The sequence below is a fragment of the Lactuca virosa genome, chromosome 9 (genome assembly GCF_052849685.1).
Source record: "Lactuca virosa cultivar CGN04683 chromosome 9, Lactuca_virosa_CGN04683_v6, whole genome shotgun sequence".
In the NCBI taxonomy this organism is placed as follows: Eukaryota; Viridiplantae; Streptophyta; class Magnoliopsida; order Asterales; family Asteraceae; genus Lactuca; species Lactuca virosa.
Window position 1 is genome coordinate 98,047,647 of NC_136434.1, and position 72,089 is coordinate 98,119,735.

The 72,089-nt window shown below is 32.2% G+C and overlaps 5 protein-coding genes across 5 annotated transcripts; 1 reads left to right on the top strand and 4 right to left on the bottom strand.

Annotated features, from left to right (window-relative positions):
* Window positions 1-2,170: 2,170 nt before the first annotated feature.
* LOC145138293 (60S acidic ribosomal protein family) lies at window positions 2,171-3,323 on the bottom strand. The gene is made up of 2 exons (XM_079072390.1): window positions 3,049-3,323; window positions 2,171-2,485 (listed from the first exon to the last, which is right to left on the bottom strand). The coding sequence occupies exons 1-2, from the start codon at window positions 3,244-3,246 to the stop codon at window positions 2,321-2,323; spliced, it is 363 nt and encodes a 120-aa protein (XP_078928516.1). The 5' UTR covers window positions 3,247-3,323; the 3' UTR covers window positions 2,171-2,320.
* A 25,953-nt stretch (window positions 3,324-29,276) lies between these two features.
* LOC145136749 (UDP-URONIC ACID TRANSPORTER 1-like) lies at window positions 29,277-31,895 on the top strand. Its single transcript, XM_079070856.1, has 4 exons — window positions 29,277-30,003; window positions 31,029-31,132; window positions 31,250-31,478; window positions 31,622-31,895. Exons 1-4 carry the CDS (start codon window positions 29,524-29,526, stop codon window positions 31,766-31,768), a joined length of 960 nt encoding a protein of 319 aa, XP_078926982.1. The 5' UTR covers window positions 29,277-29,523; the 3' UTR covers window positions 31,769-31,895.
* A 73-nt stretch (window positions 31,896-31,968) lies between these two features.
* On the bottom strand, window positions 31,969-38,151 carry LOC145136748 (putative calcium-transporting ATPase 11, plasma membrane-type). The gene is made up of 7 exons (XM_079070855.1): window positions 37,785-38,151; window positions 35,664-35,718; window positions 33,570-35,497; window positions 33,278-33,433; window positions 32,984-33,155; window positions 32,605-32,894; window positions 31,969-32,501 (listed from the first exon to the last, which is right to left on the bottom strand). The coding sequence occupies exons 1-7, from the start codon at window positions 37,959-37,961 to the stop codon at window positions 32,190-32,192; spliced, it is 3,090 nt and encodes a 1,029-aa protein (XP_078926981.1). The 5' UTR covers window positions 37,962-38,151; the 3' UTR covers window positions 31,969-32,189.
* A 5,450-nt stretch (window positions 38,152-43,601) lies between these two features.
* LOC145139591 (zeatin O-xylosyltransferase-like) lies at window positions 43,602-44,275 on the bottom strand. Its single transcript, XM_079073362.1, has 2 exons — window positions 44,257-44,275; window positions 43,602-44,041 (listed from the first exon to the last, which is right to left on the bottom strand). The coding sequence occupies exons 1-2, from the start codon at window positions 44,273-44,275 to the stop codon at window positions 43,602-43,604; spliced, it is 459 nt and encodes a 152-aa protein (XP_078929488.1).
* Window positions 44,276-62,409: 18,134 nt separating this feature from the next.
* LOC145136001 (zeatin O-xylosyltransferase-like) lies at window positions 62,410-64,046 on the bottom strand. The gene has a single exon (XM_079070207.1). The coding sequence runs from the start codon at window positions 63,919-63,921 to the stop codon at window positions 62,497-62,499; it is 1,425 nt and encodes a 474-aa protein (XP_078926333.1). The 5' UTR covers window positions 63,922-64,046; the 3' UTR covers window positions 62,410-62,496.
* Window positions 64,047-72,089: the final 8,043 nt, after the last annotated feature.

Sequence of the window (72,089 nt, forward strand, 5' to 3'; positions counted from 1 at the left end):
TAGAGCTCACTGTCCTTTTCTCATAAAGGTGTTGGATCCTATACCCTTAGCTTGGCAGTTACCCGATGGTCGTCAGGGGACCGTCGGGGTCCCGAGGACCGAGATTTGAGTTGGTAGTTCTTCTAGTTATATGTTGTGGTAGTATTGGTATTTATCTGTAATTATGTTTGTGTTTCAAGGTTCAGTTGTAATCTTGGATGATCAATTGAATGGAATTATCTTATTAGCTCTATTCTGATTGAATTCTTAGTATGAATGGATTGATTATCTTTGTCGTTGATTATATTGTGTTTTGGAATGTATGAATGATATGTGGATTCAGACCCTACCATGTATCAGGATATCAGGGGTTGGAATCGAGAGGCAGCGTTTGAGTTAGTCTTGGTTTCGGAGGACTATGTAGTTCTCAGTTTCTAGCATATTTCAAGTGGGGGAGAGTGGAACCTCGTGGCAGGGAGAATTTGTGCCAAGGTTCGGTTCTCGATCAAATTTCTCTAAGTTCCAGACTTCTACGCAACTGCTAAATATTCGGGTTTCGCGACAAGATCACCGCCAGCTGTTGGATTTTCCCTTCGATTTGTATTTATCTTAGTCGTAATAGCGTCCATAGGGCGTGCTTGTGCTTAGTCCCTAAGGTATTAGGAGCTCAGGTTGAGGGTTTGCTTGTCTGTTATTGTCTGATCGGGGGTGAGCCTCAGTGTTGATAGTGGATAACTAAGTTAGGCTATCGGAGCAGCGTAAGAGTGTGGTTCGGTTCAATAGGATATCAGTTAATTTTCATTGCGGTGATGCCCTTTTGGTGTGGGATTAGAGTGTCGGTGTTTGGCCGAGAAGCCTGGAGACCGATTGATTCTGCGGATTTTCGTTCATCTTGGTCGATGTGGGGGAGTGCATCATGAAGTAGAAGCGGGAGCTGATTTCGAGGACGAAATCTAATTTAAGTGGGGGGGGGGGGGGAATTGTAACAATTCGTTTTAAATAAATAAATAAATAAAATAAAATAAGTAAATAAATAAATAATAATCCCTAAAACCCCGAGATGTATTTTTTATAGTAAAAAACTCAAAATTATTAATCAATTATTTCAAATAAATTATTAATTAAGAGATATTTTTTTAGTTATATACAATTATAATCGTTGATTTAAATAAATACATGAAATTATATCACCTTATAATATATATTAATTTTATTTTATTTTTTATTTTAATGTTATTAATTTAATATAATTAGGATGTGAAATTTGAAATTTGAAATGAAGAATCAATTATTAATTTAATATAATTAGAATGAGAAATTTTAAATGAAGAATTAATATGTTGACATGTGGCATGATATGTGACATATAATATTAATGTTGATTTATAATATTGTGACACTTGTCAATAAAAAAATAAAGTTATTCATTTATTAGAATAGGGAGATTAATTGCTTATAATTATGTGTTCTTGGTGAATCTTCATGATTTGAAGGAAATTTGTAGATTAAATTACAGTTTTTTGTTTTTTTGAAATTGTTTTTGTGAGAATGTTAAAATGGCAAACTTCCGACAAATACACAACTTACCAAACAACCAGTCTTTGAATCATTCGGCTTCTACCAAACAACCAATTATATATGTTAAGTACTTCACAAACAGAATATGTTCTGTTAAAAAATATGGTTTAATGTAACAAGATATCAATTTTTTTTACCTATTTGCTTTTCATACTTTTTCACTCCGTTTCTTGTGTTTTAAATGTTATGAATATTGTTTAAATTGTTTTTTTTTTTGGAATTTAAAGATACAATATATTCAAAATGGATTCAATTGGGAAAAAACAAATCAGGAACCTGGACTCAAATTAGGCCCAATGGGAGAAGGATGTGTAGGAGTGTTAAAATTTTTAAAATAATAAACATTGGAAAACCAGTAATTAATCAATTTTTTATTCTGTTAGAGTTAAATTAGATTATCAATTTTTTCGACCACCCCCTAGTGTGACACAAGTGAAGTATAAAGCACATACCTTCGAACTTTATCACATAATAATTTGTAAACAGTAAATAGGAATATTGATTAGAATTTTTCCCAAGTTGTGGCCTAAAGTCCTCATAAGAATGTGCTACTTTGATTCTTTGAAGGCAACTTCAAATCACATAAAGCAATTCAATTGGGATCAAGGGAAAATTCACGAATTCAAAGTGCTATTTCAATACCAGAAACATTATCCACCATAACAGTTTAACAAAAATCTCATTACCAATAATCTACCAACAATATCAAAACTTGATAAGAAAACATACGATGAACATAACATTGTATAAAGAAATAGAAGAATTAATCAAAGAGTGAGAAACCCATGTCATCATCACTCTCCTCCTTTTCTTCCTTCTTCTCCTCAGCAGCAGGTGCTTCAGCAGCTGCTGCACCTCCAGCTGGAGCTGATGCTGCTGCAGCACCACCACCAAAAGAGCCACCACCACCACCACCACCAATAATCACCTGCACAGAAGAGGCTACAAATATTTATATGTAGAACAGTTTTTTGGTGTTTGAATAAAGGACTAAAGTGTCTTACCTAACAATTTAACCTCACAAAACAATTGAGCTACTACTAAATTACTCTTAGCTTCAGATTTGATGAATAGTCAATTTATCAGTTTTGGTTTGAAATTAAAAAAATAAATCTGATATTTAAAACTAAAAAAACAAGGGAAAGTTGTAAACAAGAATTACAGATGCTCAAATATTTTGATTTTATGTTCAAACTTGTTTACCAAAGTCAGAAAAGAACACAGATAGCAGCAACAGGAATCGCTCGGATTAAATCAAAATACATAGTAAATTGTGCACAGTGATTGTCGTCTACTATATCAGAGTTAGATCTAGCGAAATAAGATACATAAAGATAATAGATATGTTTACTTCTAACATTTAAATCAAATGTACAAAGCAAATTCACCATGATTAAGGACTAATCAACGATTACCATCAATCAACCAACAGCGACATTCAAAGTAGAAATAGAGACAAACAGATATGAACAAATCAAAGCGTAATTATACCTGAAAAACAGCAGAATCGGGGAGGACGTAGCTGAAAGAAGACTGGATACCACCGGAAGAGTCGCAAGAATAAGCGGCCTGAACAAGAGACCTCTGAAGAGCGTAGGTAGAGTCGGCAGAGCCTTCAAGGTCTCCCTTTAGCTGCTTGGCAGTCCATTTGCCGCCGGAGGCTTTGCAGACGAATGTGAAAACTCCCATTTTCCGGCGCTTCTTCGTTGAAATCACAAGCAGCGGCGGTATGTATAATTCGTGAGAGGGGGGTCGTGGTGCTATTTTTCGCTTTATATAGGTGTGTGCTTAAAGAGAAGCAAAACCCTAACTAGCATCTAAAAGACAATTTTGTCCCTAGGGTTAACACCCTCGTGGCCTCATAATATTGGCTCAAGATCCATAATAAACCTTTGATCTTACTTTATTTTTGTTAATATATTCTATTTACAAATAAAATAAATAAAGGGAAAATGAATATACATTTGAGTCTCATCTAAGCTTAGATATTAAAATTCATTAAACTACTTTGTTTTATTAGTTAAGGGCATCCACAATAGGGTTTAATAAGAGTTGAATATATGATGCAGGGTCGGCCCAAACCCAGGGCAGCAAATCCTAATAGGGCATCAATTTTTCATGGACTGTTATAGGTATTATAATACTTGGGCCAAATAGTAGCAGGTCCACTCCATGTCGAAGAGGGGTAGCGGGAAGAACTTTATGTCAACCTAATTAGGCGTCGACTGAAAAATCGATTTAACACGCTTCTGATTTCTCGATCTAAGCAACAGCCACGCCTAATAATTAAAGGTGTAGAAGACGAAGCGTTTGGTTCTGGGAAAAGACGATGGATGATTAAAATTAAAAATCTTGATCTAGTCTGAGGTAAACTAACGGTTCTCTTCTCTCACCCTCGCTCAGTCGTTCCTCCTATATTCCTTCGTTCTCGTTGGAATAGTTTCATCTAGTATCCTAATTCTCCTGAACAATTTCCTCTAATCTCTTTATCTCCTATTAATAGATTCAAATTATAAGAATTTTGTGAATTGCTAAAGTTTCAAACGGTCCTCCACTGCTCTAAATCTCTAATCGGGCATGTTAAAGTGAAGATTTAAAGGGGTCGTTGAATGAATTGGTCTTCCAAAAGTCTTAATCCAGTAAGTTTTTTTTAGTATTTGAAATTTCTTTCATAGCCTACCTGAAGTTGCGAGAATATGATAATGATTATTAATGAAATTTTTTAAAATTTCAATTTTGCTTATATAGTTTGATGGTGAAGTGAAGTTATCGATTAAAGTTGTACTCTTGTTGATCCATAACTGTTATAGGCTTCATTAATTTTCGAGGTAATTTTTTTCTTCGACTTCTTTTGACTTTTATAAGGTTTTCTCTAATAAGATTTTCTTAAATTTCTGATGTAATTGTTTTTTCTGAATAGTATGATGTGTTTTTGATATATTCTGTTTTTTTAATAATATGATATTATTTTTTCTGAATAATTTGTTGTATATGAAGATCTGATGTATCTCAAAATTTGATAAATTATTTTAATTTCTTAAAATATGATGTATTAGATTTCTGAAAATCTGTTATGTAAATTCTGATATGTCATATGTGAAATTTGTTTTTGAAAAACTGATTAGTTTTTTTATATCTAAATAATGTGATATGGTTTTTCTGAATAATCTGATGTATATGAAATTCTGATGTCTCAAAATCTGATAAGTTATTTTAATTTCTGAAACTTTAATATATCAGATTTTAGAAAATATGATGTTGATTCTCAATTTCTGCAAGACCATTTTATGTTTTTATATAGGTTGTGGTTCTGGATAGCTAACTTCGCCCGAAAAAAGTATTGAAAGTCAATGTCTATGAAGTCTTGATTAACATCAAATAGCATATTTTTTTTTCAAAAAAATGCAAAGTGGCACCATTTGTATGCTTTTGTTTGTACAACCATCATTTAGTTTGACTATAAAATTTATTTCGCTTTTCTATATAATTTTGTTTATGAATGTTAGGACATTAATTTACTTTCTTGCCCCAGGCATTGAAATTCAATGGATCGGCCCAGATATGATGACTAGGTGTAAGACCCGTGTACTACATGAATTTTTTTTTAAAAAAATTAATATAAAGTGGTAAGAATTACATGTTTTTTTTAATAATAATTTTATATAAATACAAATTTTATAATGAATAAATTAACTATTTCAATATATATAAAAAACGTATATATTTATAAAATGATGATGATAATTATGATGTAAACATTAAACATTAATTAATTAAAACTTGCTAAATATATACAAACAATATGATTAATAAACAGGTAAATTACTTTATAATAATAAAAACAACTATTGAATAAGTAGGTAAGTTAATGTATAATAATGAATCACTGACCATCATACCAAAAATTTGGACTTTATTCCAAGAATTATAACCCATCAAATATAAAGTTATGAGATAATTTTTATAAGACAAAAAATGTAAATAAGATATCTATATCTATATCTATATCTATATCTATCTATATACACTTATAAAATATACATTTTTTCTTCAACCACATTCATTTGAAACCCCCAACTTTTGAACTTCTTTTTAAATTAATGTATTAAATCCAATATTAATAATTTCAATATTACTTCTTTATTCTCAATATAATGTACTTAGTTTGTTAATCTAAATATGATATTAAACTTAAAACATTTTTTATAATATATTCAAAGCCTACTTTTTTAAATAGTTAAAAAGTCTAAATGGAAAATCTAAATCAAAATGTCAAATTAACAAAAAAAAAAATAGTTAAAAACCTCACGGATCGTCCCTGTGGTTTCGAAACTTTTAACATATGGTCCTTTTCGCTAACTCCGTTAGCTTTTGGTTGTTAAGTAAAGAGTATTTCTGTCTTTTCACTACCATAGGGACCATTTATGAAGTTTTGCCTTGTTAAAAAAATTATTTAATATTAAAAGTCTTTCTCTCGGTATGCCTTAACTCCTGTCGTCCTTACCCATGTCCCTCGCAATTTAACATCGCTAAAGACAATGAACAAACTCATTACACTCTTGTATAAAATCATACGTCTTTGTTGCATGTTAATGTCATAATCAGATTCATAGGCCAAAAGAAATGTCTATATAAGAGATTTGGGTTTTGTCGTTCTGCATCTTGCAAAAAGACCAATATAATCTTGCACATATCAGAAGAGATTCCATCACCATCTCCTGTATTTACATGTTTTTTTGGCAAATTGAAGTTCCTATTATTGCGGAGAACCCACATCAAACCTAGGTTATAACGAAAACCTATATTCTTTCTTTTCGAAGTTGTTCTCTGTTTTCATCGGGAACTAATGTGAAGTTAGCATTCTCCATTTGGATTTCTTAGAATTTGGTGTCATCATGAATACCAGAGTCACCATAGATGCATCTGTATTTAACTTAATATTCTTCATCGTTCTTACTACATGAAAACCATCAACCAAATTCGTTCTCTGGATACAAAGATCAGACTCCTATAACTTATATGGGTTGTATGTCAGCTGTATTATGGAAGCAATTGAGCGTAATTCACAAACCCAAACCAAAAAATAGAGCACAAACCCTAATTTAGTGCAAATGAAGTAGATGAAGTTTCTGACAGAAGAAGAGGGATGCAATGAGTAGTCTGAAAACCAACACCAAATCCCAACCCTCCGTAGTGGCACTTTACCACCTGTATCACGACCCTTGTTTTTTTAATCCGACGTTAAGCCATATGCATCTCTATTTTAATCCAAAGACATCTGCTCTAAAAGCCCCATCTTTGAACGTCTATCCACCACCATCTCCACCAGCGGTATCAGGCCCTCCAAAATAATTTCGCATAAATATCCTCAAAGTCTCTGCCACCACTATCCCTTCCAGCATGTTCCACCACCTCCCCACCATCGCTATTCCACCAGACTTGTCTTCTGATTTCACTTCCCTTAATTTCGGGATCCAAAGCTTTACAACCCAACTTTTAACAACTCGTAGACAACCATCAGAATTATGGGGCGGAGTGGTAACTAGCGATGTTGACTGGAATGTAAAAGTAAGAAGAAGATATCTCTAAAAAGAATGAGGAAGATGGTGCCTTGTGTCTCTGTGTGTGTGTGTGAGAGAGACCCATTTAAATTTCATTTTTTTTCAAAAAACAAAAAAATAGAAAACCTCATAAATGGTCCCTGGGTATTGAAATGATGAAAATGTCCCTCACTTAACGGTAGAAAACTGACGGAGTTAGGCGGAAGGACTAAACATTAAAAGTTTTGAAACCACAGAGACGATCCTTGAAGATTTTGTAAATTAAGGACTAAACTTCAGATTTTCAGAAACCACAGGGACCATTTTTGAAGTTTTGTCTTTAATTAATATAACTTAATTTAAAGGGGGAGGGGGTAAAATAACATAGTTACAAACCATATTTGAAGAAGAATGAAAGTTGACTAGGTTGCGATCAGCTAAAGAAAGACCAAGGACCAAAAATATAACTTTTTTATTAATTAAGCAAAATGTATGCATTTATCTACGTAGATTTCATCCGTTACCTCACGGTTGGTTTTCCATGGGTTCTAAATAAACCTAACGTTGCATCCTGTTAGGCTGTTTCACTACGTCGGCAGTGAGAGAGTGAGGCAACAAGAAAGGGAGAGACGAGAGGGAAGAATCTAAGCGGCTAGAGTTTAAACCAAAGAATAGATTGTGTGGCTTGATCAGAACCGAAATAGGGATATATCGACTTCAAGGTAAGCTTTTCTTCTCCCGATTTCCATGCGTATAAAGTTCCAAGAACCATATTCAGATCGTTAAACTTACTAATTACCCTTGGATATTGTATCACTCATAGCACACCATCTCTGACCTTGGATGAATTCCTCTAAAATCTTTACGAGATAGACATTTGAGTAGCCTAGCCTGGATGCTTGGTTACTGCCCTCGTCTAACTTCCACGTATTAGTCTACATATTATAAATGAACCTTTGACCAAAAGTTGCTGCCAAAAACTCAAAGATCCGATAGCTTCCATGTAAATGATGAGTTTCTAGAGTTGGTGTAATTTATGCCATGTAGAAGCTTATATACCATCCATACATACATAAAAGAATGTATGTGTTTAAAGAGGGGTAGAAAGGGGATATTGGCAAACAATAATGTAATACGTTAGTATTCATTAATTAAAAAAAAAAAGTTGAACATTTGCATAACTAATGGATTAAGTTTCTTGGCTGGAAATTTGTAGACGAACGAGACCTTTATTGAAGAATAATTGTATGTAAAATTGATGGCTTTCAAATATTGTTTTAAGCCTTTATGTGTTTGTTAATTTTGACAAATACTATAATTCTGCACAGCAACTTTGCCCCATCTTGTGAGAGCTGTACCTGTAAATCTGGGTAGAATTGGCTGATGCTCTACACTAATGAAGTTGTAGGAAATCGAGTCTAGTTTTCAAAAAGTCCGGAATCAGCTCAATCGGAGTTATGGATTATGATTTATGCGTAAAACACTGAACAGTGGTTATGGTTGAATTATAAAAAAAATACAATATAAAATTAAAATTTGTTAAGCTAAACTTATAGACTTTGAATGCACTTAATAACTTGATGATATATGTGATTAGGCGAGGTCTTGACATCTTCAAGGGAGCTCAAAACTTGAAGTTACTAAATGATTCGTCACGGCTAAGGTGAGTTAGTAGTTTTACTCACTAAATGTGCATAAGTCGCAATATACATTTCACATACGGATCATTGATTCATTTTATGTCAAAATTAGACATTGTTTTTGTTTGAGTATGATGTGTTAATTTGATATGCTTGCTTGCTAGTTGCCATGCTTAGGGTCTAAATTGATATTTGACTCCATTTTGATGATTATGATGTTTATGGTATGGTAACATGAATTTAATTGAAATGATGATAAATGACTATGCTTTGGTGAATTGTTGGTGAATTTGGTGAAAATTGTGATATTAATTGATTGTATGCAATTGCATGCTTTACATGATGATTTGTTTAATCTTGCGGGGCGTTGCGTAGTGGGTTGGGTAGTTTATGACACTTACCTTAAACCCTTTCCGGATACCTTTGGTGACCTATTAGGTTGAAAGAGGACCTATAAAAAGCGCTTAAGCCATTTTGGTGTTAGTCGTCTTGTCCATCTAGAAGATCTCGCGATACATGGTACACGTACACTGTCACTACAGTGTTCGTGGATTGGAGTGGTGTGGTCCTACCTAGGAGGACTAGTACAAACATCATGTTGGATTGGGAGTTGTTATGGATGTACGAAACCGTTGGTACCCAATCCTGAATGACACCGTGAAATACTTGTATTTCGCATAGTCGGAGTAGCGAAAGGGGTGTCGGGGTTGGTGTTTCGGGTGGAAGTCATGAGCCACTTAGAACATTCAAAAATGTTGGCAGATGTCACACCCCGATCCTTGTCGGAATCGATCGAGGCGTGATATATTGTTCAAAGTCTCATGACAACTATGTTATAGTATGATTAGATTCAATTAAGTACTAAGTATGCAAACAAGATCCACAACATACAAATACAAATCCAAATACGAACAACATTTATTACATCAAATTTAAATAGTCTTGTGGATTTCTAAGGCACAACCTATTTTTCATCAACTTCATTCTTCAAATCTGCATCATGGGTAAAAACATGTCAACTACGAGAGTTGATGAGTAATCTAATTTTAGTAGAGAAAATTGTGAAGTTGAAACCTTTATCATTTGAAATTTGTTTTTTTTTTAAGTCAGCAAACAATTGTATTTGAGATAACGGTTTATAAATCAAAAATTGATTAACAAATGATAACAACAACAATAAGTCCTCACCCTATATATACATATGTATATATATATAAATATATATAGGATGAAGCATCTAATCATCATACACACTCAACCACGTGCGATCAATCACCTTAGCGTCCCAAGGCGGGGTGGTCAACCCAATAGCGCTATTATTGTCCATAACGTACCTCAAGAATACGGGCATAGTCATGAAGATTAGACTAAAAATGGTAATGCACTACAAGTACATGTAGCGTAAACAAACTATAGTTATACAATTAATGACTCACGTATAAATGTCCCAACAATGTCTCAATTGTGATAAAACAATAAAATTAAGTTGGAACATATTAGAACCACATGATACACCCCAAAAGTCTTGAAAATTATAAAATATGGGGTAGATTACTCACATTAGTCCCAAAACGAAATGCGTGTGTCGTACGATAGACGGTTCGGGTCAAAATGGCGTAGAACCTAATATAATTAATAGTTTTGGTTTAGGAACTGCTAAACGAGAATAGAGTACTAATACAAATAATTAGACACATATTCTTATATTAGATTAATTAACAATAATTCATTTTGATTATAATATTAAGGTATTCATTTGTTAAATGAATTTTAAATTGAATTAATTACTTTGCATAATTAATTTATATTTTCAATTTATGCCAGATTTTAATAATTTCTTATTAAAATAATAACTTGCCCAATTATAATTATTTACAGATTTTAACAATTATTTATATGAAATAATCATTAAAATGCATTTTTACATGCTTAAATACTTAGGAAAATGGGTTTAAATAGTACACAGTATTGAAAAATTATGAAATTATTAGGAAATCATTATTTCATACAATATTAATTACTGTAAAATTTTTATATTTTTCTGAACTGTTTTAGTATTTATTTAATACTTTAATGATTAAACAACAACAAAATTTGGGAAAAATAATAAATGATTCCCAAAAATTCTGTAAAATTAACCATAGTTTTATAACATGATATAGAGCCCAGTGTATAAGTTTCGGATATTTGTGACTATGGGAAGTATTTTTTATATATTTCATTATTAATTAATCAATAAAATCATAAATAATAGTAAACAGTAATATAAATGCATGAAACTTTATAAATTATGTTTAATCAATATATTGGTCATCCCAGAATTTTCTCAGAATTTATAGAATGCAAAAAGTATTTTATGTGAATTATTGCCCTACTTTATTGCAATAATTATAGTAATTCAATAAAAATAAGTTATTTTCTGAAAATTTCCAGAACTTCTTATTTTATTGATGGGATTCTGAGAAAAATCAGGTTTATGCATAAAATGAGTTTTAGATATTTTGGTGGATTTAATTTGTTTCTTGTATGAATATGAAACTTTTAACAACATACATTGATGAATGCTTCAAGAGGGATGAAGATTTGAGTATAATAGATTGTTCTTGGCTGGAATATGAGTATTTCTTGGATGAATTTCGAGATTGAGAGTGAGAGAAAGAATAGAGAAGGTTTAAGTGGTGAAGAGAATAATGTGTTGGGAGAAAAAGGAAAGGAAAGTGGATGGGAGGTGTGAGTGGGAGACCATGGGAATAATCTTTTTGTTTTTGGTGGTCTTCATAATTTCCCACTAACACAAGCATCTTTTACATAATTAATATAAGAGTTTTATAAAATTTAATGTAAAGTTTATAAAAATAGAGTTTTATAAAATTTAATGTAAAGTTTATAAAAATGGAGTTTTATAAAAGATGAGTTATTATTTGATTATAACAATCTACTTTGATTTGAAGTTTAATTATAGCATTCAAGTTTGATTCTTTTAAATTTAATTAGAGCATTATACTTTGATTTGATTTTAATATGGTATCATAATTTAATTTGATTATAGTTATAACGTTGTACTATACTATGTTGCTATTAACGTCAATTTATATCGTAGTGTATGGGTTTTGATCCTATTAGCGTCAAGTAATCTTGAGTAGGGTTTGAATGAGATTGAGAGAGGTTTCGTTTGTGATCTTTTTGAGTGTCCGGCTTCGCAACGCAAGGTCCATAGACCCCGTTAAGCCATGATTTAGTGTCCTACACAATCCTGATGATTGTGCAATAGTGTTTTATCGCTTTGGTTCATTGTTTAGCATTGTTAAGGCTAAGGAAAATCAAACACATGAACTTTCCAAATGATGTTTTCTCATTAAAATAGCGAATTGTACAGTGATTACATAACGTAAACCCTATCATACAAGGGTTAATGGAGTTGACCGGTTTGACTAGTTGACTTTGTTTGACTTTAACTTGACCGAAATTTGATGGTTGTCACATCATCCCCCCGTTAGAGGGAATTTCGTTCCGAAATTTGTATTTTGATTGGGACTTCAAGAGTTTGTAAAAAGATGTGGAAAACTTTTCGTAGTACAAGAAATTGATTATGGTGAGGAACAACCCTCCTGATGTCACATGACGACCTTAGAAATTTCTTATTGTAACTTGAACTGAGTCAATTTAAAAGGAGTTTATTGTTTTGGGATGATAGAGTATTCTATGTGTGCTTTTATACTCCCTGTTTTATCCTTGGTATTACCACTATGAATATTTTATAACGTAGTTAGCGAGTTCCATCATTACGAATGTTTCAACAAATTTTGACGAAATTTGCATTATAAGTCCTACAAGTTCTTTTATAGTCGATTGACGTAAACTAGTCGTATATCATTAAGATTGCAAGGGCATTTTGGATGGGTGACCCCACCTTAAGCCCACAACCAAACAAGGAACAGGGAATGAGGCGGAATCACACATTCTAAGTCCATAGAATCTTAATGATATATGACCATAATGTTTACACTACCCCTCATAGATTCCAGGGGCGTAGTATTATTGGGCTAGAAGTAGGAATTGTAGTTCAAAATGAAATAGTTATAAGCCTGCTATCTTCAAACTTGGGCTTTGGCCCCTCCTGATTCCTAATCAGAATGGTCCAATACACCCAATTCTCCAAGCGACCAAGCGGTATCAAGAAATCAAAATCGATTCATCCCCATTTTCCAAATTCGCTGGCTATCTCGCCTGCTGTTCGTTTGTCGCTGTCTCGCCAAGTCAGTCGCCTGGTCTCACTCTCGCCAATCGCCATCGCCAAGTGCCCAAGACCCCATTCACACTTCACAGAAATCAGGTATGTAATCCCGAGACCCAAATCCTGTTCAGATGTTCTTTCTTTTCTGATTGTAAGATTGTTGATTGTTGGTGTTGGCGTATTGCACTGCTGCTGCTGTTTTCTGTCAATTTGTTGCCTATTTATGCGTTACTACTGTCTTACTGAGTTTCCTTTTAATTTGGCTGTCATTTGCGATTTGGCGATTTGCCAATTTGATTTATAAGTTATGAACTTATAGATTTGGTTATTGATTTGGTTATGCTTAACAGCTTGTCAGCTTCAAACAAAACTGAAAAGTGACAACAAAGATTGATTTGGTTATTGTTAAATGAGTTATTGGTTATTGTTCTAATTTTGAATTTGATTTTGTTTTGATTGGATCAATTGTTCCTTCATTTTGATTTTTCTAGATATAATCATGGGAAAGATGAAAACATTGAAAGAGAAATTGTTGTCTGCTTACTAATATATCATTCATAATCTGTTTTTAAAGACATTAAAGGCTGTCGGGCTGAGTTGTAATTCTTTTTCTAGGTGTTTTTGGTGTTTATTTGTAGAAAACAATCTGTTTTTTTTTTAATGTTAATTTCATTTTATAATATTTTCGCCCCCCCCCCCCCCAAGTTAATTGTTCAAGCTCCGCCACTGATAGATTTACTAGTAAAAACCCTGAGTTTTTTTTTTTTTTTTTTACATAGATGATAAGTCTTATTTGGGTTTTGCCGTGTTCTCAAGATTCATGGTTTATATACTTGAATCGATGCTAGTTTTAGTAATAAAAAGAAATTTAGAATTTAAACGTCGAGGTTAGAAGCTTGTACTGATATTTAAGGGGTTAAAAAATAAAGTTTTATTAGTTACCTATAGCGACACACAAGTCATAATTTGCATGTGTGAAGACTTGGAGTACTTTCTAATTGGTTCGTGTGTGAAGACTTGGAGTACTTTCTAACTGGTTCATGTGTGAAGACTTGGAGTACTTTCTAATGAAAAGTGTGCTACTGGGGAAATTTGAAACTGGTACGTAGCTTCAAAGTCAAGAATATGCAGTAGGCATGTGATGTATTAAATGCATGAGGCACATAAGTCATAATTTGCGGCAACATATACGTATATGTGTGTGAATTGAAGAAGAAGGTTACAGCTCAAAGACCATATATATTCATTTCCTCTTTATTTGTTATTAATTACTTCTCCCACTTCACTTATATAAATCATCACATTCTTACCGCAACTTTTAACTTCTCCCTCACAAATGGATCCACCTGCAGATCATCAAAACCCCATATATGACCTCGATTGGTTTCCGTACTTTGATCATCAAGATCTTTTCAGGTATATATAAACGTCACTCATTACCCCATCTTTCGCACAAAAAAGTGATTTTGTCTATATTGATCAAAACATGGTTTGGATTTGTAGTGATCAAAAAGAGTCTTCCATCGTGTTGGATTTGATTATCTTGAGTTTTTGGATTTTTGCAGTGGTGACAGGCTCGACCATCATGATTACGAGTTGTCAGAAAAATTGCATGAAGTGCTCGATCAGAACGTTTCCACAGTACTTAACAAAGATCAAAACATCATTTCTAGAAATGAGTTTCACGATTTGGATCCCCTTGAAGATATAAGCTTATGGGATTGTTGGGAGGATGGTAATTTACCATTGGTTAGTTTCAGTGAAGACTGTAAATCCGGTGGTGAGGCTACATGTAGTTCTAGTGCTGCCACCACTGATCACGGTGGCCGGAAGGTGGCAAAGAGATTGAGACCATTGGAGTTTGAAGAGATAGCGAAGTACTTTGAGATGCCGATAATCATGGCAGCAAAGGAACTAGGGATATGGTTAACATTGTTGAAGAAAAGATGCAGAGAGCTAAACATAAACAGATGGCCTCATAGAAAACTTAAGAGCCTTCAATCCCTCATTCAAAATGCCAAGGTAAACTACGATAATAACCTTCTATACATTACTCATGCATGTATGCATGCACTTGGTAACCAAAGTAGTTTTGGTATTTTCTAAAATTTTAATTATTAGTTTCTTTATAACATAAACATAGGCCCTAGGCATATGCCACATCGAATCAATTGTTTTACTATGATTTCTGATTTATATTTACATAAACTTAACTCATTGTAAATTTTGTGAACTCACACGAAAAATATATTGCATCTACCTAAAAAAACTAGGAGTTGGGATTAAAGGAGGAGGTAGAGACGTTAGCAGGGCACAAGAAGATGATGGAGAAATTGCCAGGTATGGAATTGACAGAAAGAACAAAGAAGCTTAGGCAAGCTTGCTTCAAAGCTATTTATAAGAAGAGAGGACTTAACAATCCTTAGTCCTTACCTTTTCTTTTAGCAATTTTGTTATAATTAGTGGATTTTAATCTACATTGTATGTGTTTTTCTCTTGATAGATTGATACCCTTTTTAGTTTCATTGTGTTTGTCTATTGATTTTTAATGCAGAAAATTTTGTATAATTTGGGTATTATAGTTTGTATTATGTATTTAGCTATATTCTAGATTGCCGACACGACTACGCTGACGACTCTATACCAGAGGTCTATATAAATAGACTTATGAATTTAGTAGGAATAACTTGATTATAATCTTGTGATTTGTTCCATGTCTGATCCACTCCTAAGATTCACTCGACATGCCCCCAGTTATGTGTAATTAAAATTTTATTAGACTGTTGATCCTAATGAGTCTACCCTAAGTCCACAACCAAACAAGGAACAAGTCAACTACGAGAAACACGCATATGGACTTGTGAGTTATTTGTAAATTGATTATGGAAATAAAGTTTTTAGACATTGTTGGGTAAAATAATTGTAAAACACTTGTTGGGCCATGGTTAGGAGTGTTGGGCACCTTTTGGGCTTTCCATGGTTACTAGATGTGAAACATGTAGCACTTGCGTGGGCCCCCACAAAACTAAGTTTTCACATTTCTTTCCCACTTCTAGGCCCATTAGGGAACTTAATAGTCCAATGAGTTGGCCATTTTGGAGTGTATCCTTTCGGATACGTTTGATAAGGTCGGGTATTTTGATGGCTCAAAAGTAATGTGAATGACGCGCTTTGGCCTATAGGTTTGGGAACTCTCGCCTTTGGTCCCCAGATAAGCAAACTGGTCCCTCGGTTGATTGGGATGTATACGAATGCTTACCTAGTCAGGACTTTCGGGCTACCGGCACCTCCCCCTTCCAGTTACTACGCGTCCATTACTATGATCCTACCCAACTAGAGTGGATGACTTTGAATTTCCTATGAGCTCTAAGGAATACATATATGTATATACATTTTGTTAAACAACTTGAGTATGTGTGTGATTTTCAGAGAAAGTGGAGAATATTCACAAGTGTATGCACACATATAAGTGTCAGGAGTAATACGTATGCACATAAGGGAGCAATTAACACACAAAGGTATTCCTAGGATTTTCTAAGTGTGAATTGCATGCAGTTGTGTGTGCATTTTATAAACTAGCATACGAGAGGACCCTAGAGGCTATAGACTAGGTCAAGGCAATTAACCTAATTCCCTATAGTCAAGGGCTCTGATACCAATCTGTCACACCCCGATCCTTGTCGGAATCGATCGAGGCGTGATATATTGTTCAAAGTCTCATGACAACTATGTTATAATATGATTAGATTCAATTAAGTACTAAGTATGCAAACAAGATCCACAACATACAAATACAAATCCAAATACGAACAACATTTATTACATCAAATTTAAATAGGCTTGTGGATTTCTAAGGCACAACCTATTTTTCATCAACTTTATTCTTCAAATCCGCATCATGGGTAAAAACAGGTCAACTACGAGAGTTGGTGAGTAATCTAATTTTAGTAGAGAAAATTGTGAAGTTGAAACCTTTATAATTGGAAATTTGTTTTCTTTTGAAGTCAGCAAACAATTGTATTTGAGATAACGGTTTATAAATCAAAAATTGATTAACAAATGATAACAACAACAATAAGTCCTCACCCTATATATACATATGTATATATATATATATATATATATATATATATATATATATATATATAATATATATATATAAATATATATAGGATGAAGCATCTAATCATCATACACACTCAACCACGTGCGATCAATCACCTTAGCGTCCCAAGGCGGGGTGGTCAACCCAATAGCGCTATTATTGTCCATAACGTACCTCAAGAATACGGGCATAGTCATGGAGATTAGACTAAAAATGGTAATGCACTACAAGTACATGTAGCGTAAACAAACTATAGTTATACAATTAATGACTCACGTATAAATGTCCCAACAATGTCTCAATTGTGATAAAACAATAAAATGAAGTTGGAACATATTAGAACCACATGATACACCCCAAAAGTCTTGAAAATTATAAAATATGGGGTAGATTACTCACATTAGTCCCAAAACGAAATGCGTGTGTCATACGATAGACGGTTCGGGTCAAAATGGCGTAGAACCTAATATAATTAATAGTTTTGGTTTAGGAACTGCTAAACGAGAATAGAGTACTAATACAAATAATTAGACACATATTCTTATATTAGATGAATTAACAATAATTCATTTTGATTATAATATTAAGGTATTCATTTGTTAAATGAATTTGAAATTGAATTAATTACTTTGCATAATTAATTTATATTTTCAATTTATGCCAGATTTTAATAATTTCTTATTAAAATAATAATTTGCCCAATTATAATTATTTACAGATTTTAACAATTATTTATATGAAATAATCATTAAAATGCATTTTTACATGCTTAAATACTTAGGAAAATGGGTTTAAATAGTACACAGTATTGAAAAATTATGAAATTATTAGGAAATCATTATTTCATACAATATTAATTACTGTAAAAAATTTATATTTTTCTGAACTGTTTTAGTATTTATTTAATACTTTAATGATTAAACAACAACAAAATTTGGGAAAAATAATAAATGATTCCCAAAAATTCTGTAAAATTAACCATAGTTTTATAACATGATATAGAACCCAGTGTATAAGTTTCGGATATTTGTGACTATGGGAAGTATTTTTTATATATTTCATTATTAATTAATCAATAAAATCATAAATAATAGTAAACAGTAATATAAATGCATGAAACTTTATAAATTATGTTTAATCAATATATTGGTCATCCCAGAATTTTCTCAGAATTTATAGAATGCAAAAAGTATTTTGTGTGAATTATTGCCCTACTTTATTGCAATAATTATAGTAATTCAATAAAAATAAGTTATTTTCTGAAAATTTCCAGAACTTCTTATTTTATTGATGGGATTCTGAGAAAAATCAGGTTTATGCATAAAATGAGTTTTAGATATTTTGGTGGATTTAATTTGTTTCTTGTATGAATATGAAACTTTTAACAACATACATTGATGAATGCTTCAAGAGGGATGAAGATTTGAGTATAATAGATTGTTCTTGGCTGGAATATGAGTATTTCTTGGATGAATTTCGAGATTGAGAGTGAGAGAAAGAATAGAGAAGGTTTAAGTGGTGAAGAGAATAATGTGTTGGGAGAAAAAGGAAAGGAAAGTGGATGGGAGGTGTGAGTGGGAGACCATGGGAATAATCTTTTTGTTTTTGGTGGTCTTCATAATTTCCCACTAACACAAGCATCTTTTACATAATTAATATAAGAGTTTTATAAAATTTAATGTAAAGTTTATAAAAATAGAGTTTTATAAAATTTAATGTAAAGTTTATAAAAATGGAGTTTTATAAAAGATGAGTTATTATTTGATTATAACAATCTACTTTGATTTGAAGTTTAATTATAGCATTCAAGTTTGATTCTTTTAAATTTAATTAGAGCATTATACTTTGATTTGATTTTAATATGGTATCATAATTTAATTTGATTATAGTTATAACGTTGTACTATACTATGTTGCTATTAACGTCAATTTATATCGTAGTGTATGGGTTTTGATCCTATTAGCGTCAAGTAATCTTGAGTAGGGTTTGAATGAGATTGAGAGAGGTTTCGTTTGTGATCTTTTTGAGTGTCCGGCTTCGCAACGCAAGGTCCATAGACCCCGTTAAGCCATGATTTAGTGTCCTACACAATCCTGATGATTGTGCAATAGTGTTTTATCGCTTTGGTTCATTGTTTAGCACTGTTAAGGCTAAGGAAAATCAAACACATGAACTTTCCAAATGATGTTTTCTCATTAAAATAGCGAATTGTACAGTGATTACATAACGTAAACCCTATCATACAAGGGTTAATGGAGTTGACCGGTTTGACTAGTTGACTTTGTTTGACTTTGACTTGACCGAAATTTGATGGTTATCACAGCACACGAGTAGTGAACTGGGTAGTTCCCTTGGGATAGAATGTGCGTAGAGACTCATGCCTATCATAGGACGCTTTTGGTGATATGTGATGCTTTTGGTGATATTCTTTTGGTGACACTCCTTTGGTGTTATTCTTTTGGTGACATACTTTTGATGATATGCTTTTGGTGACATATTGTTGGTGATGTGCTTTTGGTGATATGTTTTTGATGATATCTATTTCTTTTGGTGATATGTGTTGCTTTTGGTGATATATGATACTTTTGGTGATAAGTGTTGTTTTTTGTGAAATGTTATGATTTTGGTGATATGTGATGAATTTCTTGTTATATGTGAGTATGTGTTGCTTACAATTGTTATCTCATAAACTGAATTGTTGACTCGTTTGGGAAATATACGTTTTCCCGACGACTATATGCAACTTTTATTAACTCACTCAGTAGGGGCTGACACTTGTTTCTTCTACTTTGTGACATGCGATCGGTACAGGTAGCTTAGGAGCTTGGATTGGTGAGAGGGGTTGCTAATGGGTAGTAGATTTTTATTATCGATACCACTCTTTGACATGTTTTTGATTATTTACTTTAAAATACTATTGCTTCCGCTACATTTTAATTGGTTTGGAATAATGTTTGAATTTTGAAGTAACGTTTTTTGGTTTGAAATTTTTTTAAATTAATTAAATAAAGTCTTCCATTGCGATTTTCTGTTAAAAGGTGTTAAAAAAATTGAGGTGAAAATCACGACATTACAACATGGATGACAGTTGAATGGAAGAGTTGTATGATCATTGAGTGGTTGAATGAAGTTATTTTTTTTTCTTTTTCAATTAAATTTCAAACCAACTATATATGTAATCATATTTTCATATTATTTTATATTTGATTTTTTTATTCTTTTTAATTAAACTACAAATAAAATTAACCATATTTTTAGATATTATATTATTTAGGTTTCGTGTTTTTAGGTTTCATGTTTTTTAATTAATATATTTTTAGGTATTTAAATGTTTGACCTTTCATAATTTTTAATTAATGTATTTTTAAGTATTATATTTTTTTTAACTATTATATCTTTTATTTTTAAATGTTTATATATGTTTAAAAATATAGATGATGATGTGGAAATACATTAAATTTTGTTGGGTTTAATGGAGTGTGGATGTTAAGGAGTAAAGTTGAATAAAAAATGAAATATTGATGTGGCAGTGATGTGACAATCCATTGTGGATGCCTTAAGGATTTTCCTAGAAAAATGTAACACCCGTTCCGAGAAGGTTTATTTCTAACCCTAAATTTGTTTAAGTTTTCCTTTCTAGTTCGTATGTTGTGCGTACTCAGGATGTACACATGGCGTACTCATGCATGGGGAACACAGGATTTGCATGCGTACGTCCGGCGTACTCAGCATGTACGCGGCGCGTACGCTGTTGAGACCAAAAACCCTAGTTTTGAGGGTTTGCACCCTATAATCCCCTTTATGGCCCCACGACATTCACCCTCATCAGCCTCCACCTAAAAATCGTCCCTCTAGCTAACCCTAATTATGGAGAGTGCACCTTGAGCTCATTTGTGTGTTTTGGTGGTGTTCTTGAAGAAGAAGAAGGTGGTAGAAGGACATTGGAGCTTGGAAGAAGTTTGGATCTGGGATTCTCACCTTGCTAGCAACCTTCAGGAGGTAAAAAGCTCCTAGCTTGATCATTTTTTTTTCTTATAGATCTAGTTATTCCTTCCTGTAGGTCATTTTTAGTCCCAACCTTTGTGATTCTTGAGCATGGCATGCTCTTAACCAAATAAGTCGTCCTTTCAGACCCAATGAGGGGTTTTGCGTCATAAAAATGAGATCTTGATGCTTAGGTCTTCCCCATGCATGCTCTAGAATGTATTTTGGTATTAAGAAGTTAGGATTGTTGGTATTAAGCAGTTAATGGGCATACAAAGTCATAAAGTTGGAAACTTTATGACTCTTAATATGGCATTGGATCTACAATTGGAACGTAATAGCTTAACGCATTAAGCTCTTATTATGGAAAAGGAGCCTTAATGTGTATGTCATGCGTAACTCTGCGTACGCCACATGTACGGGGTCAACAGTCCCATCTCGGTCAAGGCTCGTATACACCCAACGTATAAGTTGAGTACGCCCCCGCGTACTCAGCTGAGTTGACTCGTTGACCTTGATTTTGGTTAGGTGATCGCTGAGCCGATTTTCAGATTAGGTCCTTGGTTTTGGTTAGGTGATCGCTGAGCCGATTTTCAGAGTATAGAATTATTCAACTTGCATTTAGACTGAGATGTGAGTTTTTCTCATTGTACCCGTGGGTCGAAGGCACCAGTGTCGGCCCACTAGATTATTTATCATGTTAGGATAGTATTATGCTAGTTTGTAGCTATTTAGTAGATCTGTATGATTATATGTATTTGTTGGCTCTGTGTTTATGTTTATCTGTTACATATGTCGACATATTATGCTGGGTTGAAGCGGTCCTGCTTTGTGATGTAGGCCAAGACAATCGGGGACGACCGGATAGGCTGTAGGCCCTGCGAGGCGGTCCAGTCAGGCCGACATACCGTAGAGCGATCCGGATAGGTTGTAGGCCCTGTGAGGCGGTCTAGTCATGCTGAAGGCTCGTAGAGCGGTCTAGATAGGCAATAGTCCTTGCGAGGCGGTCCAGTCAAGCTGGCTGCTCATATTTGTATGTTTGTTTGTTATGTGGTGTGTTGGTTCTTTAGGGGAACTCACTAAGCTTTGACTTACAATTTTATTTTATGGTTTCAGGTACTTCTGATGATCGTGGGAAAGCGAAAGCTTGATCGTGCACATCTTCCTATTTTCACAAGATTGGTTTATTTGGGACACTCTGATATTATGTTATTTTTGAAACAATGAGTATTTTTGTAAACAATGATGGTATATAGGAACCGGTTCCGGTTCGGTTCCGGGTAGGGTACAAGGTAAAGTGGGTCTAGAACCGGAAAACCGAGAAACATCAAAGTGGGTAGGGCGGAACCTGATAAAGTGGGTCTAGAACCGGAAAACCCGGTAAACCGGAATTTTTTGGTAATTACTTAGTGGTTGAACTTTGAAAATTTTCAACTTTGATATCCCAACTTTGGGGGACTGTAATTCATTGAATATTAAACCAAAAATGACAAAGTTATAGTCTAAAATCATATACAAACTCTAAACTACATGTTGCAAAAAACCTCATGATAATTCGACCTCAAATGAATTAGATATGCATGTTTTAAAATTTCACATAATATGAAAATAAAGCTGAAAAACAGAAAATTCGCAGCTTTGATATCCTGACTTTGGGAGACTATAAGTCAATGAATATGAAACCAAAAATGATAAAATTATAGTCTAAAATCATGTACAAACTCTAGACTATATTTTGGAAAAAACCGCATGCTATTCCGACTTCAAACGAATTAGATATGCATGTTTTAAAACTATCACATAATACAAAAAAATCTGAAAAACATAAAACTTCCAACTTTGATATCCGGACTTTGAGGGAATGTAAGTTAATGAATATGAACCCAAAAAATGACAAAATTATAGTCTAAAACCATGTACAAACTATAAACTATACTCTGGAAAAAACCTCATGTCAATCCGACTTCAAACGAATGAGATATGCATGTTTTAAACTTTTCACAGAAACCGGTTACGGCCCCTAAAATCGGTTCCCATTCCTAATACGGTTCTGGTTCAGAAACCCAGTTTACCCGGACCCGAATGAACCAGAACCTGGATTACCTGGAACCCGGATAAAACCATTTTTAAACCCATGACCCAGACTGGTTTTACATATTCCGGTTCTAACGGTTCCAGTTCCAGTCTGGTTTTTCTGTTCTAAATCTCATCCCTACCATTATGACAATTTATAACCTTAAGTGATTTGAATGTCAAATAGATCATTTTATTAATTAGATATTAATTAAACCATTAAAATTTATTTAATGTCAAATAAACTATTTTAATAATACTTTAAAATAACAATTTAACATGAAAACGGATAGCCCAAAATCATGGATGTTACAATTTCAATCGTTTATTATTTTTAAATCAGTATAATGTTATGTTGGTTTTTAGTTTTAATTATATTTAAAATGACTTTATAGTTTCTTAAATTATTTAAATAAAACATGTGCGATGAAAATGATACGAATGATCCATTTTTTTTGTTTAATGATGAAATAGATGAAAGTGGGAGGAGAAAGAAAAAAAAAATTGATATGCCATGAAGGATTGGATGGATGAAATAAGGAGGATCGACGTCAAAAAAATTAAATCTAGTATTCATTATTGTCATATTTCTCACCCCTCCATAGTTAATCGTTAGATGCATACTTAGTCCCTTCATTTTCAAAAAGTAATTGTACGATTATTTATATATCTTTTGCATAAGTTTCTTTATTGTGCTCAGACTTGCATACATCCACCCATTAGAAGAATTCCAAATCACGACTAGGATCTTGTTAAACACACATGAAGCAAAACTACTATCAAACATTAGAAATAATTTTTGAATCAAGCCTTATAAACAAATCAACCATACATCATCTTTCGTCATTATGCATATTTGATCCCAAATCTTGCGTGGATAAGAAGTATAATCAACCGGGATTCATCAAAACAGGGTTAGTCTATAGGGCAAGGACAAAATTATTTTACAATAATTGAAACAAGGGTTGTAAGTGGTCTTCAATGGCTACACGAATAAGGATGGTTGTGAATAATGGGGTAGAAAGTGACAGGGAATAATGCGGAAGGAGACGACATGTTTGTCCTTTAAAACCTTAGATCAAGAATATGTAGATCCATCTTCAAAAAGTATTCAATGATCGCTTAAGACGTCGTCTATTTTCAAGGCCCCATCGGTATGGAAGTTTGCACTAAAATGGATGTTCTCAAGGAACCATAAGAAGTTAGGAACCATGTTTGTTTTACAAGTTTGGCAATTACGTACTGATGGGATTTTGTGGCAAAGTTAGCATTGGTGTATTGATGTTTAATGGCCACAAAGTGAAAGATGTAGCGGTGGAGATGGGCAGTCACCAATCATCGGTGCTGATTTTTATTGTTTTGGTGGTTTTGTTCACCATAAAGGTGGATTGGAATAGACATGTTTGTTAGGACTTCAGATGGTAAAGCTCTACATGGATGTGATAGGCTTCATCCATAGCATTGATATAAATAATGAGAAAAACTTAATAAAAATAAAAATAAGGGCAAATCGATAATTAAAAAAAAATTGTAGTTAGTTATGTTAAGTTGAAAGATCAAATCCACAACAAAATTCTGCCACAATTAAAAAAAACTAACATACCATACCATAGAGATGTTGTAATATTCTCTAATATTGTATGAATTCATATTATTAAATAAATTCTGGATGGGCATGTCATATTAGCCCATCAAACTTTTCGCGTTTTTTTTAAAAGGTCACTAAACTATTTTTTTTTGCACATTAAAGGAATATACTTTCATTTGACCGTTTTAAAATACCCTTATGTTACCTTTTACCGGGTTGAAAGGTAATATACATGTCACGAGGGAAAATATCGGTGACACGTCATTTAATGTAATGGCCACGTGTGGTACACTTATATTAATTTGTTATAAAATAAATCGTTTGCGTTATACAATCCCCTCCCCCTCATTGAAGAAACCCCTCCTCATTGAAGAAAACTCTCGTCCCACCATAGTAACTGAAGATCGATGGTTATATTCCTCTCAATCAAAGTTCATTTCCAAGGTGTGTTCATCAACAAACCTTTTTGCTATTCTGATGGTGTTCATCATGTGTTCGAGAACGTCGATTTTGCTGGTATGTCATATAATGAGTTCGTGGGTTTTCTTGAACGATTCACACAAGAGAAGTGTGAGAAACTTTATTATTGTCAACCCGATTTACAAATCCTAGAAGGTTTAACCTTGATTTCGAATGAACTTCAATATCAAGAATTTATAGACATTGATTATCAATGTGGAGTACAAGCTCCTGTTTACGTGGACCATTTTGGTACTACTGTGCACGTAAGTAAGGCAAATGAAAATGAAAATGAGGATAATTGTTTTGTGAAGTCAAACATGTCAATCGAAGGGGAAGAAGGTATTGACCTAACTGACTTCATGAGTCCACAAGAAAGCAACATGGAAGGAGTAACCTATGAAGGAGTAAGTAAGGCAAATGGAAATGAGGAGGTCACAGAAGGTGATCCAAAAGATGATGAAGATGATAATGTCCCAGATGTGAAAGGAAAACCGATGTTTAATGAAGACATACCTTGGAAGAAGCAGTTGCCAATTCTAGGTATGAGGTTCACCAACCCTCAACAATTAAAATTTATGATTTGTAATTATGCTGTAGCAAATGGGTATCAATTGTACTTTGAAAAAAACGACAGCAAAAGGTTATTGGTTAAGTGTAGTACTGGTCAATGCACATTTAGGCTGTGGGTATCATGGATGAGTGAGGAGCACTCATTCCAAATCAAGTCCCTTATCATTGACCATAATTGTGCAAGAAATTTTAAGTTAGGGTCAATTGTTAATTACAGATGGATTGGTAGTCATTTCACCAGGGAAGTTCTTGAGAATCAGAAATTCAATGTTATGATGTTAAAAGAGGAAGTAAAGACTAAATTTGGCATAGAGGTTAGTATGTGACAATGTAGGAGAGGTAAGCAACATGCAATGTCTCTTGTTGAAGGTACCATAGTGGAAAATTATGCAAAGTTGTGGTCCTATGGTGAAGAGATAAAAAGGTCTAATCCAGGGTCAACAGTCAAGTTGTCTGTGAACTCTATGCCAGATGGGAAAACTTACTTTAGCAGGATATATATATATATATATATATATATATATATATATATATATATATATATATATATATATATATATATATATATATATATATGTTTCATGCACTAAATGAGGGTTGGAGAAGTGGCTGTAGAGGGATAATAAACTTAGATGGGTGTTTTCTAAAAGGAATGTGTATTGGTCAGTTATTATGTGTTGTTGGTAGGGATGGTAACAATCATATATACTCAATAGCTTGGGCTGTAGTTTGTGTTGAAAATAAAGACAACTGGAAATGGTTCTTAGAAAACTTGCAACAAGATCTGCATCTTGAAGGTGGGTTTGGTAACACATTGATGTCAGATCAACATTAGGTATGTTTCTACTTTATAATGACATACCTAATTTCTTTCAAATGTGATATACTTCTGAATATTATGATGATGTAAATGCAGGGGATAATTGAAGCAGTGAAAGATTTATTTCCAGAGATAGAACATAGGCAATGTGCCAGGCATGTTCTTTCCAATTTCAAGAAGAAATTCTCTGGGGCTCAATATGAGAAATTATTTTGGAAGGCTTGTAAGGCCTCAACTGAACCTCTTTTCAATTCTGCAATGAAAAAGATTCAAATGATTAGCCCTGCTGCTTATGTGCATCTTATGGGAAGGAATCCAAACTCATGGTCAAGAGCATTTTTTAAAATAGGAAGGGGCTGTGATGCAGCTGAGAATGGGTTGTCTAAAAGCTTTAACAATGTTATATTGGATGCTAGGAAGAAGCCAATTATTACAATGTTGGAGGATATTAGACTATATGTGATGCAGAGGATGTGTAGTTTAAGGTAGAAAGGAAGTGGATGAGGACAGTTTAATGTATGTCCAAACATAAGGCTTGCCATAAATGAATTGAAGATCCAACAAAGGTACTTTAATATTCACTATAAATGAATTGAATATCCAACCAACGTACTTTATTAGCCCCGGTAACTGTGATTATTTGTAGGTACCGGCAAGTGCTTCCTAGTGGCCTGAATACATTTGAAACAAGAAACTTGGGAGAGTCTTATGGAGTTGATTTGGAAAAGAAAACATGTACTTGTAGGATTTGGCAAATGAATGGATATGGGTGTGTACACTCAGTGGCAACCATTAGTTATGTAAATAGAGATGTAGAGGCATTTGTTGATCCTTTATATCGTGCTTGCATATATATGAACACCTACAAGTACTCAATAGGAAGCATGAATGGGAGTGCAATGTGGCCCCCAACAGACTACATACCACCTTTGCCACCATTGAAAAGGAAGATGCCAGGGAGACCCACTATTAAGAGAAAGAGGGACAGTACTGAGGTTAGTGGATCACATAAAGTATCCAAGGCAGGGAAAAAGATGGTTTGTGGTGTTTGTAAGAAACCAGGCCACAATAACTCAACATGTGATGCAGTGTCAAAGCCCCAAAAAATTCATGTCAAAAAGAGGAAGGCATAAGGTGAAGGTGAAACTAGTGCATTAAAGAAAGGGAAGGGTCAAGGGCAAAGGGCAAAGGGGGAAAAAAGGAAAGGGTGAAGGTAATAATGGAAGTGGAATTCGTTTCAAAACGTGAGAAGGTGAATGTGGGTCAACAAGTGGTGTGACTAAGAAGAATGGTAAAGAAGTAGGTACGTGGAAATTAAGGAAAAAGTCAGAGAGGATACTAAAGAAAAAGTTGGCAAAAAAGGTTGTTGGCAAAAACGGTGAAGGTGATACATCAAGCAAACCAATGAACTTGGATTAAAGGTGTTTTGTTTTTGGAGTATGTTAGTTACAATGCAAGGTCTTTATTTAAGGTGTCTTGTTGTTATGGTCTTGTTTAGTTTGTTAACGTGTCTTTAAAACACCAAGTTATGACATTAATGAATGCATGGATGTTTGTTATTCGTTTGAAACATGAATGTTAGTTTCTTTAGTTTAAAACATAACATGAATGTTTGTTTATAATTGTACTTCCAAGGTAATTCACAAAGTACTTTCATATAACAATGTACTTCCACATAACAATGTGGTAGCACATAAAAAAAATGGGCAAATGTCATAAACAATTAACATAAGAGCAATCCGATTAATAACGATAGAAAAGCAAAACTTGAACAAAAGGATAACATCAAACTATGGTATATTTCATTACAAAGCATAACATCATATGCAAAGCAAAACAATGGTTATAATAGGAACTACATTTCATTTCATTCATCCATTACAACTGAGGTTATTGTCTTACAAAAAACCCCCCCAAAAATTTGGTTCTAAAAACCATTACATCGTCAATGGGCACCACTAGTCAAAATAACCAACAACACATAACCTTCGACAACCCTGATAACCCAAAAGAGACTAATCGCCATCGTGCTAGCTACGAAATAAACTACACCCACCAAAAATCCCCATCCACTGCAGTCGACACAAACACGAACTCCGATCAACGACATCACTACAACTCCAACAACACCCATCATGGTCACTTTCCTTTTCAAGTAGCGTATCTCCTCTTTAAACTCGCCAAGCTGTTGTCGCATCTCATCTCTCAATTCCTCCGTCTGCACTTGGGTTTCCATGTCGTGAAGTTCGTAATCAGTTGGTAAGTCTAGTTCCAAAGCTCTGAAACCACCATAGGAGAAGCTTTCTTCAGAGGCCATCTCCTTGACTTATAGGTGGGAAAAAAACGAAGTCGGTTGTATTATGTGAAAGTTACGGATTAGGGTAACAAAGTGGTGGGGAAGACGGATTTAGGGGAAGACGGATTTATAAGGGGGACCATTAACGATGACTTGGCAATTCTTGGGGACCAAGATTACAACAGTAATATTCCACGGTGGTGCCACATGTCAACAAAATATGGGATAAACCTTTTACAATCGGTAAAAGGATGTAATTAAACGGTCAAATGAAGTATATTCCTTTAATGTGCAAAAAAAAATAGTTTAGTGACCTTTTAAAAAAAACGCAAAAAGTTTGATTGGCTAATATGACATTTATAAAAGAAAGTAATGACACCACCCTTCCTTATCACAAATCAAACAAATTGGCGTTTTGATCCGATTGTTTGCCTTATGACATTGACACACTGCCTCCTCAAAAACCTCCATCCCACCTCACCTGCCCAAATGCCACGATAATTTCACCGCACAAATCATCACGTTGAATTCCAAGTAATTTTTAGATACCTGAAATCGAATGTTTTTGCCATCATTGTTTCAACCCCAATGACTTCCCACCTTCTTCCTCCTCCTTCAAATCCTTGAATTTTTCAAGGGAAAAACCCAGAAAAAATGTTACCTACGACCTCCTCATCATCATCAATCTCACCATCATCATCAAACCAATTTGTGTTCGTCTCATTACTCATATTCCTCTGGTACTCATCAAACATCGGCGTTCTTCTCCTCAACAAGTTCTTGCTCTCCGGTTATGGCTTCAGATTCCCAATTTTCCTCACAATGTGTCATATGTCAGCTTCCGGCATCCTCAGCTATATCTCCATTGTGTTCCTCAAAGTTGTGCCGTTTCAGAAGATCAAATCTAGGTCGCAGTTTTTAAGGATTGCCACCCTGAGTGTTGTTTTTTGTGGGTCGGTTGTCGGAGGGAATATTTCTCTCAGATTTCTTCCTGTTTCCTTCAATCAAGCCATCGGTGCAACGACGCCGTTTTTCACCGCCCTGTTTGCCTATATGATGACCTTCAAAAGAGAAGCATGGATTACTTATGGTGCTCTTGTTCCTGTTGTTACTGGCGTTGTAATTGCAAGCGGGGTATGTATCTAATAATGTCATGTTCACGTCTTATTTTACTAAAATGATAGAATTAAGATAAGATTTATTTTAGTGGTTTATGATCTGGGTTTTAATCTTGCCATATATGCCATTATAGATTGCCAATCTTGACTTTTAAGAGTCAATTGAATTCGTTCTTGAATTTGAAGTTCATAAAGTATTTGCCAATTTGCCATGTTAATATAAAGAAGTCCATAACTTGATTAATCTATATATGGAGACGTTTATTATGGAAACTTTTTGAGCTAAACAATAAAAGCATCAATTTAAATACATATAAGGAAAATGTTAGCATTTATGCTTTAATGTCTTTATACATGCTTTATGCTTTATTGTCTGTGAATTCTTCCCTTTTTGGTTTTTTTCGTTGTATTCTCTATGTTTTGGTTGTCGGGTGGCCATTGATGTGTTTACATTTTTTTTTATATAATGTCTGTATACCTGTTTTATGTTTTTATTGTCAGTATCTGCTTCCCCTTTATGGGTCTTGTTGTATTTCCTATGTTTCTTTGTATTCCCTATGTATATACATGCTTTACACTTTCTTTATATAATGTCTGTATACCTGCTTTATGTTTTATTGTCTGTATATGTTTCCCCCTTATAGGTTTTGTTGTTGTATTCCCTATGTTTTAGTCGTTGGGGTGGCCAGGGATGTGTTTACATTTTCTTTGACATCTTCATTGAACCCATATAGGCTTGTTTGTTTGTTTTTTTTTTTTTTTTAATAATTAATTAATTATTATTATTTATTTTTTGTAACTTCTCATTAAATCTCATTTTCATCTTTTTGTTGAAAAACATGTCAACCCAATCCTCTGAATGCAATTGGCATCTTAATCAACATAGTATATAAAAGCTTCCATCTGTAACAGCTTATACTTTATCTACATTACTGTATTAAGTAAAAAAGAAACAACAAATTAGGCATTTGCATGGAGAGTAATGTTGAGATTTTGTTTAAGTGAGGCAAAAATAACAAGTCAAATTGTTTGTTATTACAGGGTGAACCAAGTTTTCAGCTGTATGGATTTATCATGTGCATAAGTGCAACTGCTGCTAGGGCCTTCAAGTCTGTTCTTCAGGGTATCCTACTTTCTTCAGAGGGGTAAATAAATTAACTTCTACTTTCTGCTAAGGGTATATATGTAAATTTGTTCTTCACTTGGAGTATGTCAATGGAGTCAAGTATGTGAATGTACATTTAATGATTTTATTGTTGCAGGGAGAAGTTAAATTCAATGAACCTTTTGCTTTATATGTCCCCAATGGCTGTTGTGTTTTTATTGCCAACAGCACTTATAATGGAGCCAGATGTGTTAGATGCCACCATTGCTCTCGGGTTAAAGCATAGATTCATGTGGCTACTGCTTTCCGTGAATTCAACCATGGCTTATGCTGCTAACTTGACCAACTTTTTGGTCACCAAGCACACAAGTGCACTAACTCTACAGGTTGCTTGTTTCTTCTTGCTTTCTGTTTTGACTTTTGAATTCAAACTTAGTCCATATTCATGGATCGAGCTTGCGAATTTAGCCATGATTCTTTCTTTTTTATACTACAAATTAAGTTGAAGTATTGTATATGGTATGGTCAGGTATTAGGGAATGCTAAAGGTGCTGTAGCGGTTGTTATCTCAATACTCATTTTCCGTAATCCGGTTACTCCTTTAGGTATAGCTGGCTACTCCTTGACTGTTATGGGTGTGATTGCTTATGGAGAAGCCAAAAGGAGATACAAATGAAAATGATGTTTGCAATTTAGTCAGTATAGTAGAGCTTATGAGAGAATTTGATCTAGCTCCGTTTATTATTGGGAAGAGTTAGATGCCAATTATAGTGTCCCCATTCTTATATATAATTGCGTTAGATGCCAATCATGGTCTTCATTTTGTGGGGGAGTGAAGTTGATATGTGTTGTATAATTGTTACTGCTTGGAGATGATTATGCTTAGATTTTGCATGAATTAGATGATGCAAAATTCGAAATTCCAAATGGTACATACGGGTGCATCAAAATTGTTGTGTTATGGAAGCTTTGAGCTATTGCTAGGGTTGTTTGTCTAACCACCACAAAAAAATGAAACAGTTGAGAAGTACCCCTTGTAATTATAAATGCTTCATAAACCTGAAGTTGGGTTTGTTTATGTTCTTTTTGGCATTTCATCAAGCACCTTCTGGGCCACCAGCGACGATTTCATAACCATCATGTTGTTTGGGTTGTTTCACGGGCGACTTCTCAACAGGAATGCACTTCAAAACAATGGCAATTGGCATGCTCAAGAACCCAATTGCAATGCTAAGTGCCCAGAGTTCCCAGTCTAGTGGCACAGTGCTTGCAAAAGTGCCAAGGAACTCCACAATGATAACTTGAAAAACAACAGTAGACACCATGACACCAACGAAAATCCAACTGCTCAACATGCCATGAAACACGTTTATCTTATGAATGTCCCGGCTGTTTACTTCATTAAAGACCTACACATACACAATTATCCAAAAAAAACTGTTAGAATGCACAACACAAGTAAATGAAAAAGTACGTTGCCATTTTCAAAAAAAAAAAAAAGATAAATTGTACCTGACAGAAGACAAAGGTGTTGAAGATGAAGGTATTGAGGATTTCAGTTGAGTCCAAATTGAGAATGGATTTTCCGGCGAAATTCAAGACGAAAAGGACAACCATTTGGTAAATACTTTGGCCAATAATATTTCGCCACATGGTCTTTGTAATAAAACTTTCGGTTCGTTTAACAGGTGGCCTGTTCATGAGTCCATCATTTGGTGGTTCAGTGGCTAGAGCCAATGCACCTAAAGTGTCCATGATCAGGTTCACCCATAGCAACTGCACAGCAGTAAGGGGTGCAGACCCTGAAAAAAATTCATATCCATGCAACTATGTAAGCACAGAACATGTGAGAAAGCAAAGAATGACTAATAAAGAAGACGATTGAACAAACCTGTAATGCAGGCTGAAACAAAATTAATCATTAGAGCAACGATGTTGACAGTTAACTGAAACTGAACAAACTTCTGAATGTTTATGTAAACAGCACGTCCCCATTTTGCTACTTTTACAATTGTTGCAAAATCATCGTCCAACACGATTACATCAGCTTGTTCTTTTGCAACCTACAGATGAGATGACAGATGACTTATGACAGACACAAACCAATATATTATATATGGGATTGTGTTTTCATTAACTTAAGTTTTTTATACTAAATTGACATGAATATGAGGTACAAACCAACCTCTGTTCCTGCTATACCCATGGCGAATCCAATATCTGATTCATGTAAAGCTGGAGCATCATTTGTCCCATCACCTGTGACTGCAACAACTTCAGACAGACCCCTCAAATGCTCTACAAGCTTTAACTTGTCTGTTGGTGATGATCTAGCCATTACCTGTAATGTATTTAAGGATTGTGAATCATTACTTGTCTTGGAGAACTAACGACCTATTCTCCTGAGTTTCAAAATAAAGGGAAAAAAAAAAATAGTTACATTTGATCTAGCCATTACCACGTTTTTTTGTTTGTACCTGAATTCTCGGTGCTAGTTCACGCTTTTCTGCATCTGATTTAGCTCGAAACACTGGCCCTTCAATGGCTAACCCACCATCAGTCAGTATACCACATTCCTTGGCAATGGCTCGAGCTGTGTTAATATTATCACCCGTAACCATACGCACAGTAATCCCAGCTGCTAAACAAATCTCCACCGCTTCCTTAACCCCTGGCCTAAGCGGATCCTTAATACCAACAACCGCAATCAACGTATACCCACAATCGGGCAACTCTTTTTTCATATCAAACTCACCTTCCCCTTCCCCATCAACATAAGCCAAACAAAGAGTCCTCAAAGCATTGCTCGCAAACCCATTTATAACACTCGTAATAAATCTCACTTTCTCTTCAGACATTACAACACTTTCTCCACTTCCATCCAATAACTTGTCACACATTCCTAATACTATTTCAGACGCGCCTTTGATAAACGCGCGTATCTGCCCGCCGGGCAGTTTCGTAATGACCGACATTCTCTTTTTGGAAGAATTAAACGGCTCCATTTTTAGTAGCTTAATCTCGCTACGAACCGTCACAAAATCACCACCTAAATGTAATCCATATTCCAAAATCGCAGATTCTGTCGGAGTGCCTAAAATTGAAGTTTTCCCATCCGTACCCTTGACCACTTCGGAACTTGTACATTCGAATATACACTGTAAGAGAACGGTCAACACGTTTTCGGGGAGTTCCGGAGGGGCTTTTACGTCTTTTGTCTTACCGGATACGTATATTTTGTCGACGACCATATGATTTGTGGTTAAAGTCCCGGTTTTATCGGTGCATATGTTGGTGGAAGAACCCATTGTTTCACATGCAGATAGATGTCTCACGAGTGCCTTGTCGTTCATCAATTTTTTCATAGCAAACGCGAGACTTAAAGTCACGGCTAATGGTAGTCCTTCCGGGACAGCAACAACGATAATGGTTACTGCAGTGGCAAAATAGTCTAACATAGTTAATGCGTCACTCGAATTCCAGCTTGAAAACTCTTGTCGCAATGCTTTTTCTATTAAGAACCGGATAGTCAACACAAGAAAAGTCAACACTGCGAAGATCAACCCGATTTTACCGATGATTGTAGCGACGCCGTTTAATTTGACTTGAAGTGGGGTTTCGGTTTCTCCCTCTTCGCTTAAAGTTTCCATTAATTTTCCCCATTCGGTTCTCATCCCGACGGCGGCTATAAGCATCTTGGCTGAGCCGTCTTGGACTTTGGTCCCACCGAGAAGAAACGGTTTAGTCTCGTCTACGTTGACTGCACGGCTCTCTCCGGTCAAACTAGATTCGTCGATTAACAAACTGTATCCAGATATGAATATCCCGTCGGCCGGAACTTGATCGCCGATTGATAAATGGACGACGTCTCCGACAACCAAATCGTAAATGGAGACCTTTTTCCGGTATCCATCTCTGGTTACGTGACATGAAATCTTCTTCTTTTCCTTGTCTAAATCCTTGAATTGTAAGGATTGTCTGTAGTCGCTAACGGCAGTAACGGTAACTACTAGTAAAATACTAAGAAGGATTCCCAATCCATCGTATATTCCATCTGGAAAACCTTCGGTGGCGAAGCCTACACCTATGGAAACAACTGCACACACTATAAGGATGATGAGAGTTAGATCATGAAGAGCCTCCCAGACGAACATAAAAAAGCTTTTCGAAGGCTTTTCTGTGTATTTGTTGACGCCGTAAGTGTCTTGTCTAATGGATAAATCCGTGGATTTGACGCCTTCATCTATAGATACGTCTATGGCTTTAGCGACTCCGTCAACTCCACCCAGCGATCGTAAGGTTTTGATGCTATAATTTTGAACCATGGATGCGAGGTTATCTGGATTATTACGGATGTCGGAAGCTTTTGCATCTGGTGTTTGATGATTTTCTAAATGAGGAGCGCCTGTTGAGACAGGATTGTAATAAAGTGGTATTAATTTGTTATTTAATGAATGTATAATGGATAAAGACATAACAGAACTCGGATCGTTAATTAGAAGTTTAATTAGAAAGAAACGGTTGATTGATTTCATGCAGCATTTCAATTATCGCAAGAAGCAGTAGCATACCATCCATAAATCGCAATGCTGCTCTCACAGTGTAAAAGCTAACCCGCAGGTTTTCCTGGGAACGTTGAAGAAAAAAGAGAGAACATTATTAGCTTTTTATCATATGAATGTAACTATAGTCACATGAGGTGGTTTGGGTAGTTAAGATTAATATTTTAATACATAGTAAATAAAGTTCCAATTAATATTTGTAAGTATGAACATTGCATACAAAGGGAGAACTTGGTGAAACTAAAGTGAGAGATAGGAAGAAGATGAAGACTGAAAGTACACACTTCAAACTTCATAATAGAACTGAACATGTGTGCAAAAATAAGCCAGGAACAAAAAAAAAAAAAAAAAACAACTACGAAAGATAAGTTTGTATTCAGTTCACAACTTACCCAATTTAAAATGATTTATTAAAGGCGTGAGGATATTTTGTAATTCCAAAATTTATCATGAATTTATTCCATGAAGTCAACAGAACCGATCAGTATTCACTATTTATGTGTCTTTGTTTCTTAATTTTGTAAATTACGTAAATCATCGTATGCTCAAAACTATGGATTGAGTAACTTACAACCTTTTTAACCATTTTCTTGTCTTTTGTCCATAGGCTGGATGCCGTTAAAAATTAGATAACAGGATTTATAAAATAATTTTAGTTAATTTTGTAAAAAGCTTTTAAAAATGACAATGATTGAGATGATTTAAGTTAATAATATTTGGTATGATAAAGTTATAGTGGAGATATAATGTGGCAAAGCAATCGATGATTGGAGATTTTAATTAGTGGAGCTCAAAAGTCTATGAAAAATGGAGAGAAATTTCGAGGAAGCTGTCACAAGTCTGAAGGTTCTTTTCTGAAATATTGGTTAAATTTCCTAAGTAACTTCTATTTTGGATAAAGGGATCTTGAAAAATTTATCACCTGATAGAAACATTATGTTAAGAAAATAAAAAATAGATATAGTTAGAATCATTATATTATTTGAAAGTTTACCTTAAGTTTAATATAAACATTTTCTCTTTCGAAGAATTTAAATACATTTTACCATGGACTTTAAGTGCTTGACCAAATTTATGAAAAGCATTTATATGTTGATGTTGGTTAGGCTCAACAAGTTGTCTCCACCAAACAACCAAGGTAGTTACAACAGCCTCTAAAATCTAAATCAAGGCTTAATATTTTAAAGAAAAAAGATAACGATTATCAATCTATAAATTTAACGGAATTATGAAAGACGCATCTGATAAACTTCACGAATATGATTCCTTACCCAATTAAAAATAATAATAGAAAGGTTACTTTCCGAACAAAAAGTCATGTTTGGGCTATATTTTTTTTCTTCTTAAAATACTGAAGAAATAAGGTTCTTTGGGAAAAAGTTACAATAACGAGTGGGAAATACAGGTTTCGCTAACATGAGCCGAGTGGTCACGATAAGGAAAAACCTTAAAATAATATACTATATATAGATATTTGCCAATTTTGTTATTTCTCCGACCCCGCAAACACAGCATCTTCACTGTTATCATTTTATTATATTTCATATAGAATTTATTTATCATAATGTTGTATGATCGTGATCCCTCAATAGTCTCTATACCACATAAATAACATTATAACGCAAAGATAAAGATAATTATCATGAATGTCTCATCATCATCAAAAACAATGTCAGAAGTCAATAAAAACAAGTATGGTGTTTCAAACTAAAAGTTGTCTAAACGTGAAGGCATTTTCTTTTGATAATCTACGGGATCTGATCCAACCTTTTGTATTACAAATAAATTACCATAGACACATAATAAACTAACAACTAAATTTGTTCATTTCAATAGATTTTGGGTATAATGAAGAACAGTGATATGTATGCTCGAAAAACTAAGAACGATAGATAAAGGAAAAAGAATCCAGCATTTTCATAACTCTCCAATCAGGAATCAGTAGTTTTTAATGTCGATGGTTATAACTTATAATCGAATAATCGTTTCGACTGTTGTATTTACCAGATGATTTCAGTGATTTACTTTTTTCACACACAGAGCATATATACATTAAAACACACAGATCTGAAATCATTCAATCGACAAAATATGTAATTAGGTTGGAAGGTTAAAGGAGAGGAATGGAACCTTGATTTTGGAAATCCTATCCCGATGAATAGACCGCTTAGGGAGGTCTGCGACATGCCGGAATCTTCGGCTACGGTTCTTGACGAGGTAGCAGGCTTTGCGCCAGTTCTTCAGTGCTTCGTCCGACGGATTCTTAGGCGGAAGATGAAACTCGTCGCCTAGGTAGCTTTCCACCATTGCAGATAGTTGATCAGTTTAGCGAGAGAGTGAGGAAGATCAAGGAACTTAATCGAAACAGAAAAAACAGTGAGTATTTTGAAGCTTCGGGGAGCCAAAAGCAAGTGGTTGTTAAGGTCGAATAGACCAATGGAAGACCAGATCAGCAATAATGACTGATCACAGATCGAAACGCGCCTCGGTGTCTCACTCATGGTCAATCGAACCCGCTCTGAATTTGATCTTTAGATTGGGACATTTTATATAAAAGAGAGATAATTTTATTTTAGTTTGTACTAAAAGAACGTTTTATATACAATTTTGTAGATTAGAAATTTTTATGTGAAGCCATATAAATCATTTTCAACATCTTTATTTGAACAAAAAAATAGCAACTTATATAACATAGTTGAGGTATGTGATAATAAAATTTGGTTCGCTTTGTATTCATTTCATAATGTTTTACTAGTCAACCACATTTACGGGTCACCATTAAATGTTTTATAGTAAAAATAAAGAATAATTGAGTCAAATTTATCAGGTATTATAGTTTAAAGTATTTGATATTCATCAATTTTTATGACTTTATTTTATCAATAAACATTTTGACTTTATCACCAAATTACAAATAAAAAAATTCAGTAGATACATTATTTGATATTAATAATTTCAAACGATCTCAATCATTTAGGACAACACCAATTTTGACTTTTTTGAGAACAACCTCATATAGCTAAATAAATACAATTAAGAATGAAAATTTTAAGAGTTTGCGAATTTAAAGATGATTTTAAAATAAATTATGAAAATTGTTTGTAGTATTGTTAGAAATGAAAATTGATACCGTGACACAACCAAATTTGATGTTTATTCCGAATTGGTCATCAATTTTTCAGGCAATATGTCATTAAAGTAACATTTTACATTTTAAATAGGAAAATCATCAAAATTGAATCTGAAAATCAGGTTTCTTAGATTATATACATAATCGGTGCTTTGAATTAGGAAACACATTCTCAATAACTTGTTTTATTGTCACATCTTGATCGGTTAAAACTAGTGTTGTTTCTTTCCCATGAGTTTTAAGAAACGTTTTAAGCAACCAATAGTAGGACTCAATGTTTTCATTTCTTAGCAACCCCGCTCCAACAGTAATTGATTTTTTATGATGGTCAATAGCAGTAAATGAAACAAAAACCATTCGATACCCTATAACACACAAAAAAAAAGTGTTCATTAAAGTTAGTTTTTGATGTATTCATAAGTGAATATAAAACTATTCATGTATGAATAGAGTTACAATATATAATAATAATAATAATAATAATAATAATAATAAAACATGAATATAAAATTATATTAAAATAATTTCAATATTCAAAACGGGACACTAAACATATAGTTAAAATATTCATATATGAATAAGCTATAAAAAACTAGATAAAATAACTTACTTGTTTGTTCGGAAAGTCGCATCAAATGAGATAACATCATCAAATTCAACATAATATGTCTTCTCCATTTCGTCAGCCCAAAACATAGAGTCCAAAACATCATATTGACAATTAAACGCAAAAGTAATTTGGATAGTGAGTTCGACGGTCATTCATTGTGTTTACTATCAATTGCTCATATTTATAACCTATAACCTTGTTGATATCTCTCATTAAATTTTTATAGTCAACTACCTTGGGCTTTACAAACTCATACCTACCTCTCAGACTTGCCCTCAACTTATAAGCCATATTTTGGCCTATTTTTGATTTGGAAACACGCACTATAAACTCTTTTTCTGAATATAACATTTGTCTCGCTTTTTTTAAATCACTTCTCATCTCAAGTGGATGGTTGTGAAGTTCATCAAACTAAAAAACTTTATAATCTAGAGTTTCATACACAAATTCAAATATAATCTTTGCTTGACAACCAATAACTCTTGAATTTGAATTTCGTTTCCTCCTAACACCACTTGTACCCAATGTGTCACAAGATTTCTTTTTCTGTTTGCCACCACGATTACATATAACATGTTTCTTCTTTATAATATTGTTATCAAACATTGTCTGTGTGCTTAGTCCCATATCAAAACCACAAATTTCAGCATATTCAGAATACATTTTGTTGGCCAACTTTAATGATTTGAAGATTAAACCTTCAAATGGAATAAATTAAACAGATACATCTGGCTTATAGACATGTTCTCCAATTACATTACTACAATCATCTACTGAACTCGAAGATTTAACTGATAAAAAATTATGAAATCTAAGTCAATCTAGTGACACTTTATTATAATCAATAATAAACACAAAGGCACTCTTTATTCACATATGAATAAACCAAAAAACAATGTTTATTAATGCATGAATAAAACAATCATATATGAATACATCAAATTCATATGATTCAAAAAATATAAAATAAAAACAGTACTTTGTATAAAAAGCTAACAAGATACTTGATGAGATCTTTATAAAAAGCTAACAAGATACTTGATTAATATAGGAGCTGATAATAATCTTTAACCTAAATATAAAAACAGTACTTCGAATTTTTACTATGAAAGTATAATTAGTTTTGTAACCACGGTTCCCACGGGTTATAAACTAGTATTTTGTATAAAAATCTAACAAGATACTTGATGATAAAAACATTATAAAACCAATATAATAAATGAAGGTTTATGCAACCACTCATACTTTTCGCATCTTAGTGCTACCAACATAACGTCATGAAAGCTCCATATAACCAAAAGCTACATTTGTATCGAAACATTTTCATTCTACGACGCTAGGTTTCGGTTTATCCACCCAAGTCACAGACTCTGAGACCAAACTAACATTTAGATTATCCAAACCCCACCAAGTAAGCTATAGAGCACCAAATAGAAGCCCCTAACATCGCAAGTACTAAAAATACGATCCACTCTCTCATTATGAGAAATAAAAATAGGACAAACAACTCGGTTAACATTTAAACCTATATCAACAAGGCGTCAAGGCTCATTAATCTTTTAAACAATCTTTTTAACCGCAATCTCTAAGCCAAAATGTTCAACTTGATAAGAACAAAAAACTTCAGTCTCATAGAACTATAGAAGTATTCTCCGTAACCAAATTGCTCAAGTCTACCTAGGACCTCGTCGTAGAGATCGAGAAAGTACACACTGAGTCTAAATTCCACGTCCATCCATCATGTTATCATAGATGAAAAAAATGAAGTAAACTACCCATTTCACACCATTGCTCCTCTTATGTACCCCTCTAGGTGGCTACATAAGAAAGAATGCTAACAAGGAGTCGAAACTCCATTGTAAACCGAAGACTATATGTTTATCTCAAGAGAAAATTTTTAAGGTAATGTTTGTTTAAATGGAAGACTACATATCCAAATATCTACAAAAAAAACATAGCTCTTTTTCCATTTCTCACTGATCTGTTCATCATAAGAGCTCTAAGTTCACCCAAGGAGTGCTATAAGATGAACCTCTAATCATCGATTGCCTAAAACACCCATTGCTCTATGAAATTATTTTATAATCCGAACTTATAAAGCTTGATCATCTTGGAAAAAGGTCAACTTCCATTTATAGAGAAACACCTGACCGAAAGAAAACAAGCTACCAACACCAAGACCTTATGTATTTGCTAGACAACATTTTTTCTAACTCACCCAAGCTATCCTTTAGTAATTAATGTTTTCTTAGTATCAAGAATTCCGAGGAAGTGTGAACAAAACAATGTTTTCAAAACAAGAAAATTTTTGAAACAGTTGAGAATTAAGCATATCAATGAGTTACTAATTATATATAGACAAAACTTCAAAAATGGTTCATGTGGTTTTCAAAAATATCAAGTTTAATCCCTAAGTTCAAAAAACCTCACAGATGGTCCCTGTGGTTTCAAAACTTTTAACATTTGGTCCTTCCGGCTCACTCTATTACCATTTAGCCGTTAAGTAAGGGGTATTTTTGTCATTTCACTACCCAGGGACCATTTATGAGGTTTTCTATTACTTTTTTTAAAATAAATAAATAAATAAATAAAATTTAATATGCAATGGGTACCACCTCTCTCTCTCTCTCTCTCTCTCTCTCTCTCTCTCAAAAGAACCCATCTTAAACTGGATCTTCACTTCGTCGATGAATTCATCTTCCGCCATATCAAACGAAGAAGACTTATCCCCTTTCATCATCAAAACCTTCGCCTCGGGTAACCCCGAAACCCGACTCCACCACCTCCGTCATTTCTGCAGATCCAAAGAGGTTGAGATCGAAGAAGTCTGCAAGGTTCATTATCAGGACTTCATAATGGCTTTCGATGACCTGCATTCTCTTCTTTCAGGCGTCGAATCGCTTAAACCATCCATCTCCAATTCAAACTACAAGTTACAGTCTGTTGACGGCCCTCTCTTAACATCTCTCGATTCTTTCATAGAAGCAAGAGGGTTTCCACTTCCGCTTGGAATTCGCGATCAACTTGACCAGTGTCGCCGGGCAACCATTTAATGGGGACTTTACGACCGTCTGTGAGGGTGGCTTTGAAGACGAGACCAAATCCTCCACATCTGATTATGTTTTTTTTGATCGAAACTGTTGGTTGATTTCAAAAGATCTTTGTTGTTTCCGTTCGATTTCTAGAAAAGAACGACTAGTCTCGATTCATGTTCTTCTTTGTTGCTATCGGTTTCATCTTCTTTTTCTTGATCGACTTCTTGTCTGGTTGTTGCACGAAAAATGATCAAGAACATGAGTAGAAGAATGAATAATGTTCCATTCCGATTCCGATTTCTATACCTGCAATTGCACCTTTGCTTTACCTGGATTTCCTATTTTGGGATTGTGGAAAGAGTTCGTTTGATTTCTAGCAAGTGTAATCGCATAACTTGTTTCCTTCAAAGATTGAATTTGTAAACATTTTGAACTGACCTCCCTTTGAATTGCAACTGCCTGTTATATGTTTCTTGTATTGATTTGGGGGGTGGCTGTATGCGATTCAATTAGAGGGATAAAAGGGGGATACATGCTTTAATTTCTTCTTCTGTTATGTATTTTCTTGATGTAATTAAGATGTCGATACTTTTCTTTCATATAAATGGGAGCTAGGTATTTCTTTCACAGAAGAGGGTCTTAATGGAAGGCCAAATCTGGTTGTGATAGTGACGACTTTAAAGGTGGAGCTAGATCCTAATCCATCGATTGAACTAGATAGAATGAATCATTAATGTGTGTATGTGAAAGGGAGGGAGAGTGAATCATCAATATATGTGTATGTCTATGTTGGTCCGATTGAGGTTTCAGAAGAGAGTGATATATGTTCTTGAGTTTGATGTGTGTGTGTGTGAGAGAGAGTGTGTGTGTGGGACCCTTTATTATATATTTATATTTTTTAAATAACAAAAAACTTCATAAATGGTCCCTCTTTTGTGAAATGACGGAATTTCCCTTCACTTAACGGCCAAAAGCTAACGGAGTTAGCGAAAAGGACCATTTGTTAAAAGTTTTGAAACCACAGGGACCATCTGTGAGGTTTTTTGAACTTAGGGATTAAACTTGATATTTTCGAAAACCACAGGGACCATTTTTGAAGTTTTGTCTTATATATATTCATTAATGCATAAGAGGATTAGAGGAAACATGGAAGAAATCATTTGGACCTATTGCTATCCATGCCTGCTTATGTAGGAAATGAACGACTCAGTCTCCTTACGAGATTCACCGCCCTCCGCCAACGACCTCTTCACTTTGTCCTCCAATTCCATCGCCCTCTTCCTCACCTCTTCCCCTTCCTTGGAATCCATTAATCTCCTAACAACATCCTCCACCACCACCGACTTTACCAACTCATCTTTATGTTCCCAATCTTTCACCACCAACCCAATTCTAAGAACATCAGTTATCAAAAATGCATTTCGTGGCTGATCAGAATGCATCGGCCAAGTAGCCATTGGCACTCCCCTTGATATACACTTTGTACATGAGTTCCATCCACAATGATTCGTGAACCCACCGGTTGCAACATGTCCTAAAATCTCAGTCTGTGGTGCCCACCCCGGCACCACCAATCCCCGCCCTTCCACCCTGTCTTTAAACCCATCTGACACTACTAGAAAAAGTGTAATATAATTCAGTTGAAAACATGAATATATTACGTAGGTTAAGCTCGTATTAGTAGAGTGGTGTATTAGATTACATGCTTAATAGAGTACGACTATTTAACCGTACTCTATATGTATCCTATCTATAGCATTACAACCATCACATAAAAGAATCTAATACACCAGATATAAGCATCTAATACACCATAAACAAACGTACTTGATGTCACATCCCCCATTCCTGCAATCCATTCCTGATTGCATTTCACCCATTCCGGCTTTGCATTCCAGCCTTATTCATCACCCAATTCCACTCCATGTATCTGTTGTGGAACACATGGATCACCATTCCAACTGAAATGAATCCTTCAATTTCTGCAAAGCTTTTAATACAACATAAAGAAAGAATTTTTACTTCATAAGAATCATTTTCAAAGCTTCAAATTCCAAGAAATGTTTTAAAAGTACCTTCATCAATTAAAGTTTTGGGCTCAGACAATTTCAAAGAACTCTATGGCACTAATTATGGTATGACTACCTTTTACAAGCTGTAAAGTTAATGTAAATAGATAATAAATATAAAATAATAAATGTAATGTAATAATTTTGTTAGGTATGATAGTATTTATACTATAAATATGAAGATGGTAAAATTGAAATTTTAAAATCAAACATACCTCCTTGAACTTTTCCGAATAAGTTTTTCTCTCGCAAGTCTTTAATCATTGCATCAAGCTTTATTTTAAATATCCTACACAGGATATCTGGCCTGTCTTCAGGTTTGAGATTTATGTATTTAAGAAACCTTTTGATTTCAGGCCATTTTGGATTGCATGTTATAGTTATAAAAAAAATCTAGATATCCAAACCATTTACAAAGGGACATAGCATCTAAATAGTTCTGCTGCATGTAACGTACACCACCAGTAAAAGAAGAAGGTAATATAACACGTTGTCAAGTGTTGGAAAAAGTTGTCTTCCCCTGATCTTGTACGTTTCGAAGATGTTCGTAGGATGCACATCTAAGATTTTTTTGTTTTTTCTGTACGAAAAAAAGTCTCTCGCTTTCGATCATTGTATAAGCATCAACCAAAAATTGTTGGAAAAGCCTTCTTGAATTAAGAATTAATGAGAAGCTATTAACCCTATCTTGAATTTTGTAAGCAAAAAATTCTCTCATTGTACAGTTAGGCCGCTTGCTGCTGCTTGAACTTGTTAGACCTCGATGAAGGATGTCTACTATATACCCTCATCACCATATGGAAAGAGTAGTGGATACTGAAGAGCGAGATAAGAAGGATGTAATTCACTAATACGTTCAAGAGATCCCGATGAATTTTGTACAATGATATCTCTATTTTGAAAAGAATCATCAATGTCTCCAACAATTAGAGCGGCAACCTCATATGCAGACGGTAAGTTATATGTCCTTCCATCTTGTATCCTTTTTCCAATAAGGCGTAACTTAAGGTCAATGTGAGGATTGTCTTGGAAACAATCTCTTACCATCCTATAAGACTGAACCAACACATTATTCGAATCCAACATAAGCTTCAAATCGTGTATAATTTGAAGATCAATTGAATCATAAGTTGATGTAGATGCATCTTCTTGTCGACTGGAAATAAAGTGAAATTTAAAAGTTAATAGTTGTAATGAAAAATAATGAAAAAAACATAAAATAATTTTGATATGTGTGAATATGTACCTAAAAATTGTTTGCCTATTTGACTCCTCATTGTCAGTGTCATATATGTATAACTGAGAGAATTTTGGTTTAGATCCATTTGAGGGTAATAGACTTCCAATTCTATGATAATTTTGACCGCCAAGTCTGAATATGTATGGAGCTTTTCCAATATTAATGGATGCATAAACTTTCCCACCCATTGAGGTAAACGGAAACATTGAATTGTAACGACGAATGTTATTAATGAAGTATTTGGATTTAGAATCTGTTGAACGATAAAGATTTAGGTAAGTTGGCGGCGCTTCTTTAGAATCTGGCAACTCAACCTTGCCATAACCACAATATAGTGAAAAACTTGTATTATGTTTATCTTTTCCTCTAATAGATTCATCCGTCCATAACTTTGCATTACATATTTGACATACAACATTCTGGTCACCATGATCAATGTAATCTGTTAAAAAAATCAATGTCAAATATAACTATCTATGTAGCTGTAACAATTCCATAAATTTAAGATAATAATAAATTCAAATAATTTTTTTTGTGATGGTTACCTTTTGATACACCTTTAGCTATGTTTGCATGTGTATGTTGATCATTAACTTCTTCATCTATTGTCAAGTCAAACATAGGAATTGCAGATATGTTGGTAGGCTTGCTTTTTAATCTCTGGGTTCGTCTTGTTAAATTCACAGAAGAAGAAGGTTGAATTATAGTCGATGAGTTGATGGATTGCATGTCATTGGAAAAAAAGAGTAATGTCTGTTATTTGATATTGGTGTTTGGATGTTATTATAAGAATTATATACGCCTGTAAAAAATGATAGAATAATTAGATAGTATAATTTTTGTTAGAATTTTTATACATTAGTGAATGACATTAATAATAGGTGGTAGAAAATTACTCATACCATTGGAAATGTTAGATAATGATGTTCTAACATTTCAAATTGAAGAAGGAGATTGTAAGCTTCTTTGTTGATATGAAAATGATTTATAGTTGCTTGTATTTTCGTTACCAACATTTTTTGAGTTGTTTGAAGGTAGCAACTGTCCAGAAGGATTGCACATTTCTGTTATACAATATAAACATATGTTAAAAAAATATATAATTATTTATAAGAAATGAAGGTATGAAAAGAAAAAAAAAATATATTTATAAGGAATGGAAAACGATTACCATCAGTGTGCATGTTAAAAACATGAGAATTATTTGGACTTTGAACAGTTGATGCGGTGGACACTCTTTTGGATTTTCTATTATCCAAATATAACTTTCTAATCTTTCTTCTCTCTCTAGCATAATTATAATACATGTCCATTCGTTATATAAAACAAAAGTAATGAACACGATAAAAAAATCACAATAAAATGTATTCAAAATATAATGAAAAATTCAAAATGTTTCAAGATACTTAAAAAGATTTATCAATCGTTTTAAGAGATTGATATCTAATTCGTTCATATATTAATCTCGAAAATAGTAAAAGTTGGATAAAAAACGAAATTGATACTATCACCATTCTCTTTCATGTTTAAAACATGTATGGTTGATGAATTCTGAGGTGCTGACGTAGAAGAATTTTTTTTGGATTTTTTTTATCCAAATATAATTTTCTAAGTTTTCTCTTTTCTTTAGCATGACTGTAGTCCATATTTTTCTTTGAATCTGCAAAAAAAAGTATTAATTAAATGTTAAAAAAGATGATATATATTTGCAAAGATGTTATAAGAATATATGGAGAGTTAAATAATCACAATCAAATAAACTCATTCTTGAAAAAACACTTTGGTAAAAAGGTTTAATAGTTACTGTTCATGAGTCAAGACAATGGAAACAAATGTTCCACATATTAAATAATACATAAAAATTCAATTTATTATTCTCGATATTGAAATCACCCAAATAACACTTATGAACTTGACATGTTTGAATGTATTAATTTAATATATTTATAAAGAAATAACAAAAAACATAAATATCAAATTACATATTATATCCCTATTCTAATAAATGAATAGTTTTAATCTCATTTTGCCAAGTTTCACTCTAATACAACTCCTCATTGATATTATGTCATGTGTCATGTAGATATATTAGGCAACTCATTTCAAAATTCAAATTTACATTTTCTAATTATATGTTAAATTTGAAGTTATAATAAATTTAAAATTTTTATATATTTCTTAATTAATATTTTATTTAAAATGACTTATTTAAAATAACTGATTAATAATTATAAATTTTTATTATAAAAGTTTAATTAATTTTATAACCGTGGTTCCCACTATATTATAAGTTTTTGTATAACATTAACATAATCTACTTTTCTTATGTCCGTAATATTTTTTTGGATAAAATAACAAATAAGTTGTTTTGAATGAGCTATTAATAAACAATATTGAACTAATAAACTTTGTATTACACTATTTATATTACACCAAAACATCCAAGGTTTCATATATGAACTTTCAAATATTAAACATTGAAATTTAGAATGAAGTCATACAAAATATATCATTATACATAAATGTCATCAAGAGTTTTAAAATAAGTCGATTAGTAAATATGATATTTAATTTTAATTACATATTTTGCAAGACGTACGTTTGACTTTATGTTGGTGCGCCGAAAATCCTCTTCCGTAATTTGTACCTAAAAAATTAAGGTGAATAAGAATATAAAATAGATATTACTAAGCATTAATATAAATAATTAAAAATGATATGTGGATCTCCTACCACCGATTAAAGACAACATACATTTCTAGTGGTATCGATTCCTATGTGAAATTGAAGTAGTCATTCTATGTACACATTGTTTTCTAATTACATAAACAAATATGAGTAACCAAACATAAAAATGTTATCTTTATGTAGCAAAAATATTTTAGTTAACTAACAAATTAAATAATATATGTTTAAGAGTTAGGAGTTTCAAAACATTAATATTTTTATTAACCAATCAATTAAGTAACACATGTTAAAATTTTTACAATCATTATTAAAAAGCATTTGAAATATTAGATTTTAAATGAATTTTGGTTGAAGTGTTTTGACCTCTATTATAATATATATATATATATATATATATATATATATATATATATATATATATATATATAGGTTTAGGTTCTATGGAAAACAAAAAACCCTAAAAAAACCCTAAAAATCATAAAAATGCATAAAAAATACTTAGAGATCACAACACTTTTTTTGATTTTTTTTTGAAAAAATCGCAGCTTTCTATACAAATTCGCTGAAAAAAAAAATCAATTTTTTTTTATTTATAAAAAAAAAATTTCAAAATTTTTTTCAACGAATTTGTATAGAAAGCTGCGATTTTTTCAAAAAAAAGTTTTGTGATCTCTAAGTATTTTTTTATGCATTTTTATGATTTTTAGGGTTTTTTTGTTTTCCAAATAACTCTTTCCTATATATATATATATATATATATATATATATATATATATATAGAGAGAGAGAGAGAGAGAGAGATGGAAAGTATAACATATGTATGAGTTTTAATTAATTATCTTTTTGAAATGATACAATTACAAAACAAGAAAAAAAACATATTTAAAATATTTAATTAAATATTTTCGACAATGATCAATATATTAACGATTAAACCACAATATACAACGACTGTATTACAATAATCCAAAAACAAAGAAGATATAAAAATGAATTAGTATAACAAACTTACAAATTAAAAGGTCTAATATAATAGCATATCTCCAAAAGTGGTCATAAGACCTCAACCCAACACAAAAACCTTTAAGTTTGTTTTCTTTCTTAAATTTGTATATGATTTGTATGCATGTCTTCGCAAAAGATTGGCATTTTTATAGTAAACTTTTCACTAAATATTAATTAAACATAATATAAGTTATAAAACTTTTGAGTGTTAAAAATCATAATTAAGAAAACTTTTGAGCTGCATTAGTTAAAAAAATGGAGTTTCAAATGAATGTGGTTTGATGAAGTTAAAAAAGGGGGTTTCAAATGCATGAGATTCAAGAAAAAATGCTAGATTTATAAGTATGTATGAAGTTATATATTTATTGCAATTTACAAATTTGACCCTAATCTACTCTAACCTAAAAGGCAGTGTTTTTTTATTATCCAAATAAAGGATTAATATTCTACGATCGTACAAACTCAAATAATGGGTTTGATTTACAAAATACAAAGGGCACAAGTTCCAAATATGCGATTCAAAGATATGTTCTCAACGTTTTTACTTCAGATTTCATCGGCGTGTTACATAAGTCGAATCTCACAGGTTGCGATTTCATGATTTTGGTATTCAAAATTTCGGATTTTTGGTGAAAAGCATACGATTTCGCACATGGATATGTCATAAAATCAAATTATAAAAATCATGGATATGTCATATTATCCACGCAAGTCTCTTTTGAAATTCAAATTGTCTATCTTATCAGTTTATTATTTAGTGTATGTTTCACATTTTAATAGTAATATTAAGTGTTTCTTAAAATTATTATTTAACTTATTAATAATAATAAGTAGTTTAAAACTAAAGAACAATAATTTTAAATGATAATAACATCAATTTATAAATTACATAACGTTAGAAAGAAATAAATTGTATTTTAAATGAACATCATTATTGAAATTAGAAAATAGTCGCATAAATAAAAACCTAATTATTGGCGAATGAAATCAAAAGTGTCAAAATGATTTTAAATTAAAAACGGGCATAGTAAAAGACCATTCTTCAAATTATTGTACCATTTAATGGATCATCCAAAGACGTGAACAAGAGCCCTCTCTTTTTAGGGAAATATGTGTACAACAAAACAACTAACTAACTCTCTCTCTCTCTCTAGTTCTCATGGAATATTTCCGGAAGGGCTAATGGATTCAGTATTACTATATGTGTCCTTTTACTATTTCGATTTTATGAAATAGACCCTCCGTTTTCTTTTTATATATTCTATTAACGGGTTTCCATGAAACAGAAATTATACGTGCGATAATATATCACCATGAAATCGATTCCAATCATAATGTTCATGTTTCTTTTTATGCTGGTAATCGGTAATATTAAGCTCTTACATGATATCAATGGAGTCTTGAAGGACGATGAATACTTAAATATAGCACTGATGTATTTGACGTAAATTGTTAGTTATATTTTTATGTTTTGGTATACTTGAATGCGTTTTGATAACATGAGTTTTGTACGATAGCATTGTATTTTTGATAAAACTAATATGGTAACTATAGAGTTTGTTTTGCTATTTTCATTGGTTTTTCATGCATAAATATTAAATCACAATTTGTTAAATGTTACTATTTTAATTAAATGATTATATTCACGCGCAACGCGTGTGGATTCGACTAGTATCTTACAAAGCTAGCATTTTTCATTTCACCACATTCATTTGAAACTTCCATGCATTTTTCCGTTCACCATATTCATTTGAAACTCCCATGACTTTTCAATTTCTTCCTAATAATTGTTATAAGTTGGTTAATAAGATTAAATAAATATCAAACATAAAGTGTAATCATATACAAACTAAATTTCAATATTAAAAGAATATCTTTACTTCTACTTATAAAGTTATGTTTTTTTAACTTTTAACATATTATACTTAATTTATTAGTTTTAATATATTTTTGGGTGTAAACCATTATCATTTTAAAGCTATAACTTTTGAACAATTTGTATAAAATACTTAAATTATAAATTTAAATATAATGTTACAGGATCAACTTAATTATAAATTTTAGTTTAACTTAAATAACCCAAATAATATTTTGTAAATAGTTAAAAGTGATAAATTGTAGTGTCTTTCTAATAATGATTATAAGTTGGTTCATAAGGTTAAATAAATATCAAACCGAAAGTGTAATCATATATAAACTAAATTTCAATATTAAAATAACATATTTACTTCTACTTATAAAGTTATGTCTTTAATTTTTAACAGATTATACTTAATTTATTAGATTAAGATGTTGTTGTATGTAAACCATTATCAATTTAAAGCTACAACTTTTAAACAGTTTAGACAAAATACTTAAACTGTTAATATAAATATAACATTACAGTGTCAACTTAAATATAAATTTCAGTTCTACTTAAAAAACCCAATGAATATTTTGTGAATAGTTAAAAGTGATAAATTGTAGTGCTAAATGCAAAAACTAAATTATAATATCAGTTTAACTAAAATATTTCCTAAAGATATTTGTATAATCGTTAAAAGTTTTCAAATAAGTAGCTTAAAATAACTTACAATAACAATAGTTAAAAATAACTCTATATAAATGATTACATTGTTACCTTTAAAATCAAAAAACAATGTCTGATGTTTTAAATAATTATAATGATAGAAATTAAAACGTTAAACAAATAAATTTTAAAAAATTAATTAACAATAACAACAACTATAAATTACATTAAACCATATATTATATTTAATATTATTCATGAGTAACTCGCGGGTATACGTTACTCAAACGGTTGAGATTATGCAGTTATAATAGATGTATATATTATCATATAATTCAAAATAATCAATATATTATATCAATTTAGTATACGAATTATTATATCAAATTTAACAACAACGTTATTGTTATATTTACAAAAACATATATTTGTAAAGATTTCAACTATATAGGTGTTTCTGCGTTCCGCGGGTATTCGCCTAGTATTATATAAAAAACCATGAATCTATATTTTATAATCATTAAGAATTTTCAAATAAATAGCTTAAAAATAATTTACAATAAGAATAGTTAAAACTAATATTATATAAAAAATTATTATGTTATCATTAAAAACAAAAACAATGTTGGTTGTTTTAAATAGTTACAATCAAAGAAATAACAATATTCATCAAATAAATTTTAAAAAAGTTAAAATTATGAAACCAAATTAAAATAATTAAGAGTTTTCAAATACGTTATTTTAAAATAATTTACAATAAGAATAGTTAAAAATAATTTTATATACAAAAATTATAATGTTACCTTTAAAAAAACACAATGTTTGATATTTTAAATAATTACAATAATAGAAATTAAAATCTTAAGCAAATAACTTTTAATGTTAATTAATCATAACATCTATAAATATCATTAAACAATATATTATATTTAATTAAATTTATGAATAACTCGCAAGTAGAGACCATTGATACAATTGAAATTATAAAATTTTAAAAGATGTCTACATTATCATATATTAATCTCGAAAATAGTAAAAGTTGGATAAAAAACGAAATTGATACTATCACCATTCTCTTTCATGTTTAAAACATGTATGGTTGATGAATTCTGAGGTGCTGACGTAGAAGAATTTTTTTTGGATTTTTTTTATCCAAATATAATTTTCTAAGTTTTCTCTTTTCTTTAGCATGACTGTAGTCCATATTTTTCTTTGAATCTGCAAAAAAAGTATTAATTAAATGTTAAAAAAGATGATATATATTTGCAAAGATGTTATAAGAATATATGGAGAGTTAAATAATCACAATCAAATAAACTCATTCTTGAAAAAACACTTTGGTAAAAAGGTTTAATAGTTACTGTTCATGAGTCAAGACAATGGAAACAAATGTTCCACATATTAAATAATACATAAAAATTCAATTTATTATTCTTGATATTGAAATCACCCAAATAACACTTATGAACTTGACATGTTTGAATGTATTAATTTAATATATTTATAAAGAAATAACAAAAAACATAAATATCAAATTACATATTATATCCCTATTCTAATAAATGAATAGTTTTAATCTCATTTTGCCAAGTTTCACTCTAATACAACTCCTCATTAATATTATGTCATGTGTCATGTAGATATATTAGGCAACTCATTTCAAAATTCAAATTTACATTTTCTAATTATATGTTAAATTTGAAGTTATAATAAATCTAAAATTTTTATATATTTCTTAATTAATATTTTATTTAAAATGACTTATTTAAAATAACTGATTAATAATTATAAATTTTTATTATAAAAGTTTAATTAATTTTATAACCGTGGTTCCCACTATATTATAAGTTTTTGTATAACATTAACATAATCTACTTTTCTTATGTCCGATAATATTTTTTTGGATAAAATAACAAATAAGTTGTTTTGAATGAGCTATTAATAAACAATATTGAACTAATAAACTTTGTATTACACTATTTATATTACACCAAAACATCCAAGGTTTAGAATGAGTCATACAAAATATATCATTATATATAAATGTCATCAAGAGTTTTAAAATAAGTCGATTAGTAAATATGATATTTAATTTTAATTACATATTTTGCAAGACGTACGTTTGACTTTATGTTGGTGCACCGAAAATCCTCTTCCGTAATTTGTACCTAAAAAATTAAGGTGAATAAGAATATAAAATAGATATTACTAAGCATTAATATAAATAATTAAAAAGGATATGTGGATCTCCTACCACCGATTAAAGACAACATACATTTCTAGTGGTATCGATTCCTATGTGAAATTGAAGTAGTCATTCTATGTACACATTGTTTTCTAATTACATAAACAAATATGAGTAACCAAACATAAAAATGTTATCTTTATGTAGCAAAAATATTTTAGTTAACTAACAAATTAAATAATATATGTTTAAGAGTTAGGAGTTTCAAAACATTAATATTTTTATTAACCAATCAATTAAGTAACACATGTTGAAATTTTTACAATCATTATTAAAAAGCATTTGAAATATTAGATTTTAAATGAATTTTGGTTGAAGTGTTTTGACCTCTATTATAATATATATATATATATATATATATATATATATATATATATATATATATATATATATATATATATATATATAGGTTTAGGTTCTATGGAAAACAAAAAACCCTAAAAATCATAAAAATGCATTAAAAAAATACTTAGAGATCACAAAACTTTTTTTTTGATTTTTTTTTTGAAAAAATCGCAGCTTTCTATACAAATTCGCCGAAAAAAAAATCAATTTTTTTTTATAAAAAAAAAAAAAAATTTCAAAATTTTTTTCAGCGAATTTGTATAGAAAGCTGCGATTTTTTCAAAAAAAAGTTTTGTGATCTCTAAGTGTTTTTTTTTATACATTTTTATGATTTTTAGGGTTTTTTTGTTTTCCAAATAACCCTTCCCTATAGATATATATATATATATATATATATATATATATATATATATATATATATATATATATATAAGAGAGAGAGAGAGAGATGGAAAGTATAACATATGTATGAGTTTTAATTAATTATCTTTTTGAAATGATACAATTACAAAACAAAAAAAACATATTTAAAATATTTAATTAAATATTTTCGACAATGATCAATATATTAACGATTAAACCACAATATACAACGACTGTATTACAATAATCCAAAAACAAAGAAGATATAAAAACGAATTAGTATAACAAACTTACAAATTAAAAGGTCTAATATAATAGCATATCTCCAAAAGTGGTCATAAGACCTCAACCCAACACAAAAACCTTTAAGTTTGTTTTCTTTCTTAAATTTGTATATGATTTGTATGCATGTCTTCCTAAAAGATTGACATTTTTATAGTAAACTTTTCACTAAATGCTAATTAAACATAATATAAGTTATAAAACTTTTGAGTGTTAAATCATAATTAAGAAAACTTTTGAGCTGCATTAGTTAAAAAAAGGGAGTTTCAAATGAATGTGGTTTGAGGAAGTTAAAAAATGGGGTTTCAAATGAATGAGATTCAAGAAAAAATGCTAGCTTTATAAGTATGTATGTATGAAGTTATATATTTATTTCAATTTACAAATTTGACCCTAATCTACTCTAACCTAAAAGGCAGTATTTTTTTTATTATCCAAATAAAGGATTAATATTCTACGATCGTACAAACTCAAGGAATAGGTTTGATTTACAAAATACAAAGGGCACAAGTTCCAAATATGCGATTCAAAGATATGTTCTCAACGTTTTTACTTCAGATTTCATCAGCGTGTCACATAAGTCGAATCTCACAGGTTGCGATTTCATGATTTTGGTATTCAAAATTTCGGATTTTTGGTGAAAAGCATACGATTTCGCACATGGTTTTCAACCTGGGTGCCGACTTTGTTGTTAAATATGGAATGAATAGAGATAAAATTTGTTATTAGAGAGTAGAGAAGAAAGACACCTGGATGGAGGTCAAAATCCGGAGAAAAGCTTTTGAAGAAATAATGGCTTCCTTGTCATCTGATTCTGAAAGGCGTCTGAAGAAGATGAATAAAGGTAAAATCTAAAATTTTCGTTTTTTGCAGAAGATGCATAGATAATTGGTTTTCCCTATTCCAGATTAAGTATTTATTAAATTGTTTATATGCTTGTAGTTGAAAATCGAAATTTGAATTTTTTGTGTTTATGTGCGTAAAATTGAAATTACAGAATCTGAAATTTTCGTTTTATAATGTATTTCCCGCTTGGTGTTTTATCATGTTATTTGAAATCGCCGATTGATATTTTGAGATGAGATTTTTAGGGGGCGTTTGTTTCGCAGAATGTTTTTTGAAGGAATGAAATTTGTCCAAAGAATTGGAATCCAAAGGAATTAGAATTTGAATGTACTAGAAGTTGAAATGCGTCTGAAGGACAAGGAATGGAATCTGTTTTTTGATTGGTTTGTTGATTTTACAAAGAAACTAGGTGTAACATCGCGCGTTGCGCAAAAATGCATTTAAGTGGTTAAAACAATTATGGGAAAAAATAGAAATATATTGAAATTTATGTTTTTAGTCATGTTTTGGGCATTAACCGAATTATCAAATAACATAAAAATCCATCAATTTATATTTTGATACTATCTAATATATATTATAAGTTTTTGTATAACATTAATATAATCTACTTTTCTTATGTCCGATAATATTTTTTTGGATAAAATAACAAATAAGTTGTTTTGAATGAGCTATTAATAAACAATATTGAACTAATAAACTTTGTATTACACTATTTATATTACACCAAAACATCCAATGTTTCATATATGAACTTTCAAATATTAAACATTGAAATTTAGAATGAAGTCATACAAAATATATCATTATACATAAATGTCATCAAAAGTTTTAAAATAAGTCGATTAGTAAATATGATATTTAATTTTAATTACATATTTTGCAAGGCGTACGTTTGACTTTATGTTGGTGCGCCGAAAATCCTCTTCCGTAATTTGTACCTAAAAAACTAAGGTGAATAGGAATATAAAATAGATATTACTAAGCATTACTATAAATAATTAAAAATGATATGTGGATCTCCTACCACCGGTTAAAGACAACATACATGTCTAGTGGTATCGATTCCTATGTGAAATTGAAGTAGTCATTCTATGTACACATTGTTTTCTAATTACATAAAAAAATATGAGTAACCAAACATAAAAATGTTATCTTTATGTAGGAAAAATATTTTAGTTAACTAACAAATTAAATAATATAAGTTTAAGAGTTAGGAGTTTCAAAACATTAATATTTTTATTAACCAATCAATTAAGTAACACATGTTGAAATTTTTACAATCATTATTAAAAAGCATTTGAAATATTAGATTTTAAATGAATTATGGTTGAAGTGTTTTGACCTCTATTATTATTATTATTATATATATATATATATATATATATATATATATATATATATATATATATATATATATATATATAGAGAGAGAGAGAGAGAGAGAGAGATGGAAAGTATAACATATGTATGAGTTTTAATTAATTATCTTTTTGAAATGGTACAATTACAAAACAAAAAAAAACATATTTAAAATATTTAATTAAATATTTTCGACAATGATCAATATATTAACGATTAAACCACAATATACAACGACTTTATTACAATAATCCAAAAACAAAGAAAATATAAAAACGAATTAGTATAACAAACTTACAAATTAAAAGGTCTAATATAATAGCATATCTCCAAAAGTAGTCATAAGACCTCACCCAACACAAAAACCTTTAAGTTTGTTTTTTTTTCTTAAATTTGTATATGATTTGTATGCATGTCTTCCCAAAAGATTGACCTGTTTATAGTAAACTTTTCACTAAATGCTAATTAAACATAATATAAGTTATAAAACTTTTGAGTGTTAAATCATAATTAAGAAAACTTTTGAGTTGCATTAGTTAAAAAAGGGAGTTTCAAATGAATGTGGTTTGAGGAAGTTAAAAAAGGGGGTTTCAAATGCATGAGATTAAAAAAAAAATGTTAGCTTTATAAGTATGTATGATGTATGATGTATGATTAGAAAATAAATGTTATAATATGACAGAAATACCTTTATATTTTTTAATAAAGAAGACAAAATTTTATTTAGTTACAATATCTTTTATTAAACTATTCTATAAAATATAAATTAAAAAAATAATTAACATTTCGTTGAACACAATCAAATAATAAAAATATTTTTTAAATTGAAATAAAATTATTATATATAATAATATAAAGCAACAAGTCATTTATTATATAATAATATAAAGCAACAAGTCATTTACACATAGATGATATTTGCTACCAAAATCTTACATGGGAGGATAATTGTGCAATCCGAAAAAAAAATAAGCAAGTGAATGTAGATTCTTGATGCATGGGGAATGAATTGAAAATCTTTCATATAGGGAATTATAAAGTAATTATAGAAATTATATTCCATTCCTTTTGTAAACCAAACACATTTTGTATTGGATTTTAGTTTCCAATTCCATTAAATTCCTTAGGAATCAAACAAAACAAACGGCCCCTTAGTCTTTGGAGAAGCATAGTAACTGAATCATAGCTATTAACATAAAAAATAAATAAATAAATAAATAAAAATCAGCTCTGGAAAAGATAATTACAAAATTAAACTTTTTAAAAAGTTATAAAATTTCATATTTAACATTTAGGTATCCGTAGTCATACTTTTAATGAAATACAATGATATACTTGATAATTTTAAAAAAGGCATAAAATTTAATACTTAAAATTTATGTTGTTTACATGATTTCATAACACAAATATGATGACAATTTTATTTTGGTATCCGTAGTCATACCAACGAATAGCAACGAACTATCATTATTATTTTTCTCCAATCATACAACAAACAACATTCTACTTGGTTAAACTATACAATTGGTAATGAAATTTAATTTCATGGCAACATACTTTGTATTTGATTATGAACATATTTGATTAATGTACTTTGAAATGCCCCTTTTAATGAAGGGCAAATGTGTCCAGAAAATACGAAATAGAATGTTGTATTGGGATAACTTTGAAAGTTAGGTGTTATAAAAAGGATTTTATATTTAAAGAAACAAACACTGTACTTTCGTTTTGAAAAAAATGTTTAAATTGATTTTTTTTTTATTAAAAATGACCATTTTGCCCTTTTTGTCCAATTTGGTCAATTTATTGCCGTTTTTTTTATTTTTTTTTCAAATTTGTACCACTTAAACAAAAATTGACCATTTTTGACAATTTTTGTCAAATTCATCAGTTTTACTAATTTATTTTGACCATGTTTTGTCATTTTTTCTCAATTTGACCTCTTTTTTTTTCCTGTTGTTTACATGCTTTCATAACACAAATATGATAACAATTTTATTTTTTTATCCGTAGTCATACCAACGAATAGCAACGAACTTTCATTCTTTTTTTTTCTCCAATCATACAACAAACAACATTCTACTTGGTTAAACTATACAATTAGTAATGAAATTTAATTTTATGGCAACATAGTTTGTATTTGATTATTAACATATTTGGTTAATATCAATGTACTTTGAAATGTCACTTTTAATGAACTACAATGATATACTTGATATCGAATAATTATGATTTTTTTTGAATGATTTTAATTAAATCGGAATTATAGGAATTTTTAAGAAGATGACAAGTGGCAAAGTGGCAAGGTAGAATAAGGACACGTGGCAAAAATGAGTTTTGTTTATTAGAGAAGGTAGATGTCTTTTACTGTTTGGTTGGAAGGATAACGTTGAAATTGATTTTTTTTTAATTATGTTTATATTCTTATATCGTCCCTTACTTTGTTTTTGGACTATTGTTATTTTTTTCAAACAAAATATCTTATATAAAAACCAAACAAGATACGAGAAAAAAAAACAAACATTATATATTAGATATAATAAAAGAAAGGTTATGCAACCATTCAAACCAAATTAATCTTACTCTTACAACTTCTATTAAAGACCCAAAAAACTAGCTCTGACAATCGTGTCGTGTTCGGGTTGGCGGGTCAATATATACCAACCCAAACACGACCCATTTAACTATACAGGTCACGAGTTGGTGGGTTTGGAACATAAATTTATATATGACCCGTCAACCCACTTATTTATACTAGTTTAAAGCTTGGCGGGTTCGTGGGTCAGATTTGGGTTCGTGTTCGTAGGTTGGATTGCAGCAAATCGATTGTCTACTGTGTTGTGCGTCCGTCGTTCACGTTCAAGCATCGAAGTTGTTCGATAATGATTCAATAATTCATGTTGCCGTTCTTCGTGAGTTTGTTCTGTCGTTCATCATAGATGAGAGAGCGAGAGAGGGCTTATTCGATTTTGTTTGTGAGATACTGAGATTATTTAGGAAAAACGCCAAATGTCAAATGGTCAATGGTATCGGGTATCCTATCCTAGTATAAAGTATAAACTATATAGTGTATAATACTTAATACATTTAAAAAATATAGAATTTTTTTATTAAAATTCTAAACGGGTTGACGGGTCAACCCGTATATTTTTGAGAAATCCATATATGACCTGTTTAATAATCGGGTTGACGGGTTGAAAAATTCAACTCAAACCCGTTTATTTCACGTCGTGTTGAGTATTGTCAGGCCTACAAAAAAACATGAGTGACGTTTCTATCAAACAAATCCGCTTTCCACATCTTGATTTTTCCAAAAATAATTTTGTTAACATAGCTCCATATAATTCAAAATGCTGTATTAATAATTGTATCGAAGCATTTTCTTTCTATATATAAAGTTGAGTATCAGTTTATCCACCCAAGTCACAAAATCTAAGAAGACTGAACCGACATTTAGATTATCGAAACCCGAGTAAGTAACTATAAGGCACCAAATAGAAGCCCCAACCTTGCAAGTACTAAAAATATGATCCATTATTTCATTATGAGCATCACAAATATGATAAACAACTTGGTTAACATCCAAACCTCTATCAATAAGGTTTATTGATTAAACTTATAAGCAATTTTTTAAACGTAATTTCTAACCCAAAATGTTCAACTTAATAAAAACAAAAAGTTCATTTCATAGAACTACAAAATATTCTCCATAACCAAATTGCACGACGGCTCGAGTCTACCTAGGACCAATAAAATCATGAGGCAATACCCCTATTAAAACTAAGGGTGTCAAGAGATGTCACAAATGTAAACTCCTTTTATTTGATGAAATTTTCTTTCAAAAATTGGGTCCATCGTCTATCCCCAAGGTAAGACCCCGAATGAAAAAAAATGTACCTTCGAAGGCATGATTGCTACGATCAAGAGCTGCTTAACATCATTGAGATCAAGAGATCAAAAGATTTGGTAGAAGATAAAACGAATACGGCAAGATACGATTTAAAATCTCTTGTAGTTAGGCTAGTGGAGGACAATGATCTGCCAAATGATCACAGGCCATAACGATCTATGATAACTATTAACTAGTGTCATGGAGTCGATCAGTCTAAACCGTAGAGATCGAGAAAGTACCCATTAAATCTAAATTCATCCATCTAACATGTGATCTGAGATGGCAAAAAAATAAAGTAAGTTATCCATTTCACAGTTCACACCAATGCTCCTCTTCCTTTATGTTGGCTACACAAGAATGAATGCTAACAAGGAGTCGAAACTCCATTGTAAATCGAAGCCGATTTGTTCATCTCAAGAGCGAAAATTTAAAGTTTGTTTTTAACCGGAAGATTATAAATATCTTCCCAAAAACTTAGTTTTTTTTTTCTTTTCCTTTCTCACCTTTAAGAGGAGAAATAACTAAGATTCAAACCATTTCTTTCCATTGCACAAGAGCTCTCCACTATGAGTACTATAGGACTGAACTTCCAATCATCAGTTGCCCAAAAAACACTCATCTGTTCTATGAGTTTATTTTACAACCAGAACTTATAAAGTTTGATCATCTTGAACTTGTAGACGCCTCTATCTCCATTTATAGAGAACCACTTACAAAAACAAGCCACCGACAACAAGACCCCCCAACTTCTTTGCTAGACAACATTTTTTTCCAACTCATCCAAGCTATCCTCAATACAAGAATAACACTCCTGTGCCGACGACACTTTTTAACCCTATGCCGACGACATGTCGTCGGGATAGGCTATATTGAAGACATGTCGTCGACACAGATTCGTCGGCATAGCATTGTCACCATAGGTGGAAATTGTCATCAGGATAGGTACGTACCCCTATACCGACGACATGTCGTCGGCACAAGTTCCGTCGGGAATGATTTTCAAAAAAAAAAATAAAGGCCTTTATTCACATATGTTCTATAGTATATATGAAAAAAGTATCAAGAATGTCGTGGGAGTATGAATAAAACAGTGTTCTCAAAACAATCAAAAGATTGAAACAACACAGTGAGAAATAATTAAGCATATGAATGAGTTACCAATATATATTGGATGCATAAGAGAATTACATGAAACATAGAAGAAATCATTTGGACCTATTGCTATCCATGCCTGCTTATGTAGGAAATGAACGAATCAGTCTCCTTACTAGATTCACCACCCTCCACCACCGACTTCTTCACTGTGTCCGCCAATTCCACCGCTCTCTCCCTCACGTCCTCCCCTTCCTTCGAATCCATTAATCTCCTAATAACATCTTCCACCACCACCGACGTCACCAACTCATCTCTATGTTCCCAATTTTTCACCACCAATCCAATTCTAAGAACATCAGTCATCAAAAACGCGTTACGTGGCTGATCAGAATGCATTGGCCAAGTAGCCATTGGCACGCCATTTGATATACTCTCTGTACAGGAGTTCCACCCACAATGAGTCATGAACCCACCGGTTGCAACATGACCCAAAATCTCCGTCTGCGGTGCCCACCCCCGCACCACCAATCCCCGCCCTTCCACCCTCTCTTCAAACCCTTCCGGCAAATCCGCCATTTTAGCTTCATCCTCAAACACATCCCCTTTGTCCGCCGCTCGAACCACCCAGATAAACCTCTGCTGGCTTCTCTCTAACCCAATGGCAAGCTCTGTAATTTGTTCGTCAGTGAAGGTTGTTGTTGTCCCAAAAGACACATATACGACGGAGGTAGGAGGCTGTAGGTCCAGCCATTGCAAGCATTTGTGATGGTTTTTGGAAACGGTAAAAGATGTTCTGTCAGCATGATTAAACGGCCCTATTGCCCAAAGCTTCTTATAGTCGTTCAGCTCTTCTCTCTCTAAATATTCAAGATATTCACCTTCGATGGCTCTTGATGAGTCGTATAACTCTCCGACGTGATAACCGACATGGGGTAACTGTTGTTTAACGAATTCTTTAAACTCCGGCGACAAAGATCCATCTGCAGACGGGAGCCGTTTTAGCATTCCCGGGTCCACCGGGAAGGGTCTGCTCAATCTCTCCCAGGTTAGCCAGAAGGTATGGAAAGCGGATAGGGGTCTGAAGATGTAAGTCTCGGCATTTGGTATCGCTTTCACGTCTTGAACGACGTAGGACATCATAAAATCATGGATGACAGCGACTCTCGTTGTGGAGCTAGAGAGAGATAATATGAGGTCGGCGACTGGGCGGCGGAGATGGAGACTTGATTCGAAAGCGGGTTGTAGGTGAGACGGAAACCGGCTGGACGGGTTGGGATGAGGAGAAGTGAAGGGAGGAGTTGGGAGAGCGTGGAAGTGGATGAGGTTGGAAGCGGCGGAGCGTGAAATGAAATCGTGGAAGCGGGAGCGCACTTGGCGGATGTGGGTGGTGGTGGTTACGAAATGGACGGGGATTTTGTAGGTGGATATAAGGCGGGAAAGGTGTATGAGCTGGTTGAGATGGCCCTGAGCTACGAATGGCACCATCACCACCACAACTTCGGCTACCGGCGACGGGGAGTGTACTGTAGCATTTCGCTCGTCGACTTCCATTTTTGGGTTTTGATCGTTGTGTGGAGGTTCTAGATCTGCTGAGGGCTGAGGCCTTTCTCATAACTTGTAAGTGGTGAGTTAGAAGCACTGTTGTTCTAGATATTCAATATTATAATTAAACGCACGTGATTTGGGATGGCTGTTCGCTACTGACGCCTTTCTTGTCATTTAGTGTTGCATATGGGAATCATAGACATTCAGCAAATGCATGTCATTGGAATTTATTCGTCAAACACCCTTTGTAATATATATATATATATATATATATATATATATATATATATATATATATATATATATATGGGATGGTTCCTTGAGATTAATAAAAAATTAGAGATTATGAGATTAAACATCAACCAATTGTTAAATGATGCAGGGGTATAATAATAAATTTCAACTTAATGCTTAGAAAGCGGACACCTTCCTTCTCTAAAAATCATTTATCATTAAATCATCGATTCTCAGTATCAATCACGTAATTGTATCATTCAATCTTCAAAAATCATTCAATATCATCATAAAGTTCCTATTTTTACTGAATCTGTTATCAAATTAATCGCAATCTTCAAATCGAAAAAAACGATCGAAACAGAGCATCAGTTCATATCTTCATAAATACGAGACATAATCCTCAAATCGAAGAAACAAGCACCATCTCATTCATCAACGCAATTCAAGATAACATTTGAAAATTGAATCAAAATCAATTTTCATAAATGATGTCGAATTCAAAAGAAATTGACGAGTCGATCGCAACTGATACTATTGTAGCTGAAATCAATTCATCTCGTAACAACGAACAAATCGATTCAATTTCTTTGACTTCTGAACAACTTCAAAATACGATTCGTATTGAAGGTACAAATAATTCGTTTTAATACGACATATTACATTACAATTTCTACACTTCATTCTGATTTTTTTATTATACAATATAAATTACGATTAATTATATATTACGGTGTATAATCATATACGATTATACATACTAACATTTGATTAATTGTATATAACAATTTAAAAAAAACATATGATTTATCATATGTGTTAATAGATCTAAATATATGATTAATTATATATTAAATACTATAATATATGATTAATCATATAAGACATTGTACAAAAAAATATGATTATACATCATAAAATATGATTATATTAGCATGAATAATCATATATGATTATTCATATGTATTTATAGTTTGTAATTCTGATTTATCATATATGTTTTCAAATTGAAATATATATTAATCTTATATTAGGATGAATAATCATATATGATTATACATCATAAAATATGATTAATCATATATTACAAACTACAAATACATATGATTAATCATAGATGATTAAACAGTATTAAGTATGATTACCTATAAATTAATACGTATAATCATTTATGAGTACACAGTACAGTATATGATTAATCATATAAGACAATGAACAAACACATATGATTTAACATCTAATAATATATTAATATCTATAATCATATATGATTTTTCATACTAAAATATAATGAATAATATATTACACTATATAAATACATATTGTTAATCACATATGATTATTACAGCATAAAATTATATAATAACATATTTGACATTCTCTTCTTTTATCAGGTGAAAGTTCCAATTCAACAAATGAATCATGTTGCAGTAACATAATTGAAGAATCTGAATATAAACCAGATGTCCCTACTGAATTTGTACCAGATGTAAACATTGTTTTCAAATCATTAAATTTGGCAGTAAAAATGTATACTGATTATGCATAAATGGTAGGTTTTCAAACAAGACTGAGTAGCCAATCAAAATACAATAGCCAAATAATAAAAGAAAAATATGTTATATGCAATAGGGGTGGCAAGGATAAACCAAAACCTTGTGATACGTTGGCTACAAGTTCTATCAAGAGGAAACCAAATTCAAACAAGATAATTACTGGGTGTATAGCAAAGATTATATTTGAAAATGTTTATGGAACAACGAATTACAAAGTTAAGAAATTCTTTGAATTGCACAACCACCCACTGGAAAGTATTGATGAAAGATCTTATACGAAAAAGGCAAGAAAGATGTCATATTCTGAAAAAGAGTTTGTAGTACGTGCATCAAAAGCTAAAATTGGTCGAACAATGGCTCACAAAATACGAGCAGTTTTGAAAGGAGGATATGAATATGTAGGGGCAAAGGTAACAGACTACAAAAACTTGAGGAGATGAGTAAATAGAATCTTATGTTACAAGGATGCTCAAATAATGATAAACAACATGAATGATCGTAGAGATCATTACCCAAATTATTCATTTGAGTTCCTACGTGATGGAGATATGTTGGCTGCTATGTTTTGGACAGATGAAAGAGAAAATGCTTTTTATACAGAGTTTGGAGAAGTTATATCTTTTGATGCAACTTTTAGAACAAACAAGTAAGTTAATGTATATGCTTTACATAATTTATACATTTATGATTAAAATAAAAAAAATTATACAATTAAATTTAAACATACTATTAATAAAATGGTATTTGTTCCATTCACAGCAGTTGACCACCACAAGAAATCAGTTACTGTTGGCGTTGGGTTGCTGAGTAGAGAGACAATTGAGTCGTATGAATGGCTAATTAAAGCTTTTCTTAGAGCTCATGAAGGGAAAGCACCAAAAATTGTTCTAACTGATCAAGATCAAGCAATAAAACAAGCAGTGGAATCTGTCTTACCAAATTCAAGACACAGACTATGCATGTGGCACATAATAAAAAAACTACAAGCAAAGGTATAATAAAAATAAAACTATATAATCATATATGATTAAGTATTCTAATAATATTAATTATTGGATATCATACTGTATAATCATATATGATTAATCATATATGATTAAGTATTGTAAGAATATGAATTATCAGATACCATAATGTATAATCATATATGATCATATATTATGATATATGATAATACAGTATATGATTATATAGTATGATATCTAATAATTCATATTATTATAATTGTTAATCATATATGATTATAATAATATGAATTATTAGATATCATACTGTATAATCATATATGATTAATAATATATGATTAACTATTCTAATATATGAATTATCAGATATCATACTGTATAATCATATATGATTATACAGTATGATATCTGATAATTCATATTATTAGAATACTTAATCAAATATGATTAATCATATATGATTATATATTGTATTATCGTATATCATAGTATATAATCATATATGATTATATAGTATGATATCTGATAATTCATATTATTAGAATAGTTAATCATATATGATTAATCATATATGATTATAATAATATGAATTATCAGATATCATACTGTATAATCATATATGATGAATTATATATAATTATGTATTCTAATAATATGAATTATCAAATATCATACTGTATAATCATATATGATTAATGATATACGATTATATAGTATGATATCTGATAATTCATATTATTATAACAGTTAATCATATACCATTAATAATATATGATTATAATAATATGAATTATCAGATATCATACTGTATAATCATATATGATTAATCCTACATTACAGTACATAATCATATATGATTACTCATATATGATATATCCAAATAAGTATATAATTTATACTTATATAAGTAAAATTGTTCATTCATAGGTTACTGGCGATTTATTTAAAAACAAAGACTTCAAAAAAAGATTTAACAAGATTGTATGGAACATGCATATCAAACCTGATGAATTTGAGAAGAAGTGGGAGTTGATTATTAATGAATTCAACCTCGAAGATAAAAGATGGTTCAATGATATGTTCGAATTACGTGACAAATGGATACCTGCATACTTCAGTGACACTAGAATGTCTGGATTAATGAAAACCACTTCAAGATCAGAAAGCATGAATTCCTTCTTCAACACTTACTCGCAATCTGGAAATTTACTTTTACATTTCATGATGAACTATGACACAACAATTCAAAAACAAATAAATACATAAAATGAGCTTGATCATCAAACAAAGAAGGCAGTAGATAAATTTATTTCACCGCGACCAATAGAAAAACATGTTGCAAAAGTTTATACAAGTACATTGTTTTATGAAGTACAGAAAGAAATCTACAAAGGTTCCTGGTACTGCCAATACAAACATACTGGAACAAAAAACGGATGGGAGTTATACAAAGTGGAACAACTGAACAAAAACAGTGATCTAAAAACAGAATTTGAGGTAATATATTCTTATTTTAAGTTTTGATGAATCAAAACGTAATATACAACAATTTTCAGTTATGATTATAAAACACTTAATGCTTTAATTTTATTTTGAACAGGTAGAAATAAAACTTCCAATAAATGATGTAAAATATACTTGTGAACACTTCAACCGCTTTGGGACTTTGTGCAGACATGCATTCAACATACTCATGAAACACGGAATTAAGGAAATACCTGAACAGTACATTGAGAATCGTAGGAGAAAGGATGTGATATCAAGGCATTATCACTTTGGTAGGCATGTATATGATACAGGAGACAGTGAAATTAACAGATATGTCAATCAAGCATACTACAACTTTGAAGCATGCTTGGAATACGTAAGAAAAAATAAAGACAAAATGGATTTGTTTGTTAAGAAAACAGAAAGCATGTTGAAGGAATACGATAACGATCCTACAAATGAATTGCAGAAAAATAGGACAAATATTGAAGAGGTAGGAAAGCTTATGGGCATTCCTATTCCAAAAGACATTGACATCAATGTTCCAAATGTTCAAAGCAATAAAGGATGTGGAAAGAAAAGTAGAATTCAAAGTGCAGCAGAAATTGATGGGTTTTATACAAACAATCCTATGTGTGCATGCAACCCTAGATTGGATCTATGTTTTCACTATAAGACATACAACTATATGAACACAAAATAAACCCTGGGATGCTTCTATAATTTTCGAAAATCATATAGAAGTGTAGTAGACATACCTTTGTTGTTATATTGCAATAACAACTAGTTTCCTTGATCTCTTGAACTCTTGAAAGCAAGCACCACAATTGTAGTGCCTCTAATGGCTCACAAACACCTTGAAGCAAGAAGGCAATTAAGAGAGAGAGGGGAAGGATGCTAATTTCGGCCCTAGGGTTTCCCTTGGAATCAAGTGGCCTAAAATTGAAGCATAGGGCATCTACTTATACTATAGGGTGCTAGGGTTTCAGTTTAAACCCTAATGGATAGCTTAGCCACCAAGCAGCCCAAGGAACCTTCTGGAACGAGGCCCTTGGACGAAAATATGATGATCCCTCATCATAATTTCGTTCCCCCTTAGTCCATTAGGTTTCCCAGCCCAAAACTCAACTATCACACATTTGACAGTTTATACCCCTTTATTTAATTAATCTCTTTTAGTCACCAAATTAATTCCTAATTAATTTATGACTAATACTAATTAAATAAATATGATTTCTCCTTTAATATATTATTCTTATAATATATTAATAAACCATAATATCTTATCTCTCATATCAAATTACCTTGTCAAGTTGCTTTGGTGAAGGCAACCCAAAAGGACCATGCACACTCGGGTCAAGTACATACCAAATATAGTTACGGACTTAGACACTAATCCAACAGTCTCCCACTTGGATAAGTCTAGTAACTACATCTCACATATGACTTCCGTATCCGATTAACAATCGTAGCTTTCAATAGCCGCTGTCAACTCTGACCAATAATCTGTCCTTCAGATAAGGGATCGTATAATCCTCTGTTCTAGATATCATGCTAACAATACTTATTGTTTAGCATTTTATTTCTTGATCTCTGATTTGTTCGACATAGAACTCAGTTGAACACATCAACTTCATCCTGACCGGGCCCGGCACATAAGTCAAACCAAATCATCAAGTGGCCAAGATATCGCTTTTATTCTCATAGAATAAAAGGAACAGAAAAACGTCGACTAATATGCCTTTATCATTTACTAGTTAAACCACACACAATAATGTGTTTTATAACATCAAGTTACTGATGCGTTTTCGCATTATCAATGTATAATCAACTAGCAAACAATAACCATATCTCTAGGTTTAAAGATTATATGATATTATCATCTTGCGATCACTTGTGATAACATTCATGAAGTGATACCAGCAAGTGTGGGTCTATTCCAATGCTCAATACAAATTTCATAAGCACTCATAAACTTTGCAGCAAACCTTTGCTATGTCTAAAACTTTTCAGACAATCTACAAACAAATTTATGACAATCTTCCTTCATATCTACTTCCAACATATGAACGATTGTGGACTGTTCGAATAATCTTATTATTCAGGAAGTCAAAAAATGCAAAATTGAAACAATAGATAAATAATCAACACAAGATAGAAGCTTTCTTATAAATAACACACCTTTATTTAATCATCAAATGTTGAATACATGATCATCCATTACAAGTTTCCTACCTATCTAATCTAAACTAATATCGTCCTTCAGCCCTACGCTCCTAGCGTGCTGCAAATGCTTAACCCTACTCAGTCCCTTCGTGAGGGGATCTGCTGGGTTATCTTCTGACGATACCCACTTCACAACGAGGAGTCCCTCTTCTACTCGATGTCTAATAAAATGGTATTTCCTGTCGATATGACGAGATCTGCCATGATCCCTTGGTTCCTTGGTTAAGGCAACCGCTCCTTCATTATCACAGAAAATTTCCATGGGCTCTTTTATGGATGGCACAACTCCAAGGTCTCCAATGAAGTTCTTCAACCATATAGCCTCCTTTGACGCCTCGCTCGCCGCAATGTACTCTGATTCGCACGTTGAATCAACTACGGTTTCTTGCTTGGAACTTTTCCAAGTCACTGCTCCTCCATTCAGGGTAAAGACCCAGCCCGACTGCGATCGGTAATTATCCCGATCTGTCTGGAAACTAGCGTCACTGTACCCTCGCACCCTTAAGTCATCACTCCCACCCAGGACTAGAAACCATTCCTTAGTCCTTCGTAGGTACTTAAGAATATTCTTGACAGCAATCCAATGTGCCCTACCAGGATTCCCTTGATATCTGCTGACCATGCTCAAAGCGAAAGCCACATCAGGGCGAGTACAGGTCATAGCGTACATAATTGAGCCAACTGCGGAAGCGTGAGGTACTCGGCTCATATCAGCTATTTCTGCCTCTGTACTCGGGCTCTGAGTCTTACTCAGTTTGGTATTGCATTGGATTGGTAACTCCCCTTTCTTGGAATTTTCCATACTAAAACGTTTTAGTACCCTTTCCAAGTATGTATCCTGACTGAGTCCTATCAGTCTCTTACTTCTGTCTCTCACTATCCTTATTCCCAGAATATATGCAGCCTCTCCGAGGTCCTTCATAGCGAAACACTTCTCAAGCCAGGACTTGACCTCCTGCAATGTTGGGATGTCGTTTCCTATGAGTAGTATGTCATCGACATACAATACGAGGAAGCTCACTATACTCCCACTGGCCTTGACATATACACATGACTCATCTTCATTTCGCAGAAAGCCAAACTTTTTGACCTTCTCGTCAAAACAAAGATTCCATCTGCGAGACGCTTGCTTTAAGCCATAAATGGATTTCTCAAGCTTGCACACTCTATTTGGATGCTTTGCATCGACAAAACCCTCTGGCTGATTCATGTAAACATCCTCAGCCAACTTCCCATTTAGGAAAGCGGTTTTTACGTCCATCTGCCAAATTTCATAATCATGAAACGCAGCTATCGCAAGCATTACCCTAATAGACTTTATTTTCGCAACTGGTGAGAAGGTCTCATCATAGTCAACTCCAGGAGTTTGAGTAAAGCCCTTCGCGACCAATCGCGCTTTATAAGTGTGCACTTTCCCATCCATGTCTGTCTTCTTCTTGAAGATCCACTTGCACCCGACCGTCTTACGACCTGGCACATTGTCAACCAAATTCCAAACTTGGTTGTCATACATGGACTGAATCTCGCTATCCATTGCCTCTTTCCATTTAACAGACTCTGGGCCTGCCATAGCTTCCTTGTAGCTGTTAGGTTCGTCCAGATTTACTAGTGTACTATCACTAATAAACGTATCCCCGTCAGTAGTAATATGGAAACCATAAAACTGGGGTGGAACAACAACTCTACTTGAACGTCTAAGAGGTAA

Bases quoted from the DNA above. Each gene is read 5' to 3' on its own strand.
- LOC145136749 (XM_079070856.1), top strand. From the start codon at position 29,524: ATGTTACCTACGACCTCCTCATCATCATCAATCTCACCATCATCATCA. The intron at 30,004-31,028 runs GTATGTATCTAA...TTGTTATTACAG, and splicing joins GCGTTGTAATTGCAAGCGGG to GGTGAACCAAGTTTTCAGCT. The intron at 31,133-31,249 runs GTAAATAAATTA...TTATTGTTGCAG, and splicing joins ATCCTACTTTCTTCAGAGGG to GGAGAAGTTAAATTCAATGA.
- LOC145136748 (XM_079070855.1), bottom strand. From the start codon at position 37,961: ATGGTGGAAAGCTACCTAGGCGACGAGTTTCATCTTCCGCCTAAGAAT. The intron at 35,498-35,663 runs GTATGCTACTGC...CTGTCTCAACAG, and splicing joins AGCATTGCGATTTATGGATG to GCGCTCCTCATTTAGAAAAT. The intron at 33,434-33,569 runs GTACAAACAAAA...AATACATTACAG, and splicing joins AACTAGCACCGAGAATTCAG to GTAATGGCTAGATCATCACC.
- LOC145138293 (XM_079072390.1), bottom strand. From the start codon at position 3,246: ATGGGAGTTTTCACATTCGTCTGCAAAGCCTCCGGCGGCAAATGGACT. The intron at 2,486-3,048 runs GTATAATTACGC...TCTTCTGTGCAG, and splicing joins CCGATTCTGCTGTTTTTCAG to GTGATTATTGGTGGTGGTGG.
- LOC145136001 (XM_079070207.1), bottom strand. From the start codon at position 63,921: ATGGAAGTCGACGAGCGAAATGCTACAGTACACTCCCCGTCGCCGGTA.